The sequence below is a fragment of the Drosophila albomicans genome, chromosome 3 (genome assembly GCF_009650485.2).
Source record: "Drosophila albomicans strain 15112-1751.03 chromosome 3, ASM965048v2, whole genome shotgun sequence".
NCBI classification, from domain to species: Eukaryota; Metazoa; Arthropoda; class Insecta; order Diptera; family Drosophilidae; genus Drosophila; species Drosophila albomicans.
The window spans coordinates 18,866,555-18,927,502 of record NC_047629.2 but is presented as its reverse complement, the minus strand read 5'-3'; the positions used below and the strand labels follow the sequence as shown (position 1 = coordinate 18,927,502).

General features: G+C 39.8%; 6 protein-coding genes across 10 annotated transcripts; 3 read left to right on the top strand and 3 right to left on the bottom strand.

Moving 5' to 3' along the window:
• The first annotated feature begins 353 nt into the window (after nucleotides 1-353).
• LOC117569263 (protein apterous) lies at nucleotides 354-20,171 on the top strand. The gene is made up of 8 exons (XM_034250363.2): nucleotides 354-2,051; nucleotides 4,619-4,833; nucleotides 4,900-5,116; nucleotides 5,333-5,472; nucleotides 18,032-18,205; nucleotides 18,272-18,528; nucleotides 18,793-18,989; nucleotides 19,069-20,171. The coding sequence occupies exons 1-8, from the start codon at nucleotides 2,013-2,015 to the stop codon at nucleotides 19,240-19,242; spliced, it is 1,413 nt and encodes a 470-aa protein (XP_034106254.1). The 5' UTR covers nucleotides 354-2,012; the 3' UTR covers nucleotides 19,243-20,171.
• A 691-nt stretch (nucleotides 20,172-20,862) lies between these two features.
• On the bottom strand, nucleotides 20,863-26,180 carry LOC117568443 (uncharacterized). 3 transcript variants are annotated; one of them, XM_034249112.2, is made up of 6 exons: nucleotides 26,031-26,180; nucleotides 24,337-24,426; nucleotides 22,645-24,053; nucleotides 22,490-22,586; nucleotides 22,273-22,427; nucleotides 20,863-22,207 (listed from the first exon to the last, which is right to left on the bottom strand). In XM_034249112.2, exons 2-6 carry the CDS (start codon nucleotides 24,404-24,406, stop codon nucleotides 21,788-21,790), a joined length of 2,151 nt encoding a protein of 716 aa, XP_034105003.1. In that variant the 5' UTR covers nucleotides 24,407-24,426; nucleotides 26,031-26,180; the 3' UTR covers nucleotides 20,863-21,787. The 3 variants fall into 3 exon arrangements, with proteins under 3 accessions (XP_034105003.1, XP_051860671.1, XP_034105002.1); XM_052004711.1 differs by lacking the exon at nucleotides 24,337-24,426 and having other exon boundaries at nucleotides 26,031-26,170; XM_034249111.2 differs by lacking the exon at nucleotides 26,031-26,180 and having other exon boundaries at nucleotides 24,337-24,552.
• Nucleotides 26,181-26,723: 543 nt separating this feature from the next.
• Nucleotides 26,724-29,894, top strand: LOC117569179 (cytosolic non-specific dipeptidase). Its single transcript, XM_034250248.2, has 6 exons — nucleotides 26,724-26,898; nucleotides 28,060-28,828; nucleotides 28,896-28,963; nucleotides 29,048-29,312; nucleotides 29,373-29,624; nucleotides 29,687-29,894. The coding sequence occupies exons 1-6, from the start codon at nucleotides 26,861-26,863 to the stop codon at nucleotides 29,729-29,731; spliced, it is 1,437 nt and encodes a 478-aa protein (XP_034106139.1). The 5' UTR covers nucleotides 26,724-26,860; the 3' UTR covers nucleotides 29,732-29,894.
• LOC117569180 (OCIA domain-containing protein 1) lies at nucleotides 29,823-30,903 on the bottom strand. Its single transcript, XM_034250249.2, has 3 exons — nucleotides 30,758-30,903; nucleotides 30,214-30,703; nucleotides 29,823-30,153 (listed from the first exon to the last, which is right to left on the bottom strand). Exons 1-3 carry the CDS (start codon nucleotides 30,815-30,817, stop codon nucleotides 29,909-29,911), a joined length of 795 nt encoding a protein of 264 aa, XP_034106140.1. The 5' UTR covers nucleotides 30,818-30,903; the 3' UTR covers nucleotides 29,823-29,908.
• Nucleotides 30,904-37,161: 6,258 nt separating this feature from the next.
• On the top strand, nucleotides 37,162-56,063 carry LOC117566673 (protein windpipe). Of its 3 annotated transcripts, XM_034246220.2 has the most exons (3): nucleotides 37,162-37,469; nucleotides 44,233-44,271; nucleotides 53,270-56,063. In XM_034246220.2, exon 3 carries the CDS (start codon nucleotides 53,320-53,322, stop codon nucleotides 55,420-55,422), a length of 2,103 nt encoding a protein of 700 aa, XP_034102111.1. In that variant the 5' UTR covers nucleotides 37,162-37,469; nucleotides 44,233-44,271; nucleotides 53,270-53,319; the 3' UTR covers nucleotides 55,423-56,063. The 3 variants fall into 3 exon arrangements, with proteins under 3 accessions (XP_034102111.1, XP_034102110.1, XP_034102112.1); XM_034246219.2 differs by lacking the exon at nucleotides 44,233-44,271 and having other exon boundaries at nucleotides 37,163-37,469; XM_034246221.2 differs by lacking the exons at nucleotides 37,162-37,469; nucleotides 44,233-44,271 and adding an exon at nucleotides 38,194-38,287.
• A 221-nt stretch (nucleotides 56,064-56,284) lies between these two features.
• Nucleotides 56,285-59,945, bottom strand: LOC117566672 (leucine-rich repeat-containing G-protein coupled receptor 5). The gene is made up of 5 exons (XM_034246218.1): nucleotides 59,615-59,945; nucleotides 58,019-59,294; nucleotides 57,741-57,957; nucleotides 57,421-57,680; nucleotides 56,285-57,358 (listed from the first exon to the last, which is right to left on the bottom strand). The coding sequence occupies exons 2-5, from the start codon at nucleotides 59,290-59,292 to the stop codon at nucleotides 56,395-56,397; spliced, it is 2,715 nt and encodes a 904-aa protein (XP_034102109.1). The 5' UTR covers nucleotides 59,293-59,294; nucleotides 59,615-59,945; the 3' UTR covers nucleotides 56,285-56,394.
• Nucleotides 59,946-60,948: the final 1,003 nt, after the last annotated feature.

Here is a 60,948-nt window from a genome sequence, read left to right as displayed (position 1 = left end):
CGACGACGACAACAACAACAATAACGACGACGACAACACCACGCCCTCAAACGGCACTTGCAGTATGCGTGCGAGCGAGAAAGGCATACAAACACAAATCAGCTGAGAGCGCCGCCATTTGCTGTGTGTGCATAACGCACGAGAGAGCGAGAGCAGTGCACAAAAGAGAGCGAATGCCGCATTGGCAGCGAGAGCCGACGAGTGCAAGCGAGATACAACGAAAGGTGGTTGATTCAGTTGAATTGTGTACGTATGTGTGTGTGTGACTGTGTGTCAGTGTTAGTGCCGGAAAGAGCGGGTCGTCGTCTGAGTTTGAAGCTTGTGTGAATCCGCTGCTGCAGGCCACAAACACACAGTAATACGCCGCTACGCTGACTGGTTGTCTGCGCGGAAGTTTCGAATCGAATCGAATCGGATCGCAACGCGACGCAACGCAACGTAACGCGAGTTTTCATTTCGTTTGTGGCAGCTTAGTTTCAAAACGCGTGGCAACAACAACAGTCGCTCATACGTCGCTCTCGGTTCGCAACGTTTTTTTCGTTTGTTTTTTCCCACAACAACAACAGTATAACACTTTATAAAAAAATACAAAAGAGAGACATTGAAATAGAATTCTGGCCGAGCATCGTTTGTGTTTGCCGCGGGTGTAACCTTTAACCTCGCTGATTACGACGGCATCGCAATACTTCAATACCACATAATACAAGTGCCGTCGGTTGGTTTTGGTGACTGAATGACAACGAATTGTATTCGCAGCGCAAACACGGAACACAACACAGCAAGATCAAGAACGCAGCTGCGAGACCGTCCACGTCCAATTCAAATTCTTATTTAGTTATCAAAAACGAAACGAAATAAAAAACATACTCAAACACAATCGGCAATAAACAGAACCGAACAGAGCTCAACTGAACCAAAGTGAACTGAAAGGCGGACAAGCCGAGCGCATCCGCAACTGCCTCCGTCTTCGTCTACGTCTCTGCCGCTGCTCTCTAATGCCTTATCAGCAGCACGCATCTTCTGGGGCTGCCGTAGGAACACACAGAGACTGACCAGCGAACAGTGGACCGACCTTTTACTACTACTAAACAACTATATACATTTGCTACGTGTATGTCGTGTATGTCTACCAACTCAATTTCGGAGTGCCATTCTCGCGCTGTCTCGTAAATTAATGTCATAAATTAATTTTCGGGGATCTGGGACTTTTCGTTCTGTTATCGTTTGACATTGCAACCGGTGTCGATCTCGGGAGTCGAGTCCGTGTCCCGTGTCGGGGTTTTTTAATATCGTTCAGGAGCGGCTGTCTAAAACAAGTCAACTTTACCTGCTAACAAGTCAACGAGAAGACAAGTGTTTCTCTGTGTGTGTGTGTTCGTGTGTGTGCGTGTCATCTAAAACCCAAATGTTCCTTAAATTACCTTGAAGTTGAAATTCAAATAAATTAAATACAAGCGAATGAGAATATCAATGCAAAACGTATTTAGTGAAATATATATGTAAATGCAAAACAACAAAATACACAACACTAAATACCTTATAATTGTATAAGAAGAAGTTTCCTTGCTGACGACAACATTTGGCACACATCAAAAAAAAAAAGAAATAAAGAATCCGATCGTAAAAATGTTAAACCTATAAATCGATGTTCAGTGATTTGATGTTTAGCAAACTCGCTCGTAAATTGTGTTGTTTCATGAATTGAGACAACCAAGTGTCAAGTGAACGACATACACACAAATCTAATATATTAAAGTATATCGTGCATATGCTTATATATCGGGTATATCGGGTATAAATCCATTAAATATCTTATAAGACAAAACGCCGCCACAAAACAAAGGGATTACTGGACCAATAAACCAATCGAAAAGCCTTCAGGATATATTAGCAAACATTGACAGCAACAAAAAACAATAAAACACAGCCAACAAACAACAACAAAACAAACATACACCAGACAGACATCATCATCGTTGGAAATAGACCTCGTGTCATTCCAAAAGACGCACATGGGCGTCTGCACCGAAGAGCGCCCTGTGATGCATTGGGTAAGCATCGAAACATCTCTTAAATAAAAAACAAATCAAACTTAACAGTTTAAAGTTCGATCAGTCCCCAACAACTGACCCCACTCTCTGGGTTCCTCTCTCTCTAGTTTGTGCTTCATTCTATAGACAATTTTGAGTCAGCAGCAGCAGGTCTGTGAGTGCTGATTAATTTGTGATTTATCTCGCGCTCGGGTTACAAATGTTATCAATGCCAGACCAAAAGCTACACTCCGCCCTCTCCTTCTCCTACTGCTCCTCCAATGAGGAGACAACGATAACGACAACGCAGAGACAACGCAACGACAACGCGACGGCGATAAGCAAAACCCCCTTGTGCATATTTCATTTGAATACATTTTGAGAGCACGACGATTAGTTGTTGTATTTGTGGTTGTCATCATCATCATAATCATCATCTGTCGATAACACAAGATCAATCGAGATGAGCTTCTATTGCACACAGATCACAGATATGCAGCATGAGAATCAAGTTTCCAACTCTGTCAATTTGTTTATCATCTACTCGTTTCTACAATTGATTTCTGTCAGTGCTAGATTTCTTAATCATTTGAATGCAATTCAAACAGCAACTGTCATATTACGTATACGTCAAGTAGACAAAGCTGAAATTCTGAAACTTGTAATTTATGTTGGATTAGTTTCAATTCTTGCAGTATTCATAATTGTTTTAGTTTTGTAATCCATTCTTTTCACAGAATCTGCTTTGTATTGAGTTGCAATATCTTCACAAAAAGCGACACCCGAAGCAAATTTCAATCTTAATATAATCTTGCGTGCTTAATCGGATTTCACACGAACTTTGCTGAATGTCATGATAATGGCATTCCTAGAAAATTATTACATACATACGTACTGTATACAAAATAAATACTAAGATGATGTGCACATTTTGAGAATTTCATTTATCAGCAGCTCAGATTAGTTTTTTTTAGAAAATTATAAACCTCAAATTGAATAAATCTTCTAACAGTTGAGGCATGAAATTTATATCGTTCGAATATAATGATTTAAGGATCATTTTGCTATGTTATCACAATTTTCGAAATGAAAATAAAAGTATTGATTACTTCGGGTTTCATTTTGGTAATAAAAAATTTACAGATTTGAAAAAAGAAACTTAAACGATTTTCGGCAATACATTTATTAGTGCATTTAAAATAACTGCTACAAGAAAGTATAAATATTTTGATTTATAATGGAGTCGTTGTCTTTGCAAATTATTGATTACTTATATTAAAAAATAACCGCTCGAAGGAAGTATATATATTTTGATTCATAATAGAGTTGTTTTTGCAAATTATTATTTACTTATACTGAAAATAACTTATTGAATCAAACATAAATATTTTGATTTATAATAGAGTTGTTATGTTTAAGTTATGTTGCATTAGTTAACTCTCTATTAAAACAATATTTTCAATGAATTTCGTAAGCATTATAGGCATGACTTGTGTAATGTGGCCAAGTTTTATGTTTATGGACTGGTTGCAAGCAAATCAAGCCATCATGTTGCACCAAAAACACAAAAGCAACAAAATCAATGTAGCCATAAAAATGTGGTTATACTATCTTGTCAGTTGTGATTTGTTGTTGCAGCTAGCCATTGGCTATTTTAGTTGTATGGACAAACATAAAAAAAAAAAAACAAAAACAGATGCTGAAATATCTAGCAAAAATGGCTGAGCACGAATTCGGTAGCATTGCTTTATGCTTTGGTACTGCAATTGCCCCTAAAGGTAATTGCATGTTCCCCCAAAAAGCAGAGACAACATCCCAGATACACACACACACACACTTGTGCAGAGTCGAAACAACAAAATGGTTGTAAATTTCAACAAGCAAGCGCAATAATTTCTTGGCAAATCAAAAAATACGCAATGTACAAATCTGAAGTTTTCGCATTTTATTTTTCGCGTTCGCATTTTCGTTTGGGGGATAGAAACCTGTCATCCTTATAACTTTGCGCAGCCAACACAGTTGAAATCTATTTTCAACTAATTAATCAAAAATAAGTAAACTGGAGCATCGATGATACCCGGCTAAGCAAATCGTCTGTACACAATATTATTATGGTATATCTTTTTTCTTTTTCTCTTTTTTCAAGATGTCTGCGCTCCGTTTCGTACTTGAAATAATGTACTCGAGTATTCATACTCGTATTATATGGTCTGTGATCTCTTGGATTTTTCAATGAATGTCTTGTCTGGGGGAGAGTTGTTGTTGTTGTTCGGGATCTGTCGTTATTTTGTCGCCTGTTTCACTTACTCACACATCTGCCTTGCTCTTCAAATGTCGCGCAACGTTTTTCGTGGAAAAACGCTGCAAAAGTTTGCTTAATTGAAATTAACTTTTGTATGCTGTGCTGTGCCGCCATTGAAAATTTCATGCATCATTTGTGGCCAGGCTCATCCTTTGAAATTTGTGAAAAATTTCAGAGCTGAGTGACACAGCAATGAGCCGTCAAAGACCCCAACTTCAAAAATGAAAAGAAAAAATATAACTAAATTGAACTACAACTATATTTTTTGTCTTTTGGACATTTGCAGCAGCAGAGCGCAAGATTTCTTGGGCCCGGCGCAAGGGAGAAAAGTCCAACACCACCTGTAGCACATCAAGGGAGCAATCAATGTGGCAGTGCTGCAGGTGCAAATAATAATCATCCATTGTTTCGCACATGCTCCACATCCTCATCGTGTCCAGATATTTGTGATCACAGTACAAAGCCATTTGGCAATGCATACGGCAGCGAGTCATATAGAAGGTAAGTTTGAATCTAGAACTGATATATCAAGCTAGAACTGATATATATATATATCTCACGCTATAGCTATGAGACCGCCGATCGCGCCACATTCGAGGACTCGACGGCAAAATTCTCAATTAGCCGCAGTCGCACGGATTGCACGGAGGTTAGCGATGAGACCACATCGGGCATATCATTCAAAACGGAACCCTTTGGACCACCCAGCAGCCCCGAATCCACCAACGATAGCAAAGTAACCCGCAATCCCGACGATTGCGCTGGCTGTGGCCGACAAATACAGGTAAGAAGCCGATTCCGACGGCAACTGCAAAATTTAATGCTCGATTTATTTGTGCAATTAAAATAATGACAGCGCAGCAAAAGAATTTACGTATTTATGCTTAAACATAATACTCATTACCGGCTTACTAAGAATCATAATTGTTGGGAGGAAATAGTCGTTTATTTTATATGTATAGATATAGTCTAAGTCTAAGTTTGTGATGCTTCATTGCAGGATCGCTTCTACCTCTCCGCTGTGGAAAAACGCTGGCATGCCAGCTGCTTGCAGTGTTATGCATGTCGGCAGCCGCTGGAACGGGAATCCTCATGTTACTCACGTGATGGCAACATTTATTGCAAAAACGATTATTATAGGTAAGTCGTACTTAAATAACAAACTCCGCAATATACTCAGAGAGTGCCAATTCCGACGCTCATTCTGACTCTGACTCTAATGTGATGTGGCTCTATTCTGAGAAGCGATCGCAAGTGTAAAGGCGAGAGGGGAAAGGGTGACTGTGATGAATCAGATAAAGCCTCGAACTGCATGCCAAGACATTGACTAGAAAATGATTTCCAAACACGCAAATGAAATATTTATGCATGCATTGTTTTTGCACCACTGTGCGAAGGCTATGGCTAGGTGACGCTGCTGCCAAGAAGCAGACCGAGACCGCGACAGCCAAGACAGTGGCAGTTGCAGTTGCAGTTGCCTCCTACTACATATAAGTATCTTCACCTCTACACCGCTGCTGCTCCTCCAGCGGCTACTGCGGAGCTGCGCCTGGTTGAATGGGCCTGCGTGTGTTCTGCTGTTTGAATTCCCATTCCGCGGTGTTTCTCAAGAACGCGACTTCAACGCTCGCTCACCTCGGCGCACGCTAGATGCGCTGTTGCACGTTGCACGCTGCACGTTGCTGCAGTCTTAAAGCCAAAAACCTCGACGTCGCTTTTTGAGGTTGACACTCTGCGCTTGGGTGGGTGCCGTTGCCGTTGCTTCAACTTCTGTTGTGGCCTCCACACTTGCTAGGAAGCTGCAATTGCAACTGCAATTTCACGCGCCGCACCAACGTGCAGCAAACACGCGAGATTAGCACAACAACAGCAACTAAAGGGGGAAGAGCACACACACACACACAACAACAAAATGTTAAAGTAAAACTCGTTATAATTATGCCAAATTTTAGAGACAAAGACTGTGCGAGCGAAAGAGCAGCATTTGTTTTAGCTGGGTGTAGACAAGCATTTCTTTCAATTGTGCACAACAACGCCTACAATTTGTTAGGGAACTGCTCGAGCGGCAATTAAAGCTGCCGCTGCTGCTGCTGCTGCCACTGCCGGTTGCAAGTTGCTGCAGTTGCAAGTTGCCAGCGTCAAAAGTTTTCCTCAACAACGATGAACAACACCTGCCCAACGGGCTGCGTAAATCAAAAAGTTTATCATTCAAGCGGCCCCAAAAAGAAGCCAACAACAAACAGGCTGAGGCATGCAACATGCAACACACATACACAGAGAAACTATACAAACATACTATGCACCATAAATCCAAGCAAGTCACGCTCGTCACTCGTATTTCCTCTCAAATGATTCTTGTGACATTTATTACCGCTCCATATTTCAAATAGTACGCAGTCAGCAGTCGGAGTCGGAGTCGCAGTCGCCGATCGCAGATCTCCGAATCGGAGACGCACATCGGAGTTGTTTAGCTGGAGTTGGAGTTGAACTTGGAGATGGAGATGGAGACGGAGAGAGACGGAGACTGTTGCAGTTGATGCTGCAAGCAGGCTGCTTCGATGTCTGATCCCCAACGCCAACCGCTTCGCTCCGCTGCCGCTCGGAGTCTCGGGTCGATCTGTCAGCGTTTTTTTTTTCTTTCCGAGAGGGGGCATGGGGATGCGCTTCATGTCATACACAGAGTCCAATCCACAATCCATTCCGCCGTAATGTTTCATTTCGTTTCATTCCGTCGGCTTTTGGGCTGCTCGTCGCTGCTCGCTATTATCAATCAAATTGCAGCCCCCTCTCCCTCCCCCTCCTCTTTCTATTCTCCACTCCGATGCTCCCCCCTCTCTGCACGCACAATGACAACGACATTCTTTGTTGATTTATATAGCTGATGTCAAATATGACAACGCCAAGTCGACAAAAAGTCAACGCGCAGGGGCTGAGCTGGTGGAGGAGGGGAAGAGGTGGAGGAGGGGCATGTTTGGGGGCCAGGCAAAATTTATGCCTTACTATGCACCGTTAACTCTGCACGGGGACAAAAATCTTGTGGGTGTTTTGCGGCGACCCAATGAGAAAAACGTATGAACGCATCGCTGCAATAAATTCATGTTTTGTTCAAAATTTGAAAACACTGAAAAACACACAGAAGACATTTTTCACATTCAAATCATATTAAATAAAAACACATGTTTCTCTTTGCTACTGCTTCGTCTTTGTGCATAATTGAAAAGCTGAAATCAATAGCCAAAAATATCAAAATAATGTTTAAGCACACTTACGGATAAATTTCTGTTTGTCTCTCGCTCTCGCTCTCTCTCTCTCTCTCTCTCTCTCTCTCTCTCTCTCTCTCTCTCTCTCTCTCTCTATCTCTCTCTCTCTCTCTCTATCTCTCTCTCTCTCTCTCTCTCTCTCTAATCAGACTTTTGACTTGTTTGATTTGACTTTTCATTTATTGCCCAGCTTATTGAAAAACATTTCATCGCATTTATTTCCATCGATATTTCCATTGAATTTCACTCTCATGTCTGCGGTCAACGCAGGTCAAACTGTAATTATTGAAAAATAATTACTCAAACACACGCACACACACTCACACAAACATTCGTGTCATAAATGTTGTTGTTGGCAACTTGCAAAAATATTTCAATTGAAGCCGCATGACAACTTTGTGCACAATCACAGATCGACATCAAAGTGCACATTTGAGTCTTTAATCTACATTATAGTTGTGAATAGAAGCTGGCATGTTTAACAATTATTTTGACGGTTAAAGCATATAAATTTCAATCGTATATTAAATAAATTACATAAATATTATAAAAAGAGAAGCAGTCAAAGAAATCACGACATATCTACTAACTGAACCAGCAGCGAAAACATTAAATGATAGATTTAAATTGTTACGGAAGGTAATTTGAGTAATATAATAATTGTTTTAGAAGTGAAATAGTTATACATAAAAATATATTTTCAAAAGTTAATAATATCAAATGGTAGTGATTAGCAGTATAATTTACAAACATTAGTTTTTGTCATTTTTCACCATCAAAGAGAATCAAGTATTATATATCGAAGACTTTTTTCTTGGTATGTTGGTATAGTTCTATATTGAAAACAGATTTTCACCCACAGCAGCTAAGACCATATTGCAGTAGCGGTTTTTTTACATACAAAATATTTTCTTAAACAACTTCTACAATTTTTATCTAATCGGAGTTATTATTATATATATTTAAAATCAAATGCAAAATACTTTACTTATTTAAGTGTAGTTTTTCTTCGCCAGACTATTACTTAATATTCATTTAATAAAAATTGTGGCTATTGCATCTATATAATATAATAATTTCAGTACATTTACTCGAAGCAAAAAAAATTTAAATTTATTTTTTTAACCATTCTTTTGTTACATCTATTACAAATGAATCGTAACTATATCAAATAAGTACGAATAAAATAGTTCCGCCTACTTAAATTCAAGCCAATTGTAAATGTATTGCCATTTTAAGCTTCATACTGGATTCATTTAACAACACAATTCTGAATGCAACTTAAGAAAATCTAACAATGTAAATACTGAATTATAACTATTAATCGTTGCTGTAGCATCTTAAGTATATCACTTACGTTAATAATTCCAGCAAATTAAATTGAAACACAACAGCAATTAATTGCCAATTTTACGGCTTTAATATTACTTGGCTCAAATTAAATGCAGGCATAGGAAAATTCAAATGCATATTGACTTTATGAATATTGCTAGCAGATTTGTTATCTCCAGCACTTAAAGACGCCTTACTGCCAAAGCCGATCAAGCATATTTGGACTTTATGTAGCTTTTTGTGTGCTTAGCATTTAAAACACTTTGCATTCACTATGCATTTGATGCAATGGCCTTGCCAGTGCAACAAAACAAAATGAAAGCCAAAGTCTTAACAAATTTGTGGCATGCAATAAGCGGACTTTTGATGGCAATAAACTTAAAACAAAGCATCTGATAAGCACCAAAAACACATGTCACATCGGCTACCGCAAAACCCGGCCGAGAGTTCGTTCAAGACCCGCTTAGATCTGAGTTAGTATGCGAACGAGTATTCGAATGAGTGCATGAGTGTTTGAGTGTATTCAGTATGCTTTTTTTTTTATTTTGACGCAGTAATCTGGCCATCAAAACATATGTTCGGCATCGCCGTCTCAGTTGTTGTTGTTGTTGGTTTGTTTGGCGGTGTTAACTATGCTCGTGTGTTGCCCCTCTTTCTTCTCCCCTCTTTGCCCACTCTCTGTTTGAGCCTGGTCATAATTTTGTTGTTTAGGTTTTAAGCTCGCAAAGCAAATAATTGGATTTTAGTGGATTACTCTAGAGACTGGCAACGGCAACGACAACGGCACAAAAAATCTAAAACCGCTGCCAGCCGTCGCCTTGTTGCAGTTGCAACTCCGACTTCGGTCCGACTCTGTTGGCTATTGGCTTTTTATACCCGCTACCATTAGAGTATAAGGGTATTATAACTTTGTGCCTGAAAAAAATGTATGTAAAATACAGAAGAAGGGATCTCCGACCCCATAGAGTATGTATAGTATTCGTGATCAGCGTCAATAATAATAATAATAATAGCAATGTCCGTCTGTCTGTCGGTCCGATTTTTGGTATATACAACAATAACTACAGTGGTTATAATTTCTGAAAATATGGTTGCGATCAGATAAAAATTTTTAAAGTGTAGAAAGAAATAAATGAAAAACTTTTGTATGGGAAAAATTTCCTTCTTATAGTATTACGGGTCTTAGTTGGATGACAATCTGGTATATTTTGCGCTCTATTCTATATTTTAAATCTAGTACTTGATTCATACCAATATACCGAATATAATCTCTGGTATATTTAAGCATTTTCGTGATGTATTAATTAGGCATTTTTCTTTTATTTTTATTCAAAATGGTATATATTGCACTCTATGGTATATTTTGAATATATTACTATATCAAAGTACCGAATATATTTATTGGTATATTTCAGTATTTTTGCGGTATATTAATTTAGTATATTTTAAGAATAATATCGCACTGTTTTGTTTTTATTCAAAATGGGTACCGAGTATCTCACAGTCGAGCACACTCGACTGTAGCTTTCCTACTTATTGCTGCTTGTTGTTGTAGCTGTTGCTTTAAGCCAGTCAGCAAGCACTCGTTGACATTTTACAATCAGGCAATGTACCTGTTTCGCTCCGCAATTCTCGTTTCGCTGCCAACAACGGCAGCAACTGCTGAGAAATAATAAAAATTGTTAGCTGTCACCTCGTTTCTGCATATTTCGTGGCCATCCTGCCAGAGCAGCGGCAACGTCATAAAAGTCGCAGCACAGCTAGTCTCCAACCCATTCCAACCCATTCCAACCCATTGCATCCCATCCAACTCAGCTCAGTTCGCGTCTTATCTATCAAGATGATGTTGTGCTGATGGCATGCCGGATAAGGCCGGGTAGCATCTGCCTCGGAGCTGCTTTATCGGCTCAGCATCTTAATACACACTCTCACATACACACACTCTCATGTTGCACTCACTGGGGCTTCTGCCATAAAGCGCCAGAGCCACAGCAAGAGAGAGGGAGAGTGTCATAATTTTTATGTGGCCTCCGAGTGAGAAGCGCAAAGTCAGAAACGTTCTTATTGCCGAGACAGAGGTCTAAGGAAAATTGCTGATTGGCTTCGTTATCAGAGCGGACTGCGAGCTGCCCCAAAACCAAAGGGAAACATCATAAAAAAAACACAACGATGGAAAAAATATATAAAACAAGTAAAACGAATAAGATGCGTTCGTCTCTTCATCTTGTGGCGAAATGTCTTAATCAGCGACTAGAGAGAAAAAAACATCGAGGGAGAAAAAGGGCAGCCAGAGGGAGAAAAAAAGAAAGAAAGATAGAGACGAGGGTAGGGAAAAGTTTGGCATAAAATGTTTACAGTTTGGAAAGTCAGCGAAGCGCGTCCATTTAATTGTGGCCAACGAGTGGCAAAGATACTCGAGCACCAAATTTATGGCCAACCTGAAATCGCGCGTTATGCAATAAAAATAATTTCTCGTTGCTCAAAGAAGCGCGCCCCATGCGAAAAACACAAGACACAAAAAATGTATAGAAAACTTACAGAATTCATTAAGTAAACAGAGAAGCAACAACAACAAAAACTTGAAAGAAAACAAAAAAAAAACGGAGATAAAAAAGAGGCAGAGCGAGAGCGACGTCTTAAACAGCCAAACAGTTTAATGATTCTATCTCACGACGTTTTTTTATGTTCTAGCCACTGGCCGCACCACCCCCCACTTGCCTCCTAACCCTTGCCCCCTTTCCCTGCCACAGATTCACCTTAAATAAAAAAAAACCAGCACCAAGGCACTTCACTCTATGTGGCGTCATCAAAAACTTGAGCAATGTTGCGGCATGCACAAGGGACAAAAACTGCCAGAAAGAATGAGAGAGAGATAGAGCGAGGGAAAGGGAAAGGAAGAGCGAGATGGAGGCTGAGAAAAAAGCGCAGTATTTATTTTTTATGAGCACTTGTCAGCGATCCCATGTAGCGCCATCGTCAACACCCAACATCGAGGCAAAAACGCGCCATACAATGGCTGAGAATAGCTAAATAAGCGATCAGAAATAATAAGCTTAGATAAATAGCTATTATCAATAAAACAAAGATGAGGCAAATAAGCACCGAGTCAGCGATTGTGTTGACAGAAATATGACAGAATTGGATTAGATTAACGGGATAGCAAATATGCTAAATTAACAAGCCATTATGATGCTAATTTTTATTGTTTATATACATCCTCTTTTTTTTAATATCTCATGACAAACCTCAACTCTTATTGTTAGTTCAACTAAGTAGTAATTCTATCCATAGCAAGATGTTATTTGCAATATGCTATGTATTAGAAATATCAGAGTAAAAAGCATTAACAATAAAGGCTAAATAGATCAACCAACAGTTGATATAATAATGTAAATGAATTTGACAATATAAAGATTAAAATTATCTGATTTTTGAAATGTATGTACATTCAAGTTGATAGTATTTATTTTTAACATTAGCAATATACAATCCGAAATTATTAGTTAGATAGATCAGAAATAGTTAGATTAGAAAAACGAAATTAAAATTATTCACTATCTAAATGTCCGATGATAATAATTCTAACGAATCTTTCTTTACATTCATTTATATCTGATTTCATCGGATTGTATTTTCTTATTAACATTTATGTTAAGTTATATTACTTTCTTATCGGTTATATTTATTTATACCTAGCATTTCTAGTTATTCTTAACTTACAGTAGAATTAGATTGGATTTCAAGTCAGTCAGCTTAATTCCTTATTTATCGTATAGATCCAAAATAGTTAGATTGAATTAAATGAAAAGAGTTTAGAATTCAACTTTTTCAGGATCTAAATTTCAAGTGATTAGCTGACATCTATAGCCTTAATGTTTATCGCTAACATCATGTTCTTACGATCGGAAATACTTAAATAATTCCAAATATTTAAATATAAATTTCCGATGCTTTCTTATTCTTAACATTTATTCATCGTTGCACTTTATGTTTTTAAAAAATTATGAAAATTATATATACAACTCGTTTATAAAGAGAACAGATAAATCAAGTAATATTTGTGATGACAGCAAGAAGTTAACATCAGATTAGATGGCCGCGATATCATTATGCTAAACGCAACCAGACATTAGAATGCAAATGAAGTAGCTTGAAACATAGATGACTACTATTCTTCAAACCAAATATCAACTCGTCGTTTAACCCTTGCACTTGAACACCGAGCTAGCTATTTATTCCACTGTAAGCCACATTAAGTTGCGGTGGCGGTGGCGGTGGCGCTGCAGCCATGACGTTTAAGCCACATTGCAGCAGCAGCAGCGGGTCACTTGCTCGCTTCGCTGCTCAATGCCTAAACCTTTCTTGACTTCCCTCTTTGGCCACAAACAAAATATAAAAAGAGAAGAAAAACTACTCGCAGCGCGATAATTAAAATGTTTAATGGGCATCTTTAAAAATCATTTTACGCCGAATTTATGCGAGAGCACATAGAGGCAAACCGACACTTAAGAGCTCAACCAAAAAATAAAAACACACAGAAAAATATAAAGAGAAGCAGCCGCCACAGGCAGCCAAAGAAACCCTAAGGTCTAAATAAAAAAAAAAACAAAAAACGAAAACCCGGCGTTCCAGCAGCTAACTGAAACAATGGGGCGCTAATCTAATCAGCTAAACTATAAAATAAAAATACGAATACGAATAAAATTATACATGCAATTTCACTGAGCATGCGGTTCTTGGAAGCCGGAAGAGTTCTATTAAAGAACGTTTAACAATTCAAATGTAAAAGCTCAAATGTAAAACCATTTTGAAAAACAGAAAGAAGCGTTGCTTGTAACATCACACACATCAACCCAAAAAAAAAAATTGATGTCTTCTTAAGAAGAAGATGCGGATTAGTGAACTAATCGACGGCCACATAGCGGCAAACCCAACCAAAATAAAAAATAAAAAAAGACAGCAATACAAACTAATTTTCCAGCGCATTTAACACGTATAGGAAAAACTTGTCGCGCTGCAATTTCAGGATCACAGTCATCACAACAAAACCAAAACACAACACTCAACAGTAAAGAGCGAAAAAAAAAACACATAAATGCAAATAATTATTGTATATGTTTAGGCAGGGCGGCGCTCTCGGGAGGGGAGAATCAAAGAGGGGTTTACCCATGGGCCAAAAGAGAAAAAAGGGCCTAGAATCGAATTATCACCACGGGACGTCCTCCCGGGCGAACTTGCGACGCGCTCTCACGTTATCCCCGTCGACAGCGAAATCTACACGACTACATTTATTTGTATTTAATATTTTGTGTTGTTTGTGTTTTCTGTTTTACTGTTTTCTGCTTTTTTTTTTGCATTGCGCGCGCAACTGCTGCCGCTGCTGTGAACGGGGTGGCACGTCTGGGAAATCCGTTGCAGGCAGCGGCAAACTACTTGTAATCGGAAGAGCCGGCCACAGCGGGTGGCACTTGAAACTTCAGCGCCGCATCCAGAGCGAACGCAATCCCTGAATGCGTTACAAATGCTCTCACGTTACACACCCAAAAAAAAAACTCATGCAGCAACTGGTGCAGCAAGGCCCTTTGCATGAGGCAACAACAGCAGCAGCAGTTACGCCACACGTCGGTTTACACTTCAGCGTGTCCTGTTCCTCAACTCAACTCTCAGCTCTCAGCTCTCGGTTCGCCATATGCATTTCCGCCCTGAAAACTTCGGCTCTATTCAGGTTTTTAACAGGAGCTGCATCATCGAGTTGTCCATGGAGTGGCCGCGAGAGTGGCCCAAGTGGCAGCAAACGCCGCGCGCCACTTGGCCACGATTTCGTTGTCTGTTATCAGCCACGTCTAAGTAGCAAAAAGCCACCACCAACAGCAACAGCAACATCAGCAAGAGCAGCAGCAACTTCTCTTTCCTCTCCTTGAAAGTGCAAACTTATCTATTGGCGTAATCAGAGGCTAAACAAAAATCTTGACTTCAATAAAATATGGTAGTAGACCGTCTAGGGCCTTGCTATCATAAGAGCTGCATCAGCAGCAGCTGCTGATGAAGAGCATGATGTTGATGTTGCTGCTGCTGTTACTGTGGTTGCTGGTGATACTTTTGCTGCTGCTGCTGCTGCTGGTGATGCTCACATGTGTCATAGCTTCGCACGCTTCAAGTGGGCAACGCCTCCGAAACAAGTGCAGGACAACAATGACAACAGCAACAACAACAACAAGAACATCGAGCAGCAGCACCAACCAGAAGAGCAGTGAACGATGCGGTTAACCAAGGCAGTCAACCGGGTCGAGTTCTTGTTTTTGGGATCGCACTCGCAACGGGATCGAGTCGAGTTTGGAGTCGAGTTCCGAGTTCGCGTTGTGTTGGGATTGATGTACGCCGTGTGGTGGGAAATAGTCGTTGTTGTTGCCGTGGTTGTTGTTGTTGTTGTCTGGGGCAACACTCAGAAGCCAAAACAGCGACAACGACAACGACAACAACACATCAACAAGCTGACGGTTGGAGCTGAGACTGCAATTGCTGGCCACACTCAGAATATGTGTGTGTGTGTGAGAGTGTGCGACTGTGTGTGTGTGTGAGAGTATCAGATTTCGAAGCGCTCGAAAACATAATCATATATTAGGCGTTGTCACTTTGACATTTCGCCTGCTCTTTTACATGGCAATAATCATAATTCATTTTTCTCTCGCACTCGCTCTCGCTGCTCGGCTCGTCTGAGGCACAAAAAAGGGGGCGTGGCAGGTGGAGAGGGGGCCTCAGAATGAAATAAAGTGCCACAGCGAAATGAAGGCATCGCCGGCTGCTGCTTCTCCTCGTTGTTGTACGAGTCTGAAACAGTTTTATGAGTTGGTAGCAGGCAAAGCGTCGCCGTTTGTTGCCGTCGAGTCGCATGATGTTGACGCTGCCTGTGCTGCATCCATGTTTAATATTATTTATGGGGCTTGCGTCTTGCGGCACAAGGTATCTCTCTTCTGCTGCTGCTGCTGCTGCTGCCACAGTGAAAGATCGAGTGAGAGTCTGCGACTCTCCGTTTCTGACTCCAATTCCAACTGTATCTGAAGAATATCTCGCAAGTGTTTTGCCCGCGACAAGTTGTGCGACAAGCCAAATGTGAATGTGAATGTGAATGTGAATGTGAATGTGACAAAAATCTCGGCGTCACATCCCAAATCATTTTCAACGAAATGCAAATGGGAGCCAAAGGAGAGGAGCCAGGCAAAGTACATCGAGAGGGGCATGCCACAAAAGTGCGCTATATAAATATGATAAATTTATATGGAATTGTTTTTGTGTTGCAGCTCTGTGTCTGCAGTTTTATTTTAGCCCAACGACTGCGATGTGCGAATGAGTCTGTTGAGCGAAGTTGCCAGTCTGAGTCGGAATCGGATTCGGAGTCGGAGTGAAATGCGCCAATTATTTTGATTAATGTCAAAGAAATCGCGTGTTTCGCGTATTTGATGTTTCTCCTTTTGCCACACTCTTGACTTGGGAATGGATGGCACTCTCTGTGTCCAGGGTCATCATTATTTGGCACGAAATCGACAAAACACCCCGATGATTATGACTGATGTTGGTAATCTTTGATCTGTCATTTGCGAAAGTGAAAACAGTAGCAAAATGCACGAATATCCAACTGACGTTAAAGATGATGTTGCTGAGACGATGACGTTGCCGTTGCCATTGAGGATCGAGGACTGCCGACTAACGACTGACGACTGAGGATGACGACTGACGATGAGTGGGCGTTTTGTTAACCGATCTATTGTGCCGCTCCCGTTTGCCTGCACCTCTGACTTCGACTGCGACTGCTTCTCGACAGTAGCTCAGCCAACTTCCTGACCAAACATGTTATTAGGCTGCGACTGAGGCACCATAATTTTGGCCCTGGGCTCTGCCGAGATTATTGCCCCAAACAAATAGGCTTCGATTTTTGTTAATATCATGCCATATAATTGTGCATAAGTAGTTGTCGAGTTCAAAGGCAACAAAAGCCAAGAATGCTTTGGGGTTACACTTGCACATACTCTAGCACAAAGGCAGCGGAAATTGATTCACTAACTGTGAAAGTAGTTCACAAATTTTGTATCTCTAATAGTTATACCTACATTTATAGGTCTTTAGGGTGATGGACAGACAGAAAGACAGACATAAATAGCATTGAATTTAAATTAAAGTTCTTCATTTTAATAGTTGTCTTTAAGTTTTCTTGCCTTACTTATATTATATATTCAGGCAGTTCTGGTTAATGTTTTAATAATATGATGATTAATACTATAAAAGATATTAAAATAATTTTTACAAATCTTGCTTTATGAATTGCAAAAATCTAGAAGTTTATGTCAACTAGCAATCAGACAACAGGTTTTTATAAAATGCACAAACTTGTCTTAAGAATATTTGTGATTTATCAGACAGATCGGCAATAATAATTGCAATAGAACTTCTGCTGAATACGAAAACTACATTTGTAAATCAATAATTTTTAAAATTAAAGTCAATGAGACAATGAAGAAATAGCGAATTTGTAGTTTTTGTGATTTGTAGTCTATAAATTAAAGTGATTAGTACTTAATTCAATTGCTATTTTCATACATGCAGAATAATTTGCTGACTGCTTGAATACTTTGCTTCTTTTTTTTAAGATCGAAAAATCGATCGATTGCAATCTTCTTTTCAATATAGAATACAAAATTCATAAAGATTTTTTCATTTTTAATCTTAATCTTTAATCTGAAATGCAAATTTAGCATGAAAATCTTGATTCAAGACTTTTTCAACCTAAAAAATCTTATTTCAAGATTGTTTTTTTTAATATTGAAAAAATCTTAAAAAGATAGATTTTTTTCTATCTGTGTAAAGTCATTGCAACTCATTATTAATTTCAAATATAATGTTAAGTATTCTACTAAATAAATTTTAATAATAATTTCCAATTTTTTTTAAAATTTCATACCTAATTATAAACATTATTCTTTTCTTAAAGTTAATAAGAGAATAATTTATATTTTTCTATTGATGAAATTTGAAGTCTCTTAATTTCTAATTCTACTTTGTATTGTTTCTGCAAATAAACTAAATATGTTGTAAATGTATTTCTTTACTTGCAGTTTTTTTGGTACTCGCCGCTGTTCCCGCTGCCTGGCCTCCATAAGCTCCAACGAGCTGGTCATGCGCGCCCGCAACCTGGTCTTTCATGTCAACTGCTTCTGCTGCACCGTGTGCCACACGCCGCTCACCAAGGGGGATCAATATGGCATCATCGATGCACACATCTATTGCAGGTAAGTGAATATACTTTTCTATTTAACATTAATACTGAATTGATTGATTGTTCCTATCTGCAACAGAACACACTATAGCATAGCGAGGGAGGGAGACGCTGCATCGTCGAGCATGAGTGCCACATATCCGTATAGCACGCAATTTGGATCGCCGCACAATGACTCGTCGAGTCCGCACTCGGATCCCAGTCGTAGTATTGTTCCTACGGGCATCTTTGTGCCCACATCGCATGTCATAACCGGACTGCCGCAGCCGGCGCGTCAAAAGGGGAGACCGCGCAAGCGCAAGCCCAAGGATATCGAGGCATTCACAGCGAATATAGGTAGGTTGTAAATACCAAAAAGTAGCCATAAAAAACCTGCTTAATGGCTTGCAACCTGAAGCTGTGTTGCTGTTTAGCTGAACCTGGTTCAAACTGGCGCCAGTGCAGCGAACCAAAAGTTTTTACGAGTATTCCTTTACGAGCTTCAAAAAACCGCATGTTCGAGTCGTAAACCGAAACATTTGTGCTCAAGCTGTAAAAGTCGCGAACTGCACAACAACTAAATGTGATTTTTTCTGATTTTTTTTGCTTTTTGTTTGACAGATCTCAACACCGAGTATGTGGACTTTGGGCGCGGCTCACACATGAGCGCCTCATCACGGACCAAACGAATGCGCACCTCGTTCAAGCATCATCAGCTGCGCACCATGAAGTCCTACTTTGCAATCAATCACAATCCCGATGCCAAGGATCTGAAGCAATTGTCGCAGAAAACGGGTTTACCAAAGAGAGTCCTACAGGTGAGCAATACTCTTGCAACACTCAAACAACAACAGACACTCATAACAAACACTAACATCTCTCTCTTGTTTTTGGCAGGTTTGGTTTCAGAATGCGCGAGCCAAATGGCGTCGCATGATGATGAAGCAAGATGGCAGCGGCATGCTGGAGAAGGGCGATGGCACATTGGACCTGGATAGCATTTCGGTGCACAGTCCCTCATCGTTTATGCTGGGCGGTGCGAACAGCACGCCGCCCCACAATCTTGACTAACAGCTGCTCAGGGAGAGGGAGCAACAGCAACAACAACAGCAGCAATCACAGCAGCAGCAGCAACATCATCGCAACACTGACTCCAGCAATGTGAACACTAACGCCTCCAACTCCAATTCCACCTCCAACTCGAATGCCACCAGCGTATCCGCCTCTGCCACAGCATCGGCAACAGCAGCGGTTGCTGCCGCAGCTGCTGCCTACGCAATTGAGTTGCAACTGCTGCACGCATCGAGTGGCAACAACGGATGTTGCTCGCCGGCGCTGCTCTCGTTGGCGGACCTGTTGAATGGCACTGACGATTAGTAGTTGTACTCGTACTTGGCCACAAAATACTCAAATACTAGAGAGAGAGAAACCTTTACAAACATGCATACATACAGACATTGAATTACATCAATATGTACATCACATATTTACATACAAAGCACACACAAACGCCTAGAGAATGTTGTTTAGACGGGCTGCCTCAAGTTTGCTGTTTGCATTAAGTATTTTTGTAGTTGCTTCTAGCCATTCAAACAGTCAATCAATCAATCAATCAGTCAAGTCAGTCAGTCGGTCAGACCTTGAGATTGATTATCGATTAAATACAAGAACTCCTCCAAGCAGCTTCTCCTCCATCGATCGATTGATCGATCCTCTTTATCGAGTAGCAGTGTCTGAGATCAGATCTTATGCACCCCTCAAAAATGTTGTTTCTATTTCTATCGTTCATTTGTAAATATGTACTAGAACCTTAGTAATTGCTTACAAGAATTATTGTTAATACTTATACTATATATAGTATATATACATATACACATATATATGTATACATATGAATACACACATGCATACATACATACATATATATTGTATATCTACCATACATATTAAATAAACAAATCTAATATATAAATTTCATATTTATTGCCCAAATTATATAGTTAGAGATGAATTTAGTTTAACGAAGCGATCTATATATATAGATATATATATTATTATTATCTGTCGTAGTATTACGCTAATTTACTTGCTTCGATCCACACATGATGAGACGCTGAAATATGAAATTATATTAAATGAATCGAGATCAAGTTATGATGAGCAATGGAAAAATGCAATTGAAGCAAAGTGAATAACAGAAATTTGTACTTACAAATAGATTAACCATAAGTCGTACCATAGAAGCCAAATAAAAGCGATTAAAAAATATATAAATCCTTTTTCTTTAATTTAAATTTAGTTTGGGAAGTTTTTTCTGCTGCATCTTCAAGAAATTCACATTTCAACTCAAATTTCAGAACATTTGAGTGAATGTTACCTTAGAACAACAGCAACTGTTAACAGAATGAAGTTAACAGTCAATGCTAACATTTTCACTCAAGAGCGTCTGACTCAATGACAGCCCTGTTAAGCAAGCAGTGCACTGCTTGAGGGGTTGAGTTTACTGCCTTGTTAGTCATGATTTGTGTTTGGAATTTACGTAGTTATATTAATAACAAATTACTTTCATATTTTCCCCGATTGATAAAAATAAAATAATTTATAATGCTATGACCTAATTTCACTTTTGGATAATCGTTGGAATTTATGATCACGCATTTCTATTAATAGTTCAAATAAAAAATGCCCAGGTAGGTGAAAAATAATTTATTACAAAACATTAAAAATTAATAGAGAGTGAGATTGTTTTTTGTTTATCATTTTTTTTGCTTTTACTTGCATCATAACTTACAAATTATTAAATCTCAATACATGTAGCTAATATGCCAAAAAATATATTTGTATAATTTAGATTCTTTTACGTTGCGTTCACAAAATTTGAATATGTAATACAAAAGTTTCGTTTTTTTTGTCTTGTTTAGTTTTTGTTTTGTTTTCTTGGTGTTTTGCATTAGTTGTACTTAAATTGCTAATACAATTACACAAAAATAAATGTCTTTTATAAATTATGTGTATGTGTTTGTGTGAGTATGTGTAAAAAATTACAAACAAATTAATGTTGTTTAGAGTGCACAGCAAAATGATTTAACGAGCAAAAAACACGTAGATAAGGCAAACTTTATAAACAATTTACAACGAGCCGTTAACGATGATAACTATGTAATTTGTGTTGATTGGTTGTATTTGTTTTGTATTTGTATCATATGTCTAATCAATGGACACAAGAGCTTAAAGTCTTGCTAACTTGTTGCGGCCGTTAATTGTTGTTTTTGGATCTCATGTTGTTGTTGATGTTGTTGTTGTTATTTTTATTGTTGTGACAATAGGTGACACCTTGTGACACTTTTGGATTAAATTATTATGCGATATATTAAAAGCTCCACACCGTGTGAATATATAATTTTTTAGTTGGGACTAGTTAAGGATTAATTCAACTAGAAATTTCTAAGTTCTTTTTTTGTTTCTTTCGTTGAAGTGTGTATGAGTGAGTGAGTGAGTGTGTGTTATGTATGTTTGTATATATGTGGTGTGTCTGTGAGTGAGTTAATCTAAATATATAACTAGAGAGCATGTGTGTATTGCTTATTGCAGACAAACAAAATGCAGTCAGCACGATTCAGCTGCTGTTCTTAACGGCAATGTTAACAGTATCACCAATTGTTGTTGCCTGCACTTCAGCAGCATTAGGATCCCCATTACCAACAACATCAACAACAACTCCATTACCAACACCATCAGCCTTAGTAGCATCACCATCACCATCACAGGCTGTTTTATTGTTGTCCGCAGCGGCTGCGGCAGCGGCGGCCAAAGCCTCACGACGCTGACGTTTCATTTCCATCAATTGCTTGCGTTGCGCCTCACGCTTCATAGCAGCCACCGAATTGGATGCAGGTGGTTTCGAGCTATTACCAGTTGCGCCTCCTGCATTGCCGCCGCCAGAGCCGCTTGTTGATTTCGTTTTTAGATTGCCAGTCTTTGGAGTTTTTGTCGATTTAAGCGGCGCTGCGTCCGCCTTTGGTGGCTCGATAACACGCTGTAAACAAATGAATACGTATTAAAACAGATGATTGTTGCAGCCGTTTTGTGACTATGACTCACGTGCCAATCGTTGCTCTTTAATTGCTCAATATCAGCGAATATGGAATCCACATGCGTCACCTGCAAGTACACCATATCCCAGAAGCCTTGCAAATCATCAATTGTGGTCGGAAACGCATCTTCCGGCGACCGATTCAAATTGTTGTGACACAGACCTGCAAAGAGGTGTGAAAATCCAATTAGCACATTGAAATCTTTAGAAATTTATGAGATTTACCCTCGAATTGTTTCATTTTCTGTGAGACCAGCAGACGTGCCTTGCCCGAGGCGGAACGGAGTAGACCAAAAGTGTCCTCTGTGATATCAGGATTGTTCTGCAAAAGTTTTGAACTGTTAGTTTTAGCTAATAATGAGATAACAATGAGTACTCACAGTCAAGGCATCGATATACTTCTCAGCTACGGCGGCCAGCGCAAGAAGACGAACCTGTTCGTCTTTGAGTATTTTCAGAAAATAGTTACCATCCTTCTCCACTGCCACAGGCTGTGCAACAGCAACAGCAACAGCAACAGGGACAGCAACAGCGACATCTTCAACTTCTGGTGTGGCTTTCATTATCGGCTCAATCTTGGTGGAGCTGATGTACTCCTCGGAGTTCAGTTGTGTCGCCTTGATTGGCTCATGATCCACCACATCCACATTTGTCGTTGTCGTTGCCGTCGCTGGCAATTTGATGCCATTCGTTGCGGGCAGCGGCACCTCGGGCGCCGGTGATGTGCGCGGCACACTGCGTTTGGGCGAAACCGTTGGCAACTGGGCGCGAAACTCGTGACTCAAGTGTCTGAATACAGGCAAATCCACATCACCATTGTGGCCAGTTGTTGCCGCCGCCGCTGACGTCTCCAATTGCGAGCGTGCCGTCGCCGTTTGCGTGCAATTATTTTGCAACTTCTTGCGGAATTCACCGTAGTCTTTGCTGGGCGAGAGCTGTTTAAATTTACGCGACAGCTCCGTGCTCTGCGGTGGCACATCGAGTTCATGCTGTTGATATTGCGTTTTCTTCTGCCTGGGCACTGGTGACAAACTGGAGCTATGCTTTTTGGGACTGTAAAAGCCCTGCGCTAATGCGCCCGGTCCATAGAGACGCTCGACACGCTGCTGAATAAAGCTGCTGGTCGTTGTGGTGCCATGCGATTTATCGCCAGCCGCACCATTGCTATACAAGTGATCGCCATTCTCCAGCAAGCCATTGCTGTGATTATTATTATTGTTGTTGTGGGCCTCGTTGATGAGTGTTGTGTATTTGTTGGCTGTGTTGCTGGCAGCCGTGATGGGTTGCTTCGTATGTATTGGCATCGTGTGTAGCACCGGCGCTGCCAGCGAATTGCTGCGCTTGCAATACTGCAGACTGCTGGTCGAGGGCCGTATGGGCGAGACTTCGCGCGATTTATTAATATCCTGGCGTATCTTGGAGTCGTAAGTGGTCAGATTGGAATAGCCGTTGACGCAGCAGGCTAAATTCAGATAGCTCGGCTTCTTCTCAACGGCATCCACAACAAGACTGTTGTTGCTGATGATGTTGTGCTCCAATGGGGCAGTCGACTCATCGACTGCAACAGCGTCGTCGTCGTCGTTAACTGGCGGTGACAGCACCATACGCACTCCACCCGTCCTCGTTCCGTCCAGGTTGACGTAGGCGACGGTGTTTGCGGTTATCGTTCGCTGCGGCTGCGGCTGCAGCGGAGAGCGCAACGTGCAACGCTCACGTATATTGGCTGTAAACTCACGCGTTATGTCCTTCACCGAGATGGGCGTTGGAAAGTTCAAGCTGCCGCTGGTATCTGTGAATTTACAATGTGAAATGATAATTTAATTCCGCAAGCAAAAGTTTTTTGGCAATGCAAATTGGACAAACCCGAATATAACAATAACAACGGCAGCAGAAGCAGCAGCAAAAAATAAAGAAATCGAAACAGAAACAAAAACAAAAGTGGTAACAGAAACAGAAAAAAAGAGAAAAATAAAAGAGTAGAGTTGACAACACTTTTAGTAGTTTTTTTTTGTGGTTAGGTGTGCGCCACATTAACATGTGTGTGCGTGTGTGTGCTGTGATGATTGCTATACCTGATATATCGGATGAATCGGCATCAACATCTAGTGAGCAGCTGCCAATGGAATCCAAGCTGCGATCCATGAGAGGAATTTTGTCGGCTGCTGTTTTGATTGATCGAGAGTATTGCTTGATTTTACGTACATTTACACATTTACATTTAATTTGATATCTACTCATACAAAATGAATACAAATTGAACAACTAAAATTATTACAAACTAAAAACTAAACAACAACACTTGACTTCCGTTTGAAGGCAGTGAATAAAGCTCAGCTATAGCGATCGAAAAATGAACGCCCACTTTTGTTTATTTTTGTGCACTGGACAAAACAGGGGAAATGCAATAATTCGTAATCATGAAGAAGGAAAAGAGAAACAACAACAGTTACAACAACAAAAAAGAGATATACCATACATAATGAAATAAACAAAACAACTGAGCAAATGCCAAATGGGCGATTGCTTTATAATAATTATTTGCCATTTATGCAAAAGCGGAAACTCTGGAGGGGAGCAACAACAACAGAAACAGAGGCCAAACTGCAGATCGGTTGGTTCGTTAGCTCGTTTTGGACACTGCCAAGGCGACAAACTGAACAACTGTCTCTTTCTCGCTCTCTCTGCGTGTGTGTGTGAGGGTGGGAGGCAAAGCAGACAGAAGACTAACAACAACAACACACTCAGTTAAGCACTGCAGAGGCTGAAAGCTCTTTTTAAGCTGCGCGCTATTGGAGATCAGTTGTTATTGTTGTTGCTACATTGTTTTACTCTTCTTTGGCATTCTCTGCTTCTTATTTACGCCATATTTGTTGTTGTTTTTGCTGTAGTTGGTGCTAAGTCGGCAAGCTTGAAAGCTGGGAGCAGCTCTAACGGCACCCAACTGACGTCTACATTTCCAGTTCCGCTTTGCTAACTTTTCGCCGTTATTGTTGTTGTTGTTTGTCTTGAACCAAATTTGTTCTTTCTACGTCTAATTCCCATAACATGAGACAACTTGGAACTAATTACACAAACAAATAATTGGCAGCAACAGCACCCCAGGCAGCAAAACTCCGGCGCATAACAACAACAACAACAAAAAACGCCAACTATTTATAATCCGGGCGCAGAGCAGTGACACTAAAAGGGGAGAGCGGAAGAAAAAGCGAACAAAAAGTGGGCAACACGTTAAACGGAATGCCAGCCAAAGAAGAAGTCACAGAAAACATGACTATGTCGCTCGACAGCGCAGCAGCAGCGGCCGCAGCGGCAACAGCAGCGTTCGCTGGTATTTGGAGTCAACAGCCAAGAACAACAACAACAAGAACTACAAGCTCGAAGAGAGCGGCACGCAATATGTTCTATTTTAGTCGCTGAAATTTATTATAATGACTTTATAAAACGAATACACTGCTCGCAGTCAAATTATCTGGCACAAAATAAGGCCAAGTCCTTTCCAATTGGAAGTGCCCTGTCAGATCGAAGGAAAAATGCAGATTTATCATAAAAATTATTTAGTCATAGACTCACATAGAAACATACAAACATAAAACACGCACACAGTCACAGATTTATAAATGCAAACGCCACACATACACGAAACGAAACCAAACGAGAGATGACAGCACTGCAGCAGCGCAGTTCACAATTGTATATATGGAAAACGGTACACGCACTCACAGACACGACCATGTAATTAATTAATAAACAAGGAACACCCACACACCTCAACCGCTCCTTCGCAATACTGCTGTCGTTGATGTTGTATGATTATTGAAGCGAATATCAGCTTTGTGACATAATTTTATTATTGCAATTAAAACTCGCGAGAATGTCTTCACTACTGCAGCGTTTGCGCCGTATGCGTGACCGCAACTTCAATTTCAAAATATACCAAATTGCACCCAAAATATACCGCTTCCGCAAAGCAATTGACAATATCATTACTAAGCTGGTAACACTGTTCCCAGTGGTGAGGAAACATGTCTGTATGTTAGCGCAATCTTTGAATCATCTATTTTTTTTTGTTTTCTCATCAAAGTCATATAGCAAAATATTAAATAAGCTACCAATTACTGAAAACAGCATATTTTATTTATTTATTTTACGCATAGACGTCGGTATACATTAACATTAATTAATTAGCTGATTACTTAAATGATAATAATTATTTCATTAAATTTTTTTTTTATAAAATTTAATATATTTGTTAAATATATAATTAAGTATTTCTAATAAATTTCTAATGTAGGAATTTATTTATTTGGTATATATTAATGGTCGTTCCGGCCACACAGTTTATATTGCTATCTCACTTTTGGGCTCTCTCTCAATATTAAACTTGTTGACTCTCTCTCAGCAGGCCGACCCGCTCCGTAACAAGAAATTGTTTTCTTTTGCACTTGCTATACGTTCTTCCCGCATTCGCACGTTAAAAGCCGGATCGGAAAGACGTCTGGAATTTGTTGTTTGTGCCAATTAAAGTCACAGGAATTTAAGTAGTAATAGTACGTGTTACTTATCTTTGTTGCTACCATAAAAAGTGTGTGTTTAAAAATGGCAGAGCTTTCAAATGAATTAAAGCAGTTGTTCGAGTAAGTAAAATAGCCGCTAATATTTATCTATGCATGTGTGTGTGTGTTCGTCTGATGGGAGATTGATGTGGTGGGATGACGTTGCGTTGGGTGCATACGTTCACCAACACATTTGCAAGCATCCCATATACGCACGTGTATGTGTGTTTGCTCATATATGTATATCCTGCTTATCGGCAACTTGTTTATGGTAAATAAATGTCAACTCACATTTATGCTTGATAATAAGGGCCGCAACGTCTGCGGGTGATAACGAGTTGTCAAGTCTCAAAATAAAAGTGCACGCCCATTCATGTCTTGAATTTAAACTTGCAATTTCACAAACCAGCTGCACTTGATTTTCATTATTATTATTAATTGCTAAAAGCAGCCGCAATGAAAAGGCGTTTTTTTTCTTCTTTCTTCTGCACATAACCTATTGTCGCCTTTCTTTGTCAATAAGAATGGAAAAAACAAGATGGAACGAGATCAAGAAGAACTGTGCTCGCGAATTTCAAATGCTCTTTTACAAATTCTTATGGCAAAAAAGAGTAAGGGTATGGGAATTTCCTTAAAAATCCAACTAGGACATTATATTAATTTTTAAAATTATAAATTTACGTTTTTTTAGAGAAAATTATAAATATGTACATATATATTAGTTTTTTTTTTGTGGTGTCTGAAACTTGATTTTTACTTGATTTTGTATTTTTCTATTAGATTCTTTTTGATAAATTTCTATATTTTTTTTTGTATATATAGTATGGAAGCTATTTTTCATAAAGAAGCTATTTTTCATAAAGAATCTATTTTATGAAACAACTACTCATAAAAATTAATAATAATAATTACTCAAAAAACAAAACAAATTAAAACCGCAGATACAGTATTATAAAAATGCAGTAGATAATAGATACATTAGAATATGTCCGGTATTATTTAATAAGGAATTTTGTTGTGCGAACGAACCAATTTGGAAATTCCCATATATGCACGTTTTCCTTTCTGATAATAAATGCATATCAATTAGGTTTTCCGATAAGACTACAAACTAATATCGGTTAACCACACGTATCATAAATTTCCAACATAGTTATTGTTCTGTACATTTTTATCAGTGACATTACCACAAGATTGATCTACATAGCACAATCATAAAACTAATCGACTTGACCACAATAGGTTCGTCAACGGCAAGAAGGCTGATTACATCGAGACCCTGAAGACTGCAGTGGCCATACAATCGGTGTCCGCATGGCCAGAGAAGCGAGGAGAGATCGATCGCATGGTGGACTGGACAGCTGATAAGTTGAAGGCGCTTGGAACCGAGATCGAGTTGGTTGATCTGGGTAAACAGACACTGCCCAATGGACAGGAGCTCCCGCTGCCTAAGGCACTGCTGGGCACACTGGGCAAGGATAAGGCGAAGAAGACTGTGCTGGTCTATGGTCACTTGGATGTGCAGCCCGCACTCAAGGAGGATGGCTGGGATACCGAACCCTTTGAGCTCACTGAAATCGACGGCAAACTCTATGGACGCGGCTCGACCGACGATAAGGGACCTGTGCTGTGCTGGATTCATGCCATCGAAGCGTACAACAAGTTGAACATTCCGCTGCCATTAAACATCAAGTTTGTTTTCGAGGGCATGGAGGAGAGCGGCAGCGAGGGATTGGATGAGTTGTTGATGGCGCGCAAGGACGACTTCCTGTCCGATGTGGACTTTGTGTGCATCTCCGACAACTATTGGCTGGGCAAGAAGCGTCCCTGCCTCACCTATGGACTGCGTGGTCTTGCCTACTTCCAGGTGGAGATCGAGTGCGCCAAGAAGGATCTGCACAGCGGCGTCTTTGGCGGCACCGTCCACGAGGCAATGCCTGATCTCTGCTACATTTTAAGCACTCTGGTTGATAAGGACACCAACATTCTCATTCCTGGTGTCAATCGTGATGTAAGTGGAACTTAGTCATGATTTCTATTGCATGTTGCTAAGGTCTCATGATTTAATTTTTCTTCAGGTTGCTCCCCAATTGAAGAACGAGGAAGAAATCTACAAAAACATCGACTTTGAAGTGGACGAATACAAGTTAGTTGCTTAATCTAATCATAGAGTGGCATTATAAATTATTTGCTCTTTACTAATCTCATGCTTGCGCTCGTTCTCTTTTAGGAAAGACGTAGGCACCGAACACCTGCCCCACAACAGCGACAAGACCCGCCTGCTGCAGGCCAGATGGCGTTATCCCAGTCTCTCGATTCACGGCATCGAAGGTGCTTTCTACGAGCCTGGAGCTAAAACTGTCATACCCAAGAAGGTTATTGGCAAGTTCTCGATTCGCTTGGTGCCCAACCAGGATCCCAAGCACATTGAGGAATGCGTTGTCAAGTACATCAACGACAAGTGGGCCGAGCGTGGCTCACCAAACCAAATTAAGGTCTTAAACTCTTTTATAATTATTCCCAAGTATCGTTTTACTAACTATATTTAACTGTAGGTTGTCATGTTGTCCGCTGGCAAACCCTGGACTGAGGATCCCAATCATCCGCACTACGAGGCTGCCAAGCGTGCGGTGAAACATGTCTTCAATGTCGAACCTGACATGACCCGCGAGGGCGGCTCCATTCCAGTGACTCTGACGCTGCAGGAGGCCACAGGCAAGAACGTCATTCTGGTGCCCGTCGGTGCATGCGATGATGGCGCTCACTCGCAAAACGAGAAGATCGATATCTACAACTACATTGAAGGAGTAAGTTGCATCAATTCTAAAATTCTTTTGCAATACTGATGCCTGAAAAATTCCTCTTTTAGACTAAACTGCTGGGCGCCTATTTGCACGAAGTGGGCAAATTGTAGAGCGGATTTTACAGGATCATATCCTAAGCTTACATCACGATGGAACATCACAAAAGCTACACATTTTAATTGATACACATAACACGACTAATCCTTGAACAATTTTTTACTACATACGTTTTGTATTCAACAAGCGAATAAATATTAACAAACTGCACTTGAATGATTTTTGGCTCTTTAATCTGTCCAGGAATCACCGTATTTATTCTTCTTGCCACTTGTAATTGGAACATTTTGGTCCTGAGGAGGCAACTCGACAATGGCACGCTGCGGCTGCTGGGCTGGTGCTTCATATGGCCGGGAGTAGGGACTCTGCTGACGCTTCAAGTACTCGTCGCGATTCTTTTTGCGCAGATCCTCGTAGGATTCACCTGGCTTGGCCGGCTCCAATGGCAATTCCGTGTCCACCAAAGTGCTGGCAGCTGTCATAAAACAAGATTGTATAAATTGTCTTAAAATAAAATGAATTCATGTGCGCTTACAGTCCAGCGTGGGCCTATAGATGTCGTCCAGACCGGACAGCGATGGTCGCGAGTCCGTGTCCAAGTTCAAAGCTGTATTTCGAGACGGCTGGAATCCCTCATCAGTGTACACATCTGCGGAGCTTGGGGTGAAGGGAGCCAGAGTGAATGCCCTGCCCAGATTCTCATCAGGTGTAATGGTGCTGATGACACCACCGCCTTGTCTGCGTTGACGCAGTATTTCACCCAGTCGTGAGTTGGGCAATCGCATTATTTTCTCAGCACATTTCTGCTGATAACTGAACTTTCCCACAAAGTAGCCCAGAATGACACCCAGAACCACTTTCGGCACAGCTCCGTATTTTCCATTGCCCTGAATGTAACCATTCTTAACGCCAAAATAGGCCAGCAGTCCCAATCCCGTACCAAAGGGTAGTGATCGCTGGACAAATGATTCCTGGTTGCATTCACGTAACGCTTTCAATTCATCGGGACTGAAGTTGTAGTCTGCCTGGAAGAGACATGATCAGCAGTTGTTATATTGCTAAGTACTACTTATAATTACCAGTGGATGCTGATTGGGTGGAGGTTGTTGCCTATTTCCGTCGTTTAATGGCAAATCCATGATAAATGATTAAAATTTCTAAAAGTTTCACGAAATTGCAGCAGCCGGCGATTTCGGCAGCGTGACCGTACTTGAAATTTCAAAATATACCATATTCCAGCACAAAATATACTACAAACAGCTCACACTTTATTTAATACAAAAATACTACCAATGCATTGCAATGTAAATCAATGTCACACATTTAAACATACTTTTTTAATTAATTTTTTTATATCTTTTTCTTAAAATGTTATTAACATTAGAAGATAAGAACCGATACATTGCTTATATCTCAGCGGACACTATTCTGTACATGGTAAATGAGCGCTAATAAATTGCAGCATACTTCTAGGCGCCCGATTAAAACACTTTGAACGTATGGCTAATATTTTTATAGCATACTTGTCGGCTGACTATTTAAGTTACTTTCTTTACTTACTTTTTGAATTTAGATTTAAATCGAAAACGTTTCCAAGGCGTTGGTCAGTTAAGTTTATTAAGTTGTGTCGAATATTTAAAAATTGAAAGCGAGCAATTGTAGTTGCATGTTAAATTCCAATGAGGTCAGACGCCATTGGGATACCCTTTATGCGAACAATTGACCACAAACTGCCGACGACTAAAACAATAAATGAAAGTCTGGTTGCCAAAATTGGTAACTGGTCAAAGTCAAATCAATGTCTAGATGTTACCGCTGCTGTCACGCAAAACGTCAGATGGCCATTCCCAGTCGTCGTCGTCGTCGTCGTCGTCCCAGACAATTGACAAAACATAAGGCATCGCCTGCGCAATTCGCAATGCGCCTGCGCTTGCTTTTGTTTCGCCTTCACATGGATATTTTCTTGTGAAAAATCTCAGCTTCGTGTACGCGCAAGTCGCAGCAACTCGTTGTGGCAGCCAACTGTTTTTGTGTTTGACGCATGAATAAAATCAAAGCAAGGCACAGAGGAACGCAGCTCGCAATGCCAGCGCCAAATACAGCAGCCAACAGATTGGGACTTGGGTGATGCATCGTCGCTGCCTGGTGGCAGCTTGTCAATGGATGTTATGTCTGTGTGTGTGAGAGCGTGCCACGCATGCCAAGTGGTGTGCAGCACGTCATAAAGCTCCTTGGAGTGTCCCTCCTCATAGACACAGACGAAAGTGAGATTCAGTTGACGCTGTTTACTTTGCTGATGCTCTTTAAGCTAAACGATGATAAACAATACTGCAATGAGTTTGACCTTGACCCAGCTAAACGTCATCTTCGAGCCAAACGGTAAAATCAAGTTCATTACGCGACAACTTGAAAACCGGCTGCTTGCAGTAAACTTGGCTCATTCGATTCCTCTTCAGTGTCTAGAACCAAACTTGGCCTGATTGCAATAGTTGAGCTGCACAATGCTCCTTGATTAGCGACCACCTGCAAAACTCATTTGCATACGACGACGTCTCAACTGCAGTTGCAGATGCAGATACAATCTTCTCCGCAGATGCAGATACTCGGAGAGACTCTCAGCTGATTGCGTCTCTGTGCGCAACAAGTCACTTAAATTGAAATGGCTAATAATTAAATAAATTGCAATCGCTGGACACAGCGAATAGTTTCGAATTATTCATTCGATCTATCGCTGGCAGCGGCTTATTCACGCAAGCACAATCAGTGCAAGCGAATACGAATACGTTCTAGGAATGAGAGACCCAAAAGTGAAACTACAGTTACATGTAAATTATCGGTTGATTTTATTAATTTTACACTGCCCATTATCATCGGATTTTGGTAAGTAGAGTCGTCATCGTATTGTAACTGTAATCGCTGATAGCATAAACGGGGCCAAGCCGAGCCCCAAAAATGGGTATCACGTCTCGGGTAGATCATAATTCCATGCTGATATGTCGTATATGATGACTGGCGACAAGCATTTCTAGAACAGCACGTAGAAACAATTAATGCTTCCACAACAAATCTTATTTTGTATACTCGGTATCTTTGCACTAAAGAAGGCATCGGAAAATTACACCCAAAATCAAATGAAATGTCCAGCACACTCGCTGAGCCGGAACGTGATCGTCTCTCTCTCTCTCTCTTTCTGGCTGGGTCTCCAAATTTGCGCTTTCCATATTTACATTTTTCGACTCCGAGTAGTTTGAGTACTGCACCCCCAAATGGGTTTGTGTCTTTGGCCGTTTGCCGATTGAAGCGATTTCGATGCAATTGGTTATGAAACATTGCCGGGGATTGACGGTTAATTGTATGTTTCCGGTTCAGTGCAACTCATTTGCCTCACTCGGTTGCAGCTCGCTCACTCAACTCCATTGTGCGCTCTGCAGATGAAAATGAAAACCGGGAGAGTCAATAAAATTCTTCATTTAGGTTAACGGCCAAAGCCGCATACGATATTGAGCGACGAGATGCGGAAATCAAAAGCAAATCCACAACAAAACATAAAAAATGCAAACTAATCTTGAGCTAAAACTGTGTGCGTTAATGAGGTCTCAGTTTCAATTATATAAAGCTGGAGAAATTATTTGTCATTTCATTTTAACATTATTCTTTTCATTTTGTGTTAGAAATTAATTTAAACGATCGCACAAGGCAGCCTGATATCATATCGGAAAAGTAAATAAATATTTACCGAAATTAACTTTAATCGCAATGTCAAACTTGTCAACAAAGGTATCATATGCACTAAATGAGAATTATTAGTCATGTGCCTGCCTAGATCGATTGAGTAAGCATTGCGTTAGTTAGTTGTTAACTGGGTTTTTTCCTAGGAACATATGGAACTGAGAAGACGCTACAGATTGGCCAAAAAAATTTGCAATTGGGAACTGCGATATCTGTATTTTTCATTTCCAGGAACTGAAGTACTTGGCATTATTAATTGATACTAGGGAGCAGGCAATTGAAATCGATACTTCAACTAAATTGTTGTGGCATACAACACTTCTTTGAATGACATCTGCTGCACAGCAAATAAACAGGTGCGATTGCATAAGACTCGATGAGATTATACAATTACTTTGGCTATATTGATTGCGAGTACTACGATAATTGATAGAAGTTTGCGCTCCGATTTGAGTGTCGCAAGTGAGAAATTTATTTGTCAGTTAAAGTAAGCTAATGGCATTAATAAATATCACGGCTATCTAATCAAATAATAAATCCGTTCAGTTTTTTTCTTGATTTATTTATTTCTTAGAGAGTTTCTTTGAAGAGCAAGGAACTTTTCTCGACCTTGGGGGGAGAAGTATTGTATAATTTAAGAAAACTAAAAATAAATAAAGCAATTCATTACAATTATCTTATCTTGCATGAACGTATGTTCTCTTTTAACCAGTTAACCAGTTATTTACTTAATTAGTTGTGAATAGCGAACTGCGAAACCAGTAAATAATTTTCAGCTTTCGCTTTGTGTTTATTAATTGTATCCTATTTCTCAGTTATAAGTATATATAGCTACATATATAGTATATTTATTGACTGAGTGCAAACAATTTGCACAGCGTGTTACGCAACTCCATAAGTATGATACTCGAATGTTTCTTTAATCAAACAATCATTTGATACACATTGGCAATGACAAATAACGCTTTATTCGATAGCACTTCATCATAGGCCCCCATTTCAGATGTTATCATTATATTTATTTGTTCTTAGTCTTACTAGAGTCAAAACATATTAATTGTGTACTATACTACATACATACATGTATATGTATATATAGCATATCACATTTTTTTAATAACGCCCACCACACCTATTGAATCCACTTTTGTATAAATATATTCAGTTTGAGAGATCGGCAAACTTTCTGCGGTGATCTCTTCATGTTCTGACGTCAGGTTTATTCAAGGCTAGACCGATTTGCAATTAAAATTTAGGTATTCTCAAACAAATTTCATTCAGCTCTGCTTCTGCTTTTATCATACCTGTTTTTTTCTTTCTCGCCTTCCCATTTTGTTTTCTTTTTTTTTTGTATTTTTAATTTTTGCCAGCTATTGGACACTTCCGATTCAATTGACGTGCGAGTGAGTATACAAAAGCAGCAACACAGGCACTCGTTTAGGGCAGGTGAGGAGTCTTTCACTCGATTTGCCTTTTAGCAAGTAGCGGCAATAAGATAAACAAAGCACAGAGAGAGATATAAATACATATATCAAGTTTAAAGTTTATGTGAAAACTGCTTAAAGTGGGGAATATCAGTTTGAGGGTGGGTAGAAAATAATAAAATAAAGAATATCAGTTTTAATTTGAGCTAAAATCTATAATTAATAATAATGATATATGAATAGTTGGATTATTTAAAAGGTAATAGTGGAGTAGTTTTATTGTGACATTAGTTTTATATTGTAACATATATATTATTGCGAATAAATACAAGAATATTTATAAAACAATGTACATTCGCCTAAAGATTATTTTCTCTTTTACTTATAATAATACTCCGAAAAAATACCCATTTCTAAAATCAAGAACATTCATCTTAAAAATTGGGTTCTTAAAATAGGTCACTTTAAGATCGAAATTTTAAAACCAAAAACATTTTAAATGGAAAATTACAAAATATTCAAAATTATTTCTTACATGGCAGGGTAGCAGCTAGTCGACTATATACCGAATTGTTTGTCTAACATCTTATTTGGATTTGTTGAGGCGTCTCTTTTGAATCATGCAAGGTTAAAGGCAAATACAATAATATAACATACTTCTGCCATGCCTTCTGGCATTTCGCGTTCGTGATTAAAGAAAAGACGAATTTTTCGTTGATGAGATAAGCCTTTTTTTAGCGCTAGACAACAAAAGGCAAAAAATTATGCAAACCTACGAAACGTACAAAATTAAAGTCTGTTTAATTAAAGAGACGAGTCAAATACAACTTATAAAAAAAATACACAACAATGTCAGCTGAAGATACTACGACTGCAACTACATAAGTATGTGTATTAGTTAAAACTGTGACTTTTTCGGTATAGATTGCGTGGTGATATCATCGAGCACGAATATGAGTATGAGTATGAGTATGAGAATGAGTATGAGAGGTATGAATGTGGGGGTACTCATATTGGGGAGTATGAGTACACGTACCTGGCAGAACAAATACACGTAACGCTCGTTGTATCGGGTTCAAAATGTGTGTGCGCGAGATACGGCGATAAGATAAATTCAACTCAAATATTTAACATTGGTATTAACACAAGTTTTGCCACTCAGCTGCCGCTGCTGCTGCCTTTACCTTTTCCTCTGCCTTTGGTGTTCTTTTGTGGCTAGCAACCGCGACTTACCCAAAAACAATTCGCTCAAAATTCCAATACGAAAATTGAAATCAAACAAACAAGAATAATGTACTCTCTGACTCCCTTTTGTGCTGTGCATCTCGTTCTCTCTCTCCGACTCTAGCTGCGCATGCCTAGCTAAAACAATGCTGGCACGCACTTTAGCTAGACAGTGTGACCATTAACTTTGACCTAGAAACCCACTAAAACGTAAACAAAAGCCACCCACGCAGCACTTGACTTCTATTGTACCGCCAGCTAAAATAAAAGCTTAACTTTAGCTCGTTGCGAGCATAACAATAATTAGCCAAAAAAAAACAGCACGCAATCGGAACTGAAAATTCATGTGAATGCAACGAGTAATACACTAAGAGCGGTATTATCAGAAAATGCGAGATATCGCATTGATAAGATACGATACGATACGATTGGGTTGGGTTTGGTTTGGTTTGGTTGCAACAAAAACTGCCAAAGTTTTATTCAGAATTATGTACACACACGGCGTATGAGCACTCGGCTATTTTTATTTTTACGTAAGGTGTGAGGAAACGCATACACAGTTCTGCAAACAGCAAATACAAATTGATAACACACCGACAGTTCGCACTGTCTGATAAGCCATGCAAGCTTTCTTCACTCACGAAATTAAATTTGTTCGGATAATTTCAACAGCAAATGTAAAGAGAGCGATTGAGTTATTTACTCAATGCTGAAAATTCATAGACTTCGATGTTTTACTGCAGTTGTAACTATTTGCGCGTGTGTCGACTGCTTTCCACGTGTTTAATGGGGCGATAATGACACTAGAAATGGCGCGGCTACCAATACTAGTGCAACACAATACGTATAGCGCACCGTTAGAGAGTGAGTGCGAATGCTTTTTGTTTTTGCGCTCAGCCAAAGAGAGATCAAAAGTTTCGCTCATCGAAGCTCACTCCAACAGCAACATCTCCAGCTCCAGTCTGATCTCTCTGCACTGCTCTGCTGTGCTTTAGCTTTATTTCGGCTCTCTCTCCCTGTGCTTGCCGCCATTGAGTGTGTGTTTGTGTGTGTGTTTCCATGCGTATTTATATGTGTGTGAACCGGTGGTGAAGTTTCAGTTCGGTTTACTCAGTGTCGGTTTGCGCGAAGGTTTTAGCACTGACGTTTTTATTCGGCGTTAAGCGTTCTCATCGAACGGTCGTGTGTGTCTGCGTGCTCTGTGATCCGCAAACGCCTATGCGCTATACTCTCTCTCTGGCCAGTCATTCTGTCAGATAGTCGAGTTAGTTTCGACGCGATTCGCAGCTGCGCGACAATCAAGGCGGCAAAACCGATTTTAGTTACATTCGTTGGCTCCGATCGTGCCGTGTGTCGTCGTGTGTGTTTGTGGAGTGTGGAGCAGATTACAAAGTCACCGCTCAGTGTTCTTTAGGTAATTAAACAAAATTTTGCAAAATAAGTGAACAAATGAAAGTGCTCAATTGAGTATAGGGTATGATGATGTGCACATAAGAAAATCAAAGTAGCAGACTTTAAGAGCAATTTATGGGCTTTCGATGCGGCTGCAGTTTGTTTGTTCTTGTCTGCTTCCCTGTCATCTGCAATACCTCTGTATTGGTGTCTGTCTGCGTGTATGAATTGGTGTGTGTATGTGTGTGTATCTGTGATTGGTGCTCGCTCGGTTCTGTGTTTGCTGTTGTTTTTGCTCAGGTTTCGGTGACATTTGTCGGCTGCTGCGCGGCTGCGGCATTTCGTGTTCGTCAGTCTCGTTTTCGAAATTCTTTTTTGTTATATCTTTTATGTGAAATTGTTATTTTTTGCGCCGAAACCAAAATTGATAGCGAACACACAGCCGACCGAGCGACGACGGCAGTCACAACGCAGGCAGCCAAGACGCCAGATCGCCAAGCATTGCCAAGATCGCCAAGATCTTCTTGAAACGCGTTGAAGGACTTTCGGTGAAAAGCAATGAAATTAAATAGACCCAAAGATACAGCATAAAGAGCATAATTAAAATAGTGCCGGTGCAATAAAGAAAAAAACAAGAAGTGGAAACAAGAAAGAGAATAAAATATATATAACAAAAAATATATATTTTAAATATAGCCTAGCAACTGAGAAAAGTGTTTTAATCTATTTAAATAGATAAATAAATATATATACAATACAACATACAAAAGAAATCAACTTTATAAACAAAATTAAAAAGTGAGAAAAATTGAAAGAATTGTTAAGAGTTTTTGATGTGCTGTGAGTACAAAATTAATCATTCGCAATGTAGTGTTATCTAAGATCAAGGTCTGGTGCTAATGGAATATCAAGAAGCTTCGCCTAAAGCGTGATAAGGCAAACAACTCGCGTGCTTTGTGTTAGACTCGATTCGTTTTGAAGCTCGAGTTTGAGTTGATTTAAGTTAGCAACAACTAAATTCGTATGTAAATAAAAGGCACAGTTCGCAACTTGGCTGTAATTCCATCGACAATCGATACAGTTTGTTTGATATTCTCGCCCAAAAAAAAAACATGTGGGAATCGGATGACTTGAGCTAAGCTGAGCTGCGAGTGAAGCGAAATTGGAGCGTTTATGCAATTTCCAGCCTGAGTTGAAGTTGCACTTGCGTTCAGCTTATGAGTTTTGACTTTTGCCTGAATCGTTGTCGTCGTCGTCGTCTTTTATTACCTATAATTTCATTTGTGTTTTTGCGGTTGGCGCTGCTGATCTGCGGCAAACTTGACCCTGTTTCTCAACCGAACGAGCAACAACAACAGTAACAGTAAGAGCTACAGTTATATCGTTATATAATTGCCACGAAACCGACTGCAAAGACGAGTGAAGAGCTTTAATAAAAAATAAAATTGTTACTTTAACCCCCCGCGGGAAAAAGGCAGGCACTTAAAAAAAAAAAACAAACGAAATGTAAAAAATTACTTAAGCGCCATGGCAACAAAAGTACAAGAAATAAATACACACACACTCAACCTTTTTTGCGATTACAGTGTTAAGATGTTGTGAAAACTCACTGACGCACGCATTTTACATTCATGTGAAATCTCTGAAACACACTCTGAGTACTCTCGCACTCACACTCGCACTCGCACTCACAATCTATTCATGCAGTTTGCGTTTACGTAAAAACCCAAGAAATAAATAAAAAGTACGCACACGCCTCGCACTGATCTTCGAATGCGATACGGATTCAAATTGAATCTCTATCTTTATTTGCGGCTATGAATCTTGAGATTCTTGCGCTTCCGACTTTTAATTTACACCTTGCACAAGCGGCAAACCAACACACACAATATTTGTGTGTAATTGTAATTGTTTGTTTACGCGCGTTTTACTCGTGGCGATTGCAAAAATACACAACATTCTAATATATTGAGTTATCAAAATGTAGATTTCGTTTGAATCGTTTTATGATCTGTTTTTGTGTCGATCGATTGTAATGATTACATTCATAATTAATTGAGAATTGTTGGAAAATATAATAATCTATGAGTGTGTGTGTGTGTAATTCTCATTCACATGACGTGGTCGGAAGGAGGCGGCGGCGATTACGCAACATTTGGAACATTCAAACATGCTGCGATATGTGTGAAACTCAGACTCAGAAATACTCAGAGCTCTTCAGACAGGTGCTAATTTGTGGCGCATAATTCACAGAAATGTGCGAGTGCGCGGCCCAAGTTTCAACGAACAACATTTCGTTTTTATGGCCAATAACTTCAACAACCGCCAACAGCTTGACGCCTTTTTGGTGCCTGCTGCCTGCGAAAACAAAAAACAACACGACAGATATAAAAAACTAAACTATATAACTCAAAACAGCCGCCCACAGACAAATATATCCCAAAAATAAAGTCTCAGGCGAAGACAACGCCGAAGCCGTTAGCAAAAAAACGATAGCGATAACGATAACGATAGCAATGCTTGTGACTATGACGCTGCCTATGACGACAGCACTATCTTTGTTATTTGTACTATGATTTCCGTTTGGAAATAACCAATAATAAACCCAAAAAACAGCTGATTTAAGGGAATTCTTTTCGTCTTTCAATTTCCTAGTAAATGCAACAAAATTTCTATTAAAAAGTAAATTTAAACAATTTTTAGTGCATAAGTGCATAAGGGAGTTTTGACCCTTATCGGAGTTATAACAAATTTTTGAACTCTTGAAGAATTCATGCAGAATTTGGGTAATTCCATAACGGAATTTTTCCCTTGCGAGACTTTTTACAGTGAAAATAAGCTGAAACAATTTTAAAAATAAGTGAATGTTATTCTTAAAGCTTTAGATAAGCACTATATTTAGAGCTAAGTTTGATTTTAGGAACTTGTTCTGTTTTACGATAAAATATATAAATTCGTTCATTTTTTGGCTTGCGTACGAATTTCTTAATTTTTGCCATTATCAACACAGAAAACAAAACAGAAAGAAAATTCCAAAACCATTCTTAGCTCTAATTATACCCGCTACCCATAGGGTAGAAGGGTATTATAACTTTGTGCCGACAGGAAATGTATGTAACAGCTAGAAGGAGGCATCTCCGACCCTATAAAGTATTTATATTCTTGATCAGCGTCAACAGCCAAGACGATCTAGCCATGTCCGTCTGTCCGTCTGTCCGTCTGTGTGTCTGTCCGTATGAACACCTAGATCTCAGAGACTATAAGAGATAGAGCTATAATTTTTTTTCGACGAATCAAAAAATCGAATAACAAGCGTAATTTTAAAGCTAGAGTTGCGAATTTTGGTATATATAATAATAACTATAGTGGTTATGATTCCTGAAAATTTGGTTGCGATCAAATAAAAATTGTCGAAGTTATTAAAGAAATACTTTTGTATGGGCAAAAACGCCTACTTACTAGGGGTCTGAGTTGCTTTGGCTGACAATCTGGTATATTGAGCCGTCTATGGTATATTTTGAATGGTGTGCTGTATCGATATACCACATATACCATTTGGTATGTTTTTAGTATTTTTGTAGTACATTTGGTATATTTTGAGAATAATATATTGCTTTTATTTAAAATGGGTAGCGGGTATCTCACAGTCGAGTACACTCGACTGTAGCTTTCTTACCTGTTAAAGTACTTATCTAGAGCTATAAAAAAACCTTTTCTTATTTTTAAAATTGTTTCAGTTTATGTTATTTTCAATGTAAAGAGTCTCGCACGGGACAAATTCCGTTATGGAATTACTCATATGAACTTTTAATGTTTGCCAATTTCTTATGCAATGAAAATCACAATTTACCATATCGTATACTTAATGTGTTTTTAATTGCACTGCTTATCGCACAAGTTTTGGTCTCTGGCGACCAGAGTCTGGGCGTTTCAATTTACAGAACTTCCTTTCGCATTGGATTCTGCAATCGGAGCGGCAGTCAAATAAATATGCTGTACATGCTGGCGACATCGGCGCTGCACTTCGATTGAAATGGAAACGCAGCAAATGGGAATTGTGTAAACAGAAATATAGAGAGTGATAGACTCATGCAACCTTGCCCCCATTGCCCCATTAGATACATCGCGATAACGTTGTGTTTTTGGGGATGAGCAACACATAAATTTTGGGGTATTTTTTTATGTTTCGATAAAGCACAACACGCACTTATCAGAGCGCAATCAAAACAAACGCATGCTGACAGTTGCCCAATTACAACGACACAATGAAAACAATGCAACGACTCAAGAGGGCTGAAGAACTGTTTCTGTAGATTTTATATTTCCAAGCGACACTCTTAGTGCATTTTGTCATTTAAATCTTTTTGGAAGCAAATAAAAATTCATGGGCTTAACGCCAAGTGCACATGACTGCAGAGTTGCCAAGCATAGCTATAATTAGCAAGTGTTGAGCGTTTTACCCGCTCGATAGATAAGATAAGTTGCCAGCCAGCCAACTGCCGCCTTTGATAACGATATATAAAGTACATATAGTTGAGGCCTCGAGGCAATATTATTTGGAATTCGATAGGGAATTCTTCCTGCTTTTATGGCAATTTATTTGCCCCTTGGGAGCATGCTTGGCTTCTGTGCATTTAAATTTCTTACATTAACATTTCAACTACATTACAATGGCATTTATCCAAAGTGCAGTTGAATTTCTTTGCACTTGCTGATAAATTGTGTTTTCTGTGTTCTTTCGGTTGCCATCGCTTTATATTAGTTGATCAATGAATATAAATTTGCATATGGATATTTATAGCCCACGCCAAACAATTTTGTCAATTGGCAAAGGCAAATCAAAGGCAGACACACGAGCAAACATTCATTTTTTTTTTCATTTTTTTTTTTTCGTCATGTTTATTTGTATATATTTTTTTTAAATGGCATCAAATGTGGAGCATTGCGACCTCGTCTGGGATTACAACTGCGTTGGATGCAGTAGCTGATAGTGAAATGGATCGATTGCACGGCTTGTGGTATAGTCGCACTGTCAGTTTTACTGTTTCACTGTTTTAGTGTTGTGCCGGTGGCGTATGAGTAATCTGCACAGCAGTAGGCAGCAGCAGTCAGTCAACAGCAGTCAGTTGCCCCAGCGGCTGTGTCGAGTCGAGTTACGTGACAATATGTTGGGCACGTTCGACGCATATTAATCAGCGGTCAGACAAGCAGATAAACAAATTCGCTTGACACTCTTTTAAGTGCTCGGCGCTGTCCAGATACAAACAATAACAACAACCACAGCTCTGATGACAACAACGGAAAAGGGCAGCTCATTAGGGCGGTGATTTGTATGGGAAATGCATTCTGCGGTTTATGAATGAAGTGTTAGTTTTTTTTATACCCGCTATCCAAAGAGCAGAAGGGTATTATAGTTTTATGCCTACAATACATTATAAAGTATATATATTCGATGTGATATAGCTTTATCCGTCAGGTGGACACTATAAGAACTGCAGTCTTTATGATTTCTGAAAATTTGATTGCGATCACATAAAAGTTGTAGTTATTGAATGAATTGTATATCAGTTGACAATTGGGTACATATACTAAATATAGCCTTTGGTATATTTTAGTATTTTTTGATATATTACGAGTCCATTATAAATATTAATATATTAAGCATAATACTGATTTGCTTTGGCTAGAAATCTGGTATATTTTGCACTCTATGGTATATTAAAAATACAGTATTATATCAATATACCATATAGATCCTTCGATATATTTTAGTATTTTTTGATATATAATATTAAGAATCCATTATTATATTGATATATTAAGCATAATACTGATTTGCTTTGGCTGGAAATCTGGTATATTTTACACTCTTTGGTATATTGAAAATACAGTATTATATCAATATACCATATGAGCCCTTCAGTATACTTCAGTATTTTTTGATATATTAAGAATGTATTGTAAATATATATATATTAAGTGTAATACTGATTTGCTTTGGTTGGAAATCTGGTATATTTTGCATATATGTGAATCCAGTATTATATCAATATACCAAATATAGCATTCGGTATATTTTTGTATGTTACTTTGGTATATTTTTAGAGTAATACCGCACCGTTTTGCTTTTATCGAAAAAGATTAGCGAGTATCTCACAGTTGAGCACACTCAAGCTTCGCTTTCTTACTTGTTTTTTCGATGTTTTCTTTGTTTGTTGACCACGCAGCTGCATTCAAATTGTCATATTTCTTTTGTGTGTTGTTTTAGGCGTTTTATAACCTTGAAAACTACCATAAAATTTCGCTCATTTCCTTTCCGTTAAAAACTTTCACAGTTCATTGCCAAAACTCTTGAGATTTGCAAATGAATTAAGCATGTAAAATAATGAAAGGCTGGCTGGCAGCAGCCGTCAATGACAAGCGTTCGTTAAAAATGAATTTAGACGCTAGCAATTAAAACGCTAATTATACACAATTAAAATCAAAGTCAGTGGCAAAGCAGCTAAGGCAACAGTAACAGATTGCGACAAGCATAAAAAATAGTTAAATAAATATAAGAAATTATACGGAGTATATATGTTATGTTTTGTGCAAAGTCATTTTGTCATTTCGAATGCAAACGACTCTCGGAATTGCCTCTGTCTATGAACCTGTTGTATCTCAGCCTCTCTTGGCTTATGACTGTACACACACACACACACACACACACACGAGTTGCACTTTCGATTCGAGCATTTTGAGATTTACAATTTTCTCGTGATTTTTGTTGTTTTGTATATTTGCAGGTCTGGAACAGACTGCCGACCATTTATGTCTTATAAAAGGTAATCAGCTCGCACATTAGCATGCCACGATCACAAAACACAAAACTGAAAAAAAAACAGAAACACAAAAACAACAAAACAGGCCTCCAAATTGAGCTGTTTGCTACTCGCATTGGCATTCCCAAAAAATCGCCAGGCCAAAAAGCCAGTTGAGATCTACCAATTTTGGGTTGGCAACTCGACAACGCTCTTCTGCTGTGTCTTTCAGCCGCATCGTTAGCCGGCTTCTCAGGCCAGACAATAACAGCGGCGTCATCGTCATCATCATCATCAACAACAACAACACGATCATGATGAGCATTATGAAACCAGTTCAACGAAAAAGAAACAAAAAACAAAAACCAACTAGTAAAATTGCTATTGCTTTTGTTAAGTTGCAGCCAGTCGGTGGGTGCCGGCCGGCAAAAGCAAGGCAAAGCAAGCCAAAGCCAAAGCCAAAACAACAAGTGGTCATAACTGTCAAACGCTTTGGCATCGTTGCAACTGCCTCTATCTCGATCTTGGCTGCAGCAGTTGCCAATACTCTTTTACAACTACGACTTTAATGGCAAGCAATCGTGCGTGCTCTTAACGTGTCAACTTGGCCGGCAAAAGTGGTCGACTCGATGCGGCTTATTGCCATTGCCACTGCCACTCGCAACAGCCAGCTGAGAGATCTGATCATGCGATCTGTTGGTGCTGCTGTTGCTCTCTCCTTGGCCTTATAGATATTGTATTTATACATAGTTTATTAAACTGCTACCAAAACTTAACCGCAGGGCTATTTGTCCACTTAGAATCGAGTGTCTGGAGTCTGCGAACACGTGTCTTTAGCCCAAGCACTGTGCCACAAAGTTTCCCAGAACCAGTTTATGTTCTCTGCTTTTATTGTGCTGTGTTGCAAACTCTTTGTAGTTTAAGATATTGCCACAGACAAACCGACTGAAAAGCGAAATCCGGCGGAACGCAATGGCAAATGGCAGGTGCAATTGGCCAATAATTTCACGCTGCAATTGGGATATTTATGGCGTGTTGTAATATTTTATAGTTGGTTGTTGAACTCTGATCGAAATGGTAGCACTAACCTAATGAATTTTCATTATTTAATCATTGTCTCAGCATATTGTTTGCCACTATAAATTACAACAAATGTGTATTAACCTCGAGACCTGAGTAAATTAAGCGTGTTTGATAGTTCGACCCGAGTTCGAGTTGAGTTAATTGCACGTTGTTTTTAATCGGAAGTAGTTGAAGTGTGTTAATTAATGTGATTCACATTTTGAGTTGCAAGGTCTTTTGGCTTAGTAAATGCTATAAATAGAGGCTGCTGCTGACTGATCACACACCCTGAACTTTGGCAACACGAAACGAGAATAGCATAAGAAATAAAACCCACGCAAATTCAGTTTAGAGTTCAAGTTTTCGATTTTGGTTTCTTGTTTCTTGTTTCGAATTCAATTAAGTTGTTATGTCATAATGTCACCATAGTTGGAAATTCACGGAACACAGCAGGGGGGAAAACTGTTGAACAGCAACATTCTGCTGATCTTCGTTGTCGTTCGTTGTTCGCCAATTAACGCAGCTGTGGATAATAATTTAGCTTATCTATTAGTATCTCTATCTGAAGTATCGTATCTTGTTTTGTGCTTTACTAATTATAGCAACGTGGCTTGAGACTTGTTGAAAATGTAAACAATTATAAGGCATTGATTAACTACCGATGCTGACTAAATTAACGTCATTCTAATTACATTCGCACACACAAAGTTCAATGCGAGTGTCAGCTAAGCATATAGGAACAATCATAACGATAGTTTAAACACTCGTAACAGACACTTTAATACATTCGCTGATTATTTTATACGGCACAACAAAAATTGATTGCAATTGCAATTGCAATTGTACTTGCACTTTGCGCATAACCATGAAGCTCTGTATCTAATTGTCATTTAAATGCTGCTTTATACTTTTGTCCCGTTTCCCAGTTAGATAAGCTCTTTAAGATTGCCCGTGAATGCGACTATTGTTAAGCGTTGAATTACGAAAGAAGCGACAGACGACAAGGTGCTTGGCTGGCGCCCATTGGCGTTTGGGTTTCATTGAAAAGTGTCGGACAAAAGTGCAGCCGCATTTGGCACAAATCAGCCTCGACGACAAACTCATCACTCGTCGCCTTTCTGTATATCTATCTGTATCTGCATATGTATCTGTCTGTTCAAATGTATCTATGCGAAAGACAATGATTTATGTAGGCGTCTGTCACCGCGACAAACTTGTGCCGTGGGTGTCCACGCAGATACACTTACTCACACACACATGCCATCGTAACCGGACTGCGAACCATAACTAAATTAATATGAAATAATCAAAGTGCTCGAATTGAATTGTTGTTGTTACTGGCTGGCTGGCTGGCTGGCCACCTTTCTCTTTGCGGTTCGTATTTCGATCCTCCTCTCCCCAAAAAAACATTTTCTTCAACTGAACTTCACATAAGGAATACATATATTTTCAGAAATAACTGCAACAGCGACAGAATGTTGAACATTTTGCGCATACTTGAGATATTTTCGTACGATTTAATGCAAAACAGTGGCAACCAAATGTATGCGTATGCGTGTAATAAACTTATTTTTGCGAGTGTCTATTGTTATTGTTTTTGCAAATTGTGAAATGCGAGTTTGTTGGGTTTACCTTTCTAACTTTCTCCATCGAAGAGGTGTTAATCTCAGTTCAATAATTATTATTTCTGGGGTTTTTTCTTTGTCTGTCTGTAGTAAATACATAACAGTGAGTGTCGGAAATGTATGCCATTTTAAAAGTATAAAATCATTTAGTAATTACATATGGGTATTTTTTTTTAATGAGTCATTTTGTGCGTTCACCATTTTCAGCAATACAACATATATGATGTATATTGTTATTGTCAGTGTGATTCAGTTTTATTGTGAATCGTGAATTGTCTATATACTTTTCTTGGGAAGCCACAAATGCGCCGACAGCCTTGGCAATTGGCCAAGTGGCCAAGAGTAGAGTTGCGGCAAAGAATAGAGAAGGCGGCGTCGCTGTTCGATGCGATTCAATTTTTTTTTGACGAGGTTCAAGTTCAATGCAAATGTGCGTCCAACTAATAATAGGAAATGGCGCATGGTCGATTAAATTTGTAAATCAAAACTCAAGTTGAATGTTATTTTGGCAACGCTTTGGCCAACAGGTCGCATACGTAATGTGAGCTGCAATTCACTTTATTACTTTTGGTTTTTTTTTTTTTTTTCTTGACTAACGGTTTGAACTGAGCTTGGTGCATTGACTTGGCTACACGTTTAACGTTTTGTTTTTGGGGCGTTGTTGCTGTCCGCTGCCAGCGAGCGGGCCACAACACGTTTTGCATAATTCACATAATTTTCGCTTATGCTTTGCGCTTTTTGCCTCACATTTTAGTTACGTATTTTTCAAGATTGGTTTCTGTATATTTCATTTTTTTTTCTTTTACGACTACGAGTATGAGTACTTTTCGTGGAAATCAATAAAACTCTTGGCTTGGCTCTTTTTGGTATGGTTTTTTTTCTTCTTTAGTTTCGCTTTTTATTAATAAAAAAGTGACTTAAGTAAGGCTCATTTGCAGTTGATTGGCGTTGCCACACTTTGTGGCCAGAGTTTGCCTAATTGGCAAATTGAAGCTGCCCTTGTTTTGCAAAAATTACCATATTGATAAAGTAGTACTAAACGACAAAAAAAAAACAAAACTTCAGACGTAGCCAATCGAAGGAGAGACGAACAGACGAAGCGCAGCGAATTGGGTCATTAGACCCACAGCGACGACGACTGCAGTTGAGTTCTGAGTTTTTAGTGTTCCGATCGAGAACAAAACCAAATTACAATTCACATATGCTAATTGTCTTTAGCTCGCCGACTCTTTGCAAATGTGTGTGTGTGTGTGTGTTTGCGTGCTTTACCTGCCCACGGTTTATCGCAAAATAAAAAAACACTCATAGAACTCGTTGTCTAGAAGTATGACGACATGAGTGTGTGAGTGTGAGTGTGTAAAAATTCACAGTTCGCCTTGAATGAACTGTGCCGTGTTTTTGTGTTATTATTATTCCTATTGCTATTTCTATTTTTATTTCCATTTTTTTATTTTAATTTTATTTTTGCATTGTGAATGGCAGCAAGCAAAGCGAGCGTAGCCAAATCGCCTTCACTGAGTCATGGCTTGTTTCGAGCTTAGACGTCATCTCTGGCAACGCAAGCTTCAAAGCTATCCGTTGTGTGTGTGTGAGAGAGAGTGTGTGAGTGTGATTTTATGCAAAAGCTGTGCAGGTAAAGACAACGAAATCACCTGATGTTTTAATTGCTGCGCGTCATCATTTCGACTGCGTAGAGCGGTCAAAAGAAGTAGAAAGAAAGTGAGAGAGAAAAAGATAGAGAACAATGCGAAGAGGGAAATCGAAAGCAAACTGCGGAAGAAGAAAGGTTGCGACGCAGAATTGGCAACAGTTCAATAAACCACATAACCTGCGAATGCGACTATGAACGACCCCAAAAGTTAACGGTAACTGTAACGCGCTGACTTCGCACTCTCCACTCTCCACTCTCCATTCTCCACTGGCCACACTCTAGAAATGCCCCCATTTATTCGTAGTTGATCACGTAAAAAGTCGCACTCACTTATGATGATCTTTGTGGTTTTCATTTTGCATAGTCAATTGGAAATACGAGAGCTAAATTGAGCTAAGCTTTGAGTACGCGTAGTTTTTTTTTTTATCTTTTTATCATATCTATTTATACATATAGTACTTTGCATATGTATACCGTTACGATACATATTCGAAATCAGGCAAAGCCAAATGCCTTTTATTATATGGCGTCGCACAGCATGCACAATTTAAATGTACCTATAAAAAAGAGATTTGCACGAATCTAAATCCGCAAAAAACACAAGCGAAAAATGTTCGCAAATCTCTCGCTCATATATGATATGATATGATGCTTTTACGAGTATATTTCTCCACTTTGTTTTTATGTTTGCTCAACAATCAAATACGGCTTTAAACTATTTGCATACTCACTGTGTTGCTGCTGCGGAGACATCAAATGATGATGATGATGATGACCGACAATTGACCGAGAGACAAGAAATGTCTATAGAGCTAGATAATATGTGGAAATTAAAAACAGTTCTAGACGCGGAATATAGATTACACAATTCGTGACCAGTAATACTTGAATTGCACTTTTTTCGAGAATATGCTGAGTAATTGACTTAAAATATAAAATGAGAGGCAAACCAGTTTACGCCAACCTCAAAAATATTATAATTATGTACTAAAATGCAAAAAGTCGAAATCGTGTTTATTTTTGGGATTTGTTATGAGAGAATAATGTATATTTAACTGCAGCGTTGCCTGCTCGTAAATTTAAATATATAATATAGTATTGAGACAATTAAACCACCTTCGCAGGCAAGCCAAAATAAATAATATAGGAAAATAATGAGTTCATTTCTTCTGCTAGAAAGAAATGTGAATGATGTGTTAATGCTTTTCCGGCGACAATTGCCATTATTTATAGTCGCAGGTATTTGCAGGGTATTTGTGCGTCTGTCAGATGCGAGAGCGTCACTTGCTGCTAATGTTGTTGATTCTTCATTTCAATTTTTTGGACGCACTGAGTCAAGGTTAGGGGAGAGCATTTGTCATCGTTTAACTTAAATGCCGCCGTTGTTGAGGTTGTTGTTGTTGGTGTTGTTGTTGTCGCAGATTTCTTTCAATTTGCAAAATGTTTGTTCTAAGTTGATGTCGCCATTAAGTGGCATTTGGCAGCCATACGCTGCACAGCCAGCATTTCCCATCTTCGTTTTTTTTTAATACAATATAAATATATTTTTTTCGGCAGTGCCTAATTTGCACTTCCTGTCGCCGAACAACTGAGGAGGAGACAACGTTGGCAATTAAGTGAAATCACGATCAAATTATGATAACAAAATATACTCACACACACGCTTGCACATTTAAAATGCAATTAAGCACATTAATTGCCAACTGCAACTGCAAATGTTAACTGGTCGGGCAGGTGGCCAAAAAGGCAAATTGACAGATTTTGATAAATGCCTCAACGCCACCAACTGTTTGTTCACAATAAGCCTGAGAAACGTTTTGCTGTTTGCATTTTTCCCGTTGCAAAAGTCTGTGGAGAAAGTCTTTCCAGCCGCGTCTTGGCAATTTGTCAACACCAGCCCATTTGAAGAAGACATTTGTTGCTGTTGTTACTGTTGCTGTTGCTTTCCTGGCTATGTTTAAGCGCAATTTGTTAAGACCACTTTTCAGATGTCACATTGAGGCGTCATCTCTGTCAGGCACAGTGGCAGCCAACTGTTTACAGTCGCCTTGACCTTGAGGCTGACCAGCAACCCAAAAACATAAAGCTAACTGATTCTCTCTCTCTCTCTCTCTCTCTCTCTCTCTGTCTCATCTTTCTGTTGAATCTGTTGAGCGTCTGTGGCACATTTGCATGCCGTGTGACGCCTCATTTCCAGTTGGCATTTTCTGCCTCGCTTCGCAGCCGCAGCCCGCATCATTATCGCAACGGCTGCTGCGACTGCGCCTCAATTATGTTGTGCCACCAATTGCGGCAGCTGCTACACATGCCTCGGCATACATAAGTATATTTGTATTATTTTTGTTTGTTGCCGTCTGCCTGCACAAATTGGTGGCATACTGTGCAGGCAGAATTGCCCAAAAGTTGCCCTTGAGTTTTGGCATGGAAAACTTTGTTGCAAGTTCACGGCGAATCAGCATGACGAGGCATAAGCAACAGCTACGGCAAAACGCGAGTGTCAACTCATAATTACTCATGGTTAATTACTAAGCACAAACATGTAACTCAGGGTGGAATTCTCTAGAGTGAAGTCTTTAAAGACTTTGTCGACAACAATTTGCATACGCGAAGTGCACCTTGTTGCATCTATCAACGTACTTGACCAGTTGATTATCTACATATATATTTGTTTCCACGCTGTTCCCATTGTTCGTTGAGAGCTTTTGCGGTCAGAGCGAGAGATAGAGACTGCGGTTTAACTTTGCTTATCAACTGTGCTGCTGAGGAAGAGCGCGAATTGCACTTAAATTGCATCCACGAGACAGACGTCAATCACTTTGCGTTGCTCAGGCAATAAATGCCGAGCACACAGATACTCACACACACACACACACACTCGTACACACAGCGACAGTTGTAGTAGATTGAGATTAAAAGCGAGCCGCTTATTAGTCTGGCAACGGCATAACAGCTGCTCACCGACCTCAACCCCTTAACCTAACCAGCCGAATGCTAAATGGGTTTGATCTTTATCTATGTGATAATGTTTGTTGAGATTCTCTGCGTGTGTGTGTGTGGGCAGCGAGTAGTTGAATGCTGAGAGAGAGACAAATGCTGACAGGTGATTTACTTAATTAAGCGTTAAGCCGAAGAACAGTGAAAGTCTGACAACAAATGATTAGATCTATCAGCAACAAGTGCTAATAAACTAAACATAAATTGTGCATGTTTATGTTAACAATAACAAAAGCTGTTAATTAGTAACTGAATTAAAAAATCCGTCTGACTGTCTGTCCGTCTCTTTAAATGCAAGCTAATCACACAGTTTTGTAAATATCATGATGAAATTTGGGGAGCATCACTATATTTACTGAAGCTTTTATTTTTGTGAAAATCTGTCGGATCGCATTACTATAACATATAGTTTCCACATAAGTTTGCACTTAAAAAATTAATTGTTTTTTGGAAGTAACTCTCCCCAGTTATTACTGTTTAATAGTTGTCAAATAATGAGCTTGCAACACCTATTTTTTTACACCACCCCTGAGTCATTTTTCTACACCATTTCGGCATTAAAAGGTGCGTCAGGTGCTCGAGTTGCTGATGTCACAGTCCACGTAAATAACCGCACCGCAAAAAACTTGTCTTGTTGAACTTAAAAACTTATCAATAAAATAGAAAATAGCAAAAGAATTATGAATTGCCCGCGAGCTGTAGATAATGTTGTCAGTAGAGTTGTGGCGATAAGCAAATCTAATCACGATAACTGGCGAAGTTATCGATAATTTAACCGCAGCGGAAACACTGTGAGAGAGTTACGAAGATAGAGTGTCATATGAATGACGTAATTGCGATTCACAATTCGCGATCAAAGCTCATGGAACAGACTCGATTGTAGTCATAGTTAGTTGGTATTTGTTGGCACATTAGTAATTATTTGATTACTTTTTAACGTGAAATCATTGACTGTAGAGCAATAAAGACAATTGCAGTTAAATACAAAAAAATTGATACTTAATGAAGTGAAAATAAAGTCGATGAGAATAAGGTTAATAGTAATTATAAAATATATACACTTTAATTAAAAATAAAATATTTGAAAAAACAAATTTAGAAATAACATAGTGTTAGGATAAATATAACATCGAATTAAAATAAATATTGTCAAAACTAAAATACAAAATCGAGTAAATTGTAATAGAAAGTACTAATAATATAAACTTCAAAAATAATGAAATATATAAAAAAATCTTAAATTCTATTTTTATAACATATAAATAATAAAGACATTAATGCGAGATAAAATTAAAACAGTAGAAATGAAAGGAATCAAAAAGAATAATAAAATAAAAATCAACAATAAAAATGAAGAATATAAATACAAAATAGACTAAAATCTATAATACTAATAAAGAGTAATTCAAAATAAAAAGAAAATTCATTAAAACATAATATTCTTTCATTACAATAATTATAAATATTATTTGGATAATTTGATGTTTTATTTATTAAAATTACAAATTCAAAAAAAAATTTAGAATAGATTGAATTTTATCATTAAAAGAGAAAATAAATCGAAATCATATTTAATAAAATACTTTAAAAATCGAGCATTATTATTTTCAATGAAAATATACATAATTTAAATTTTAATATAAAATCGAAACCTACAATAATTCTGGAATTTTCTTAATCTGTTTTTTAGATAAGCACAGAGCAATCAAGTAGATCCAACCCCAACATCCCACTGCAGCCATGAAGCACTCCAATCTGCCAGCTCTGCTGGCTTTGTTGCTCTGCATTTGTGCAGCAACCGCCTCAACGCCCGCCACCTACTTCTGTCCCGAGGACTGCAGCTGCACACTGTCCCAGCACACGCACACACCGACACTGCATGCGAAATGCAACAGCACCCGGGGATTGCAGTACTCGGAGGAGCCACTGCCAGCCAACATACCCATACATTCCATCGATCTGTCCTTCTTGGGGCTGAAGCGAGTGGGACACATACTGGACATGCTGCCCAATCTGACCTCAGTGGATCTGTCGCACAATGAACTCCACGAGCTCGGACATCTGAGCAAACAGATTAAGAAACTCCATGTGAAGCATAATCGCCTCACCTCGGAGCAGCTGCTGAAGTTGCCACAGCACTTGACGGTGCTCAATCTGCAGCACAATGACATCACATATCTGCCCATGGAGTTGACGCATCTGCATCATCTGGAGCATCTGGAGCTGGGCCACAATCCCATCAACTGTTCGTGCTCCACGCTTGAGGTGCGCAATTGGCTGCAGGAACGCAACATGTACATGGCCAAGCCTGTGGTCTGTCATCAGCCTCGCGAGGCTTACGGCAAGTCCTGGCTGCAGATCAAACAGTCGCAGATTTGCAGGAAAAACTACAGCTGGCCCGATGTGGACGAGAGTGATGAGAATGAGCTAATGATGGGCGACCAGCCGGCCGATAATGAGGAGGAAGTGGATGAACTTGGCAAGGATTTCTTGGTCATCGATGGCAAGAAGTCAACCAGAGCTGTAGAGCCAGCACCGCCAGTGCTGAATGATTTCGAGGGTTCTGGCGACTTGACCCAACCCAATATGGAGCTCGTGGCTGCCAAGCAAGTGTCCTCAGAGTCCGCGACAGAGGAGGAGCCCAAGGTCGAAGCTGTGGTGGATCATCTGCAGCAGGATGAGGAGGACGATGGTTCTGGCAGCGGTGGTGGACCGTTGCCCATCGTTCCCATCGATTTCACGAACAACGCTGACAATGTCGATGACTTTGAGACACCAGATTCGGTAGAGTCTGAGCAAAAACACGACGAAAACGACGACGATAACAGCAAAACCAACGACGAGACTTTCGACAACAAGCCCGTGGAGACGCCAACAACTGAGTCCCCAGTCGTGTTCCCCACCAATTTCAAAATCTTTGGTAATGGCAAAGGTGCCCAGCAGCAGCCAGAACAGTCTGTGGAGGAGAAGTCCAAGGAGGCGAAACCCGTGGAGGAGGAAGTCATTGTGCCCGTGGTACAGACCAAATTGGACACCGACCAGTCACTAGATGTGATCACCGATGCTCCAGTAGGGTCGGAGCACTCGGGTGACATACTGGCCGCAAAGATTGGCAAGAAAGATGACAGCAATGCCATTTACTTCTTGCTCGGTGTTATCGCTCTCATTGTGGTCGGTCTCATTCTGTTTGTGGCCATCAGACGTTGCAAGTACAACAATAATGCTGCCGCACGTGATTTGGAGGCACAGCGCGTAACCGAATTGCTCGACATGGACAAGAAAAATTTGGGCAAACCTTTGGCACGTAACGGACACGAACAGGCACCGCTCATCGGAGAGAAATCCAAACTGGACGATGCACAGATTGTCAACGGTTCCGGCAAGAAGCCATACGACAGCAAGGATGGCGCCGGACAGCAGCCGCTGTTGAATGGCAACGGCACAGCCAATGGCGAGTCCAACAAGGATGTGCCCACCATCCAGGAGCCCAGCACCGGCGAACCAGCACCCCATGAATACTATCCCATCACACCCAGATACCCAACACCACAGTCGCCACGTGCCTCGAAGTACGCACAGCATCCGCAGGGCGAGGGGGTCGAGCCGAACAACAACAACGAACCGGATGGGGCATATTTGCCATCGTCGCCCAAATCGGGTCGCTATTCGCCGGTCTATTCGCCAGAGACGGGACGCGTCAAGATCAAGCTAACCGAAACGCCCAAGCCGAAGACACCGATGCTGGTGACACGCAGTAAATCCAATGCTGGCGACATTATCACAACGCCCGTGCCCACACATCAGGTGCCAGTTGGAGGTGCCAATGGCGTGGCCAGTCACTGAGTGAGGCGTTAGTCCATAGCCAAGTGTAAGTGCCAAGCAGCAGCAACCAGCAAGCAAATCAACAACATTAACTTTTCAAACTACAAAATGAGAGAGCAGCCAGCAGCCAGCAGCCGAAGCAGCAGGAAAAGCAGCCCCCAAACTTGATCGAGGGTGATCGATAAAGTAACGAGAGCAAAACTATTCGATTTAAGCTCCCACACACACACACACTCCCCTCTTAAATATACTATGTGTAACCAATTGTAGTCTAGCGATTAAGTAAATTAATTATTATCTAAGCATAAATCTAGTTTAATACCAAAGTTATAAATATCTTAAATGTAAAGTTTTCCACCAAACGCGCGAATTACAAAAAAGGGATCAACACTTTGCGAAACTATTCCTCTTCTACGTTCTGATGCATCCTTATCATCTGAACCATGATCTGTAACTGCATCTGATGTACATGTGATGTACACATCTTTACTTACATACATATGTGAATTTTATATGAATCCGTAATGTATAATACTTAAGCGCTTTTCTCTTGTGAAATTATATTGTGTTACTCTTCGTGTGAATGACTCTTCAATTCAATATAAGCCTATCAATAAAAAACAAAAAAACGACAACAATAAAAACAGATAGTTTCGATAAAATGATAAGCTTTTTTTCTTGGTAAGCAAAGTTTTCAGTACTTACGAAAAGCTAAATACACCACAAACCAAAAAACTTACCACCCTTAGGTTTGTGTCTGCGCTAAAATATTTGCCGATGAACGAAATGTGTCTGGGCTTGATTCGTGTCTCGGCTGAACGAACAATACAGTGGTGGCAAAAAAAAGTGAGACCATCCCTAATTCGAGCAAACAAACGACGTGTGTTTTACATGAATCATTTTTAAATAAGTCTTAAATGTTATGTACAACAGTATGGATTAGTGTAACAAATGAAAGAAAATTATAAAATAAAATATTGTCGTTTGTTTGGCTTAAAATAATGTTTCACGCATAGGTTTATGCACTTGAACCAGCCGCTCTCCCTCACTCGACGAAGACTCATCGGCCGCTGCGGCAGCAGCACTGAAATTGCCACTGACCCGTCGACTAGCCGAGTTCTTGCGCTTCTTCCGTTTCCCTTGCTCCACATCATGCTCGGCGCCCGAAGTGGAGACACTCTCCGGCAGAGAGGCGAGATCTGGTTCGTTCACCTCCTGAAAGTCGCTGGCAATGGTCGACGAGGATGGCGCCTTCTTGAAGTAGTCTTCGATAGCCGGCGCAAGTGGCACACCTCGTGGATGCTGTTGCATTGTGTACACTTGTGCACTGACCTGCATGTTCATGGGTGATTTTGGTTTACGCTTCGCAAATGGACTGCCCGGTTTACTGCCCAAGTCTTCGTACTCCGGATCGGTGAGGAACTCAACACTGTCGGCCATCATGTTAACGCGTTTAAATGGCGGTATCTCGGCAATCTTTGGCTTACGCTTCGTATACGGACTATTCTCGTAGCTCTGGAAGTTGCCAATCTGCTCGGCACTCTGCATATTCTGTGTTTTAAAATGCGCGGCGGGAAAACGTGAATCTTCAATGCTAAAGCGTCGACTACCCGACTGATTGTTGTACTCCATCCGACCAGTGCGTCGGTAGGGTCCATACTGTGCGGTCCTCTCCTTATCACGATTCGAAAGCATCTCCACGCTGCGGAATCTCTGCCGGTTGTCCAGCTGCAGCTCCTCCTCCCCGGCGGATTGTTCGCCATCCTGCTGCGTTTGCGAACGACGCAGATATTTGCGCGCTCGGTCCGTGATGCTCAAGTCCAGCATGGACTTGACGGGTCGCTCCATCTTGGGCATGAGAAGTGCATCCTCATATGAGGGCAGAAGACTCACTTCTGGTGTCGGTTGCAGAGTTGCGCTGGATTCTTCTCGCATCATGCGATCATTGAGATCTCGTCTAAGAGGATGAATTATTTCTTATAATATGTAGCAGCAGGTATTGTAACTTTATCAACTCACATGCGACGCAATTCGTCGTTATTTTCCTCGTATTCCCTGCGATTGTTGTGCTCCTTTCGTTTGCGCACCAATCTCTGGCAGCAACCGTAGCAAAGTGCTGCAATACCCAAGCCTAGAATGCTGAGCATAACGGTGGACCAGACCTTCTCGCCCTTGCTGCTGCGTGCGCTGACTGTCCACTCAGTGAGGCAGGCGTAATCCCATTGTTTGCCCTCATAACCAGGCGGTGAACCGCAGCGGAGATGATAGCGATCCTTAAGCTGAAAATTTCAAGAACATTATTAACTACAGAGCAGCAATAAGTTAGACTCGCTTCTCACTTTTGTTGGCTTCGCTGTGAGAAAGTCGTAGAACTCGACGAACAAGGGATCTTGACACTCGCAGATCCAGGGATTGTCGCCCAGTCGGATTTGATCGAGAAACTTATTGGCACGAAAGAAGGAAGGCGGTATTGGGTTAGTCAAACGATTGCCGTTTAAATGCAGATCAGCAAGCTCTGGGAAACCGCTAAAAGTACTGTTGCGAATTGTTGATATTCTGGGGAGAAATAAAAGAAAGTCAACAAGAGGCGTATACTCTATTTGCTTTGAAATCTCACCTGCAATTGGCCAGATTCAGATACCACAGCGTTTCCGAGTGCATTTGATTGGGCAGCTCAGCAATGAAATTATTCGACAAATCTACTTTCTGTATAACAGACAAACTAGAAAATGCGGTGCTCTCAATCTCGGATATTTCACACCAACTCATATTGATGTGACGCACCGAATTGCTGACAATCCTCGTCAGCTTCTTTATGATATTTCGACTCAGGTTGAGCTCTGTGAGAACATCATTGCCGCGTATCAAATTGCGATTCAGATACGCAATCTCATTGAAAGCCAAATTGAGTTGCTTAAGTCGCTTCAGTGTACCGAAAGCTTCATTTTCAATTGAACGCAGCAGATTCTCGGACAGATCCAAAACCTCCAGTATGGTGTTATTGGCAAAGGTGTTAACTCCAATAGCGCGCAACAGATTGCCACGCAGACGCAGCTCGGAGAGCACGGGCAAGCCACTCAAATCAATCTCGTCCAGGTTGCAGTAGGAGAGATCAAGTATACGTAGCTCCTTGGCAACAATGGGTGCAATGTCGCTGGCACCAAATTGCAGCGCTGTGTTACGCGATAGATTTAGTGCCTCCAAATTGGGCAACGCCTCGAGGAAGGCAGCGCCAAGTCCCTGCAGACTGCAGTTGCTGAGATCGAGCATTCGAATGCTTCTCGAGGGCAATCGCGATAGTTGCATGCGCTGATTGTTGGCCAGCGAAAGACGTTCTAGATTGGGCAACTGATTGACGGCAATGTCGCCATCCACCAAACTGATGTAAGCCGCGGAAATGTCCAGCTCCGTGAGCGATAGACTGTTGATCTGCTGACTGTAGTCCGGGCCACCAAAGCTGCCCAAGCGATTGCCCCGCAAACTGAGACGCTTCAGATTTGTGGCATACTTGAATGCCTCGTTTGCGCTAATCGCTGTCCAGCTGTTGATCGTGTTGTTGGCCAGCAGTAAAGTGCGCAGTAAGGAGAATCCAATGAGTGAATCCTCCGATAGAGTGTCTATGAAATTATCCGACAAATCGAGGTACAGCAGTGAGGTCATATCCGCATATTGTCGCGGAAACTCTGTGAATTTGTTGCCCGACAAATCCAAGTGTTCGACGGGCGCAGTGCCAAAGCTGGGATAAATGCTGAGACCACGACGTGAGCAGTCCGCATACAAGCTATCGACGACCCAAGTGCACTTGCAGGATGCAGGACATTCGACTGCCGAGCTGTATTCAGCACCGAGCAGTGCGATTAGAAGCAAGAAGAATGATCGCTTGCGAGACATGTCTGTAAAGAGGCAAATTTCGCAATCGAAATGTGAATCAGCTGTGAGATGCTTGGGGTTTAGCGATTTAATCGTACTCTATATATTGCGTTGTCCCCAATTGAAAAGTCGTTTTATTGCGCATGCATTTTATTTGGGCCTTATCATTATCTTTTTGTTGCAATAAACAAGTAATGGGGGACCGACGCTTGGACTCAGCCACAACTTAGAGTATAGACAAAATCTATATATAAACTTTTAATCACATTTAAAAACTGTCTCTACTTGCAATATATTTCTAATTATTGGCAATTTAATGACGTCACTACTGGAATTTATTCACCTGCTTCGAGTTTGTTTTGATTCTCGTAGAACGCACAACGCGCTTGCGCTAGCTCTTGGTCTAGCTCTATACAGTTGGAGCGCTTATCTTATCGATGTTGTTGGGGATTCTTGGGCTGGGGAAAATCGAAATTAGAGCACCAAACACTGAACAGCTACGCCGCACATTTAAGCAAACATTAAACAGTCGAATTTCCTTTAACTTTATTTCAATGACAAATTTCAGTTGCGAAAACGTGACATTGGCGTTTAATCCGCACTCTACATTTTATTACGAAAACTCCAATTGCACTGGCGCGATCAACACAACAGGCGCTGATGTCTCTTCAATGTCGGCTAATACTGACTGAATGAAAAATTACTCACCTGCCACTATACGAACCGTTTCATGCTGATAAGATAAGCCGCTGATAAGCCACTGATATAGTTTACGGTCTTTCAGTGTTGAACAACAACAGCGGCGTCCGTTGACTGTGTTGTGTAGCTAAACATTTTATGAGTAGTTTATTTGAATTCGTATACCATACAATATATATATATATAATATATACATATATATATATATATATGTATCAAAACAGATGTATGTTTACATTGCAATTGTGAAATTTATAAAAAGTGCAGGAAGTTTTACATTTTAGCCCTATCTTTTATCAGCAGAGTCTATTTGAATTTGTATTCCATATATAAATGTATATTTAATCAGAGGTAAATTTAAACTGACTAATTTGTAAATTACATTAGCAATTGCTCAATATATAAAACGAGCGTATATATATGGCCTTTTGATTATATTAATGATTTTTTTAAATCATTTTGATTGGAATCCGTTTAAAACACTTTAAATATAAGATATTCTTTGATTATTCTTAATTTGATATAAATTATTTAGTTAATTTTATAGCATAAACATAAAAAAAGGAAAACAAGTAATATGTTCAATCGCTATGGTTGAAAATTCCTTTTGTATTTAATTTTTCAATTTTTGTTGCATACTTTCAGGCATTTTACTTAATTACTGCGCTTTCATATTCGTTTGCTGGATATCATTCCATACTTGTAAGTGAGTTTAACAATGATAAATTATGTTAAATTTTTGTTTTGAGAAAAACTTAATATAAAATACTTCCTAAATCAATTCATTCATTAAAATGCAGTCCATTCGCAATCATCGGAAATTTCGTTCGTATTTTATTTTCGCTGCATACTTTTAGGCGTTTGTTTTATTACTGCGCTTCAATTGTTTGCTAGAAATTATTGCATACTTGTATATGAACTGAGTTATGATGCATATAAACCGCAATTTTGGGGATAACTAAAAATATCAATAAAATT

What these genes read in the sequence shown, in the direction of transcription:
- LOC117568443 (XM_034249111.2), bottom strand. Translation starts at nt 24,502, where the DNA reads ATGAGTAGATATCAAATTAAATGTAAATGTGTAAATGTACGTAAAATC. An exon ending in GAAAATGAAACAATTCGAGG is followed by an intron (nt 22,428 to 22,489) that starts GTAAATCTCATA and finishes ACCTCTTTGCAG; the next exon opens with GTCTGTGTCACAACAATTTG. An exon ending in TAAAGAGCAACGATTGGCAC is followed by an intron (nt 22,208 to 22,272) that starts GTGAGTCATAGT and finishes ATTTGTTTACAG; the next exon opens with CGTGTTATCGAGCCACCAAA.
- LOC117569180 (XM_034250249.2), bottom strand. Translation starts at nt 30,817, where the DNA reads ATGGATTTGCCATTAAACGACGGAAATAGGCAACAACCTCCACCCAAT. An exon ending in CACCCAATCAGCATCCACTG is followed by an intron (nt 30,704 to 30,757) that starts GTAATTATAAGT and finishes TGTCTCTTCCAG; the next exon opens with GCAGACTACAACTTCAGTCC. An exon ending in CTATAGGCCCACGCTGGACT is followed by an intron (nt 30,154 to 30,213) that starts GTAAGCGCACAT and finishes GTTTTATGACAG; the next exon opens with CTGCCAGCACTTTGGTGGAC.
- LOC117569179 (XM_034250248.2), top strand. Translation starts at nt 26,861, where the DNA reads ATGGCAGAGCTTTCAAATGAATTAAAGCAGTTGTTCGA. An exon ending in TTTGAAGTGGACGAATACAA is followed by an intron (nt 28,964 to 29,047) that starts GTTAGTTGCTTA and finishes GTTCTCTTTTAG; the next exon opens with GAAAGACGTAGGCACCGAAC. An exon ending in TCTACAACTACATTGAAGGA is followed by an intron (nt 29,625 to 29,686) that starts GTAAGTTGCATC and finishes TTCCTCTTTTAG; the next exon opens with ACTAAACTGCTGGGCGCCTA.
- LOC117566672 (XM_034246218.1), bottom strand. Translation starts at nt 59,292, where the DNA reads ATGTCTCGCAAGCGATCATTCTTCTTGCTTCTAATCGCACTGCTCGGT. An exon ending in CTGAATCTGGCCAATTGCAG is followed by an intron (nt 57,958 to 58,018) that starts GTGAGATTTCAA and finishes ATTTCTCCCCAG; the next exon opens with AATATCAACAATTCGCAACA. An exon ending in TCACAGCGAAGCCAACAAAA is followed by an intron (nt 57,681 to 57,740) that starts GTGAGAAGCGAG and finishes TGAAATTTTCAG; the next exon opens with CTTAAGGATCGCTATCATCT.
- LOC117566673 (XM_034246220.2), top strand. Translation starts at nt 53,320, where the DNA reads ATGAAGCACTCCAATCTGCCAGCTCTGCTGGCTTTGTTGCTCTGCATT.
- LOC117569263 (XM_034250363.2), top strand. Translation starts at nt 2,013, where the DNA reads ATGGGCGTCTGCACCGAAGAGCGCCCTGTGATGCATTGG. An exon ending in TGCAAAAACGATTATTATAG is followed by an intron (nt 5,473 to 18,031) that starts GTAAGTCGTACT and finishes CTTTACTTGCAG; the next exon opens with TTTTTTTGGTACTCGCCGCT. An exon ending in TACCAAAGAGAGTCCTACAG is followed by an intron (nt 18,990 to 19,068) that starts GTGAGCAATACT and finishes TGTTTTTGGCAG; the next exon opens with GTTTGGTTTCAGAATGCGCG.